At 43.2% G+C, this 70089-nt stretch overlaps 7 protein-coding genes across 15 annotated transcripts in view; 1 reads left to right on the top strand and 6 right to left on the bottom strand.

Annotated features, from left to right (window-relative positions):
* The window catches only part of LOC121724166 (inhibitory synaptic factor 1), a 5619-nt gene extending 5393 nt beyond the window's left edge, over positions 1–226 (bottom strand). Inside the window, exon 1 of the mRNA XM_042110557.1 lies at positions 1–226. This exon is cut by the window's left edge and continues 383 nt beyond it. The gene's annotated coding sequence lies outside the window, so the exon portion shown is untranslated.
* A 9480-nt stretch (positions 227–9706) lies between these two features.
* Positions 9707–19198, bottom strand: scamp5a (secretory carrier membrane protein 5a). Of its 2 annotated transcripts, none has more exons than XM_042109986.1 (7): positions 19080–19198; positions 13818–13873; positions 13613–13732; positions 12618–12774; positions 12424–12525; positions 10709–10826; positions 9707–9916 (listed from the first exon to the last, which is right to left on the bottom strand). In XM_042109986.1, the coding sequence occupies exons 2-7, from the start codon at positions 13822–13824 to the stop codon at positions 9722–9724; spliced, it is 699 nt and encodes a 232-aa protein (XP_041965920.1). In that variant the 5' UTR covers positions 13825–13873; positions 19080–19198; the 3' UTR covers positions 9707–9721. The 2 variants fall into 2 exon arrangements, with proteins under 2 accessions (XP_041965920.1, XP_041965921.1); XM_042109987.1 differs by lacking the exon at positions 19080–19198 and adding an exon at positions 14767–15006.
* Positions 19199–19266: 68 nt separating this feature from the next.
* parp16 (poly (ADP-ribose) polymerase family, member 16) lies at positions 19267–31832 on the top strand. 6 transcript variants are annotated; one of them, XM_042109978.1, is made up of 8 exons: positions 21235–21781; positions 22818–22913; positions 23016–23212; positions 24268–24405; positions 26086–26292; positions 26971–27142; positions 30740–30884; positions 31404–31832. In XM_042109978.1, exons 2-8 carry the CDS (start codon positions 22886–22888, stop codon positions 31537–31539), a joined length of 1023 nt encoding a protein of 340 aa, XP_041965912.1. In that variant the 5' UTR covers positions 21235–21781; positions 22818–22885; the 3' UTR covers positions 31540–31832. The 6 variants fall into 6 exon arrangements, with proteins under 6 accessions (XP_041965917.1, XP_041965914.1, XP_041965912.1 ...); XM_042109983.1 differs by lacking the exons at positions 21235–21781; positions 22818–22913 and adding an exon at positions 19267–19451; XM_042109980.1 differs by lacking the exons at positions 21235–21781; positions 22818–22913 and adding an exon at positions 19753–19813.
* A 2306-nt stretch (positions 31833–34138) lies between these two features.
* si:ch73-330k17.3 (IGFBP domain-containing protein) lies at positions 34139–39361 on the bottom strand. The gene is made up of 4 exons (XM_042109988.1): positions 36761–39361; positions 36091–36169; positions 34641–34839; positions 34139–34482 (listed from the first exon to the last, which is right to left on the bottom strand). The coding sequence occupies exons 1-4, from the start codon at positions 37119–37121 to the stop codon at positions 34423–34425; spliced, it is 699 nt and encodes a 232-aa protein (XP_041965922.1). The 5' UTR covers positions 37122–39361; the 3' UTR covers positions 34139–34422.
* Positions 39362–41349: 1988 nt separating this feature from the next.
* eif3ja (eukaryotic translation initiation factor 3, subunit Ja) lies at positions 41350–47674 on the bottom strand. Of its 2 annotated transcripts, XM_042109984.1 has the most exons (8): positions 47330–47674; positions 47080–47168; positions 46456–46510; positions 46252–46343; positions 45979–46120; positions 45688–45852; positions 45425–45498; positions 41350–43177 (listed from the first exon to the last, which is right to left on the bottom strand). In XM_042109984.1, the coding sequence occupies exons 1-8, from the start codon at positions 47430–47432 to the stop codon at positions 43046–43048; spliced, it is 852 nt and encodes a 283-aa protein (XP_041965918.1). In that variant the 5' UTR covers positions 47433–47674; the 3' UTR covers positions 41350–43045. The 2 variants fall into 2 exon arrangements, with proteins under 2 accessions (XP_041965918.1, XP_041965919.1); XM_042109985.1 differs by lacking the exons at positions 46252–46343; positions 46456–46510 and having other exon boundaries at positions 47330–47659.
* Positions 47675–56455: 8781 nt separating this feature from the next.
* Positions 56456–67591, bottom strand: ctdspl2a (CTD (carboxy-terminal domain, RNA polymerase II, polypeptide A) small phosphatase like 2a). Of its 2 annotated transcripts, none has more exons than XM_042109966.1 (13): positions 67394–67591; positions 65452–65672; positions 65084–65213; positions 64568–64714; positions 63810–64055; positions 62990–63080; positions 62801–62912; positions 61495–61581; positions 60902–60964; positions 60624–60703; positions 60401–60527; positions 60187–60282; positions 56456–58551 (listed from the first exon to the last, which is right to left on the bottom strand). In XM_042109966.1, the coding sequence occupies exons 2-13, from the start codon at positions 65647–65649 to the stop codon at positions 58486–58488; spliced, it is 1443 nt and encodes a 480-aa protein (XP_041965900.1). In that variant the 5' UTR covers positions 65650–65672; positions 67394–67591; the 3' UTR covers positions 56456–58485. The 2 variants fall into 2 exon arrangements, with proteins under 2 accessions (XP_041965900.1, XP_041965899.1); XM_042109965.1 differs by lacking the exon at positions 67394–67591 and adding an exon at positions 67177–67347.
* A 1132-nt stretch (positions 67592–68723) lies between these two features.
* LOC121723829 (sulfide:quinone oxidoreductase, mitochondrial-like) overlaps positions 68724–70089 on the bottom strand; it is a 12971-nt gene continuing 11605 nt past the window's right edge. The window contains exon 10 of the mRNA XM_042109969.1: positions 68724–69636. Coding sequence (XP_041965903.1) covers positions 69579–69636 — 58 coding nt within the window. The 3' untranslated portion in view covers positions 68724–69578. The remainder of the gene's footprint in view (positions 69637–70089) is intronic.

Genomic DNA, 70089 nt, shown 5'->3' with positions numbered 1-70089 from the left:
ACTGACCCGCCACCCCACCACAGGAGTTCATGTTCAGCCTGTAGCCTGCAGAACACAGATCACAGGACACAGAACACGGAACACGGAACAGAGCGTGTGCCTCTCCCTGTTGGAGTGGTGAAGTGTGAGCCTCTCTCTGCTCTGCGCTCCTCTCTTCTCTCTTCTCTCCTCTCTCCTCTCTGCTCTATGCTCCTGCGCTCCTCTCTTCTCTTTTCTCTTCTCTCCTCTCTTCTCTCTGCTCTCTTCTCTCCTCTCTTCTCTCCTCTCTTCTCTCTTCTCTCTGCTCTCTTCTTTCCTCTCTCCTCTCTTCTCTCCTCTCTCCTCTCTTCTCTCTACTCTCTTCTCTCCTCTCTTCTTTCCTCTCTTCTCTCCTCTCTTCTCTCCTCTCTACTCTCTTCTTTCCTCTCTTCTCTCCTCTCTTCTTTCCTCTCTTCTCTCCTCTCTTCTCTCCTCTCTTCTCTCCTCTCTTCTCTCTGCTCTCTCCTCTCTTCTCTTTTCTCTTCTCTCTTCTCTCCTCTCTTCTCTCTTCTCTTCTCTCTGCTCTCTTCTTTCCTCTCTCCTCTCTTCTCTCTTCTCTCCTCTCTTCTCTCTGCTCTCTGCTCTCTTCTCTCTGCTTTCTGCTCTCTGATCTGCAGCACCACTGTACACTTCTTCCTGGAAGCTGCCTGACTTCTTAAAGGCTTCTGCCAGTTGCTCCTGTCAGAGAGGCTGTCTGCTGTATTGTTCCATTGGAGCTGATGTGGAGCCGGCCTGTCAGAGTGCCCTCATCTCTCGGCCGACGCTGGGCAGCTCTCCGTCTCTCGCTCCAGCTCAGGCTAGATCCCTGAGCCCAGCACTGGACAGCTGAGAGCAGAGATCAAAAGTGAATGTCCAATCAGAACAGCGGTGTCAGAGTTGAGAGCACAGATCAAAAGTGAACGTCCAATCAGAACAGCGGTATCAGAGTTGAGAGCACAGATCAAAAGTGAACTTCCAATCAGAACAGTGGTGTCAGAGTTGAGAGCACAGATCAAAAGTGAACGTCCAATCAGAACAGTGGTGTCAGAGTTGAGAGCAGAGAGCAAAAGTGAACGTCCAATCAGAACAGCTCCATCAGAGTTGAGAGCACAGATCAAAAGAGAACGTCCATTTAGAACAGTGGTGTCAAAGAAGGCTGATGGGCCTTTCTTTTCCTCTTGGACACCTACGAACACCGTCTCACTTCAATTAGTCTGTTCTGTCTGTGTGTGTATGTCTGTCTGTGTGTGTGTGTATGTCTGTCTTTCTGTGTGTGTGTATGTGTGTCTGTCTGTCTGTCTGTGTGTGTGTGTGTGTGTGTGTGTATGTCGGTCTGTCTCTGTGTGTGTCTGTGTGTCTCATTCCTACTCCTCTCTCAGTGTGCGTGTGTGTGTGTGTGTGTGAGTGTGTGTGTGTGTGTGTGTGTGTGTGTGTGTGTGTGTGTGTGTGTGTGTGTGCATGTGGTGTGCCTGTGTGTGTGTATGTATGTGTGTGTGTGTGTGTGTATGTGTGTGTGTGTGTGTGTGTGTGTGTGTGTGTGAGTCTACCTTCTTCAGAGCTCAAAGGGCCTCAGTAGGAATCCACTCCTGAGTCCAGTCCCCTCCTTGGTGCTCCTGTGAGTCTGCTTTGCCTCCCCTTCTCCTCCTCTCCTCTTCTGTTCTCTCTTGCTCTCTCCTCTTCTGTTCTCTCTTGCTCTCTTCTCTTCTCTCCTCTCTTCTCCTTCTCTGTTCTCTCCTCTTCTCTCTTCTTTCCTCCTCCTCTCTCCTCCTTTCCTCTCCTCTCCTTTTCTGTTCTCTCCTCTTCTCTCCTACTCCTCTCTCCTCTTCTCTCCTCTCTCCTGTTCTCCACTGAGCAGCTCCTGTCCGTTGCCTCCTCCTCCCCTTCTCAGCAGTGTCCAGCCATTCTGAGTCTGTTGCAGTTTCTGTAATTCCCTCCCTCTCTCTCCCTCCCTCCCTCCCTCTCCCTTTCTCTCTTCATCCCTCTCTCCATATGTCTCGCTCCCCTCCCCTCTCAGGTGCTTCTCTTCTCAGTGAGCGTATGCACACATTTTCCATCTCTCTCTCTACCCCCCTCCATCTCTCTCTTCCCCCATCTCTCTCTTCCCTCATCTCTCTCTTCCTCCATCTCTCTCTTCCCTCATCTCTCTCTTCCCTCATCTCTCTCTTCCCCCATCTCTCTCTTCCTCCATCTCTTTTTTCTCCTTCCCTCTCTATTCCTTCTCTCTTCTCTGTCCCTCTCTCTCCCTTGCATCCTGTTCGATTTCCACAGTCACACAGCACCTTCCTCTCTCTCTAGACTCTGCAGGGCAATCACACACACACACACACACACACACACACACACACACACACACACACACGCACACACAGCAGACAGGTGCGTTCATCACCACCACAGATAACACACACTGATGGGTACAAAACAGGTACTCCTGGAAGTGCAGCAAGTGTGTGTGTCTATGTGTGTGTGTGTGTGAGAGAGAGAAAGAGAGAGAGAGAGAGAAAGAGAGAGAGTGTGTGTGTGTGTGTGTGCGTGTGTGTGTGTGTGTTACTATGCACTGTGCTTGCTCCTGAGTCCAGGGAGCCTGAGCCAGGAGATGAGACACTGTAAATCTCACAGCTCACCTGGTCAGCACTGCAGCTCCTCCACATCACGAGAGGGACAAACACACACACACACACACACACACACACACACACGTACACACTCACACACATACAGACACACACACACACACACACACAGATGCACACAAACACACACACACAGGCGTCCAGTCTCTCTCCCTCTCTCTCTTAAACCACATGAGTGAATATGTGTGGTGGATGTGCGTGTGTATGTGTGAGTGGATGTGGGTTCTTCTGTGAATGTGTGTGTATGTATGTGTGTATGTATGTGTGTGTGTGTGTGTGTGTGTGTGTGTGTGTGTACGTGTGTGTGTGTTTGTGTGAGTGAGTGTGTACGTGTGTGTGTGTGTGTGTGTGTGGGTGGGTGGGTGTGTGTGCGTGTGTGTGTGTTTGTGTGAGAGAGTGAGTGTGTGCATGCGAGTGTGTTCATGTGAGTGTGTGGGTGTGTTTGTGTGTGTGTGTGTGGTATTGATCATGTGTGCCACACAGTATATTTTGACTCTTTATCACAGCCTACCGTAGAGGTAGAGCCACCAGACAGCAGCCCATCCTCAACCTGCATTAGTACAACAATAAAGACAAATACAACAGCAGTCCATATCCTCATCCTGCATTAGTACAATAACAACAAATACAACACTGACCATTGAATTGCAGTTCACTAAATAAATCCTCTAAATATTAAAGGTTATATCAGCAATTGCATGCCCAAACATAAATGATCACATTCATCTAATCTTTCCTCGCGATCCGCTAGCTGCCCGCTCCATAAGCATGGCCGTCAAAAAAACGCGTCCCTGTAGGCAGCCTAGGCTCTGAGATCTGCACACAAAAACAATAGACCGCAACAGTGCTACCAACCACTCAAAACCAAAATAAATAGTGAGAAAACAGAAAAGTGAGGCACTCCTGATAACTAAAAGCCTTTAATCAAAATTGGCTACATGCCAACGCGTTTCAACTATACAGTTTTCATCAGGGCATGCCAGACACACACAGGTGAACACATTTACCAGGTAGAGAGGTGTGGGAATGGTTGGAATGGTAGCCAATTTTGATTAAAGGCTTTTTATAGTTATCAGGAGTGCCTCACTTTTCTGTTTTCTCAAAGTTAACTTACGCCCTTTTTGAAGAGCACCCTGAATTTTTTGACTATAATTAACATTTGTCGACCCAGAGAAGCATTCCTTCTTTTCTTTCCAAAATAAATAGTGTTCCAACCAATCACCGTCAAGATGCGCGTTTAGGAGAGTTTCAATTGCACGGGAGGGAGGGGAGGGAGTAGCGAGCTCGCTCTCTGTTTTGTTTAAACGTTTACAGAAGTGACATTACCCCGCCATTGCTGATTTTAACAGAGGAAAATAGCAAATGCAAAAAAAATAGCAAAAATGACAAATGCACTGCACACATGTTTAGGTTACTCATTGTTTATTATTATTTATGCATATTTATTTCCTGCACACACATTCTGTCTGGTGTTAGTAAGGTTACCTGAGATACAGTAGTGATTGCTGCTGCCATTCCATGTAGTGGCTGAAGGGGTTTAGCCTACATATTGGACAGTTCAAATTATGATTCTCACGCTATGAATGCTAGGATATTTCTATGGTGGGTAGGTACAGTCATCAGATGAAGAAATTAGATATAATGTACGACCGAAAAAATATGACCGCTGCCCAGTCCTGCACATTCTCCCCGCAAAAATAAACCACGCTTGTCAATTTGTCTCCATCCCCTACTTTTGTGTATGTAAATGACGTGTGCCAGCATGTGTGTGTGTTTTTATGTGTGTGTGCGTGTGGGTGTGTTTATGTGTGTGCATGCGTGTGAGTGTGTGCGTACGTGCCTGTGTGTGTGTGCATGACATGTGCGTGAGTGTGTGTGTGTCTGTGTTTATGCATGTGTGTGCCTGCGTGCATGCATGCATGTGCTTGCGTGTGTGTGTGTGTGTGTGTGTGTGCGTGTAGCTGATATGGCACTCCATGAGGGTGTCATAATGATCCTATACTTCAAATTCTGTGCAGTTTTGAACCCATCAGCCAGAGATACCTGTGATTACAACGCCTCATTTTTGCTTTTTCATTTTTAACTTTAAAAAAAAAAAAATATTCTAATTTCGGGTCTGTCAGTCACAGTAAAAACCGGGGACTTTTCCGGGGACAGGTCACAGAAACCGGGGACGTCTGGTCACACTAGCCTATGTAACATGCTGTTTGCTAACACGTAGGCCTACACACTGTAGAAACCGGATGCTAAATAGTCACAAATCTGTTTTTATTGAGTGATTTATTTGACATGTAGGCCTAGGCTATCTTAGCAGCAGGCAGCTATGATGTCTGCTGCCTGATGCTTGACCAGGAAGCCTATGTGGGGTAAACTGTGTTTGTGTGATATTTTTTGGATTTGTGTGTGTTTGATGGCGAAGTTACCACGGTGACCACCAACTGAAAACTGATCAAGGTCATTACGCGGCACTGGAACACGTCACTCAGCGGGCAGAGCAAGTCATCAGCATGGATGCGGCGTTCGCTTTCCGCTCCGATTCTCTTTACATTCACATTTGTCTCCACCTGGTGGTAAATTGGGGTCACGTCAAATTATCAGCTTGATTGTTTTTACCAGGTTACGTGACCTGCGTAGTAATAAGAATAAATGCTCCTGGCGGAGAGATGACTGTACACTAGTGTTCGTCTGTTGTCATCCATCTTTTGTGTTTGTCATTTAGTTGTTGTAATAGTTTGATATGTATATTTAATTTCCTTTTTAATTCTAGGCAATTGTTATTCATTTTTCATTAATTGTATTTTTATTCATTAACTGCATAAGTCAATGCTGAAGACCTCAGAGAGGGCTGTAATACCTCCCTGAGCTGTGAGGCGCTATTACAATTATATCTCTTTGTAGTCCCTTCTTGACCCACAATCCATGCAGCAATGTTGTGCTCTTTAAAAGGAGGCCCAATCCCAATCTCTCCCCTTACGCACTCACATACATTGTGCCAATCATGTGGTATGTTTAGCCTTAGAGTACCTTTTTCACAATCCCTCTCTCTCTACCCCCCCCCCCTCCCCCTCCCCCATGAGGTCCCCCAAATCTTCAATCATTCTTTATCTGGGACATTAGTTAGAGTAATTCACATGTTATTACCATGAATGCAGTTCCTCTCTGGGAGGAAAAGAAAGTGGATGACCAGGCAAAGCAGCAAGGAGACTGCAACAATATCAGTTTACTATCGACCAGGGAGAAGAAAAATAATACAAAAGTAACAAAAACCAAAAGCAATTGTTCTGAAAGTCCAGCGCCAGGCCTCAGGGTGTCATGCTTAGAGATTAACTGTTTCTTTACAACAGATCAGAGAAGATCACGCTTGTGTCCCCAATTCCCATAAACATTTTCCTCACACAATAACATACTACTAGTATAGGATATTATAATACATTATACAGAGTAGAATCATGTGCAGTACAAGGGAGCTTGACCAACTGATCCATGAGTGACGTGATGGCTGTTTAAAAGCTGTGAGCCCCTACAAATACTGAGCATACTGATCTTGCAAATGAACTGTAGCTCGTCTCCAAGACTACAATACATTCCATAAAGGGCAGGGTCACAGAAATTACATCAACACATCAACATACACACACATATATACACACACACACACACACACACACACACACACACACACACACACACACACAGGCACATGCATACCTACACACACACTGTGTCCGACATATACATGGCTCACAGTTTGGTTCAACTTACAGTTTATAAATTCACCACACTTGACACACTATACATAGAAGACTAGCTTTTTTTAGTTCTATTGTCATCTGTGTACTTTACATAAAGAATGTCTCCATCTATTTGACAGTGTGGATATTGACGCGTTAAGATCATAGTATTGGCATGGGTAAATGGGGCCTGGCTGGGAGGAGTGGGCTGTTCATTGGCTGGTGCAGATGTTAGAGAACAGACTCCAGTATTGAACACTGAACTGTAGTAGTAGGACCCTATGGCCATTTAGTTTCCACTAGGGGGCGCTGCATCTACATAGAGAGGTGAGGTCAAGTCCTGGCACAGCAGTTACACACATCTCTCTCATCTAGGCTGTGGAGACACACACGCTCAGCCAGACCTACACAAAAGGATGTCACACCCCCATCCAACCAAAGCTCATTAAAACCCACCGCTAAGGAACAAACACTTGCACACACACACATACACACAAATATACACAAAAATAGAAACCAAAAAACATCATATTAAAAAATAAACAGAGAAGAGAAAGAAACACCCTCCATTGACTTCACATTACGAGATGACTGGCACTATGTTACATGCCCGGCGCTAATTAGTGATTTCATCCTATGTACACAGTTACAATAATGTCCAATAACACACTGAGCTTGTCAGCCCAGCACAAAGCTCTAACTGTACACCATAATATGACACCGCCTACAAAACCCTGATGTTTCCAGCTATCTCACAGCCTCCAGAGGCATATGTGTCTAGTTTAAATTTCTTCATTTTCTGGATAATTTTGCATTGACTATTTAACATATTCTCTAGCCCCCACCATGTCAAATATTGCCTATAAGCTCTGTGCACTAGCTTACTTAAAGTCAACAACCAGTTTCCTATTTGTCGAGCTGTCAACAAGCACTTGAAGAGGAGTGCTTTAGTTGTACCAAAACATAAGATACAATGTACGTGAGTCTTAATGTCCGTGGGCGGCACTGGAGCACTGTGTGCTACTCTGCTCAGCTTCAAGTCGTTATAAAAGTGTTTTTAGCTTCCATCTTTTTCCTAAAAACGCCGGCCTACGTGCAGAGGCTGCACAAAATCAGGAGGGAAGGATTTTCGGTGAGCACACGTTTTGGTACAACTGAAGCACTCCTCTTCAAGTTCTTGTTGACAGTGATGTCGACGAACAGGAAACTGGTTGCTGACTTCAAGAAAGCTAGTGCACAGAGCCCATAAGGAACCACTGAGGATAAGAGTGTGATGTCACAGGAAGTGGGCTTTGACACATCACAGGCATTACACTTGCCTGTTTGGCCAAACAGACTGATGTGGCAACTACGTAAACATACGTCCGTTTACCAACATGTCCACAGGCCAATGAAACCCAGTACAGTTACGCTCTCTTTGGGTCACTCAGCGGTCTGTAATGGTAACTCACCAACGTTGATAAAACGCTTGTAAAGCTCCCAGTGGCTGAATATGGGGCATGTGCTTTCGCTGCAGGGAATAAACCTCTGCTTTAGAAGGTCCCTGTAAACCAACCACACTTTTGGAAAATGACTCCATACGAAGCAACAATGGTCCAAATCATGAGGTCAAACGAGCTTTTCCTGAAGAATTGTGCAACTTATAACAAAATGCAGAAAGAGAGACCAAGGCTTGAGCTCAGCCTCAGAGCTGGCCTCTAGTGAACGCTTGGCAGTGGTGGAACAGCAGGAAGCTAACAGTGGCTATCGCAACAGACTGGACGCTAACAGAGGCTATCGCATCAGACTGGACGCTAACAGAGGCTATCGCATCAGACTGTGCTCTACCGCATCTCAGGGTACGTTCGTAAATTGCCGTTCGGAGCGTCCAGAGTGTGTCGGACGTAGCGTAGATTGACGGACCCTCAGTCTGCCACTGACCACTGAGTACACGTGCAGGGGCGGAGCTTCTCAGAACACTGATTACACCTGCAGGGGCGGAGCATTTCGGAACACTGAGGTAAGAACCACTTAACACTATAGACAGGTTTGGATTGGCCTGCACAAGTCACATGACCCGCAGACCTCCAATTAGACCTGATTCACATCAACAACATAAACATAAACATCTAACATGTAAATAATAATATAAATAAAAAAATAACAACATGTCACAACAAATAATATGTGAGAAAAAAATATCAAAACTCCTTTAAGACCTGTGATAAGGCCACTGGATACTGGACTGAAAGGTGGAGGGAAGTGGAGTCCTGACTGCCCACACCGCTGCAGTGGTACAGAATGGTGGAGCCAGGCTGCCCACACCGCTGCAGTGGTACAGAATGGTGGAGCCAGGCTGCCCACACCGCTGCAGTGGTACAGAATGGTGGAGGCAGGCTGCCCACACCACTGCAGTGGTACAGAATGGTGGTGCCAGGCTGCGCCCACCGTTGCAGTGGTATAGAATGGTCGTGCCAGGCTGCGCCCGCCCATCGATGCAGTGGTATAGAATGGTCGTGCCAGGCTGCCCCCACCACTGCAGTGGTACAGAATGGTCGTGCCAGGCTGTGCCCATCGATGCAGTGGTACAGAATGGTCGTGCCAGGCTGCCCCCACCACTGCAGTGGTACAGAATGGTCGTGCCAGGTTGTGCCCATCGATGCAGTGGTACAGAATGGTCGTGCCAGGCTGCGCTCACCGTTGCAGTGGTACAGAATGGTCGTGCCAGGCTGCGGCCACCGCTGCAGTGGTACAAAATGGTGGTGCCAGGCTGCGCCCATCGATGCAGTGGTATAGAATGGTCGTGCCATGCTGCCAACACATTAAGATCACATGAGACAGTCAGAGACCCTTCCTGACTCTAACAAATAAATAAGAACTCAGAAACGCTCGGTTTCCTCTCAGAGAAGCGCTTGAGAGGTGGAGTAGGTGGCTTGTGGTGTGTGGGACAGGTGTAGCTGATTCGCCACGTTGCCTACTGACGCAAAGACGCGAGCACAAGCACTCTGCAACCCTAGTGTGTGTGTGTGATGGTCTGTACGCAAGACTACAGAGGCCAGTGGAATGTTTCAACCCAGGAGCTTGTCCAGTCCTGTTGAAAAGCTATCAGATGTCATATACACTAATGTTCTCAGAATATCACAGGTTACACACACACACCTTCTGCTAAATGTTTACTTTTATGAACTGAAAGAAACACGTGATACGACCACTCATTGAGACACACAGCCATGTGCGTGTGCATGATCTAATGTGTTCTTACAATAGAGGAAACCCAACTCTTAGTTGACATCTAATTCTGCCCATTCCCACCCCGTACCCCCCCCATTCTCAGTACCCTCCCCCAAACCCCCCCCCCCCCCCCCCTTCCCTAGTGGCAGACTACATGGGCTCGTCGTAGTTGTAGGTGGGAGCTGCGGAGTACTGCTGCTGCTGGCCCTGCATGGCTCCCTGGGCGGCGCCCATAGCTGCCTGCTGCGCTGCCTGCTGGACGTGAGGGTTCTTCCAGGCCCCCGTGGTCCACTCCTCCTGCGCCTTGCTCATGCTGCCACCGCTGCCACGGTAGAAGTTATGGACCTGACACACACATACATACAGGGTTATGAACCTGACTCACACATACATACAGGGTTATGGATCTGACACACACATACATACAGGGTTATGGATCTGACACACACATACATACAGGGTTATGGACCTGACACACACATACATACAGTGTTATAAACCTGACACACACCTACATACAGGGTTATAAACCTGACACACACATACAAACAGGATTAAAAACCTGACACACACATACATACAGGGTTATGAACCTGACATAGCCATACTTACATGGTTATGAACCTGACATACACATATGTACAGGGTTATAAACCTGACACACACATACATACAAGGTTATGAACCTGACACACACATACATACAGGGTTATGGACCTGTCACACACATACATACAGGGTTATGAACCTGACATAGCCATACTTACATGGTTATGAACCTGACATACACATATGTACAGGGTTATAAACCTGACACACACATACATACAAGGTTATGAACCTGACACACACATATATACAGGGTTATGAACCTGTCACACACATAGGGTTATGAACCTGACACACACATACATACAGGGTTATGAACCTGACACACACATATATACAGGGTTATGAACCTGTCACACACATAGGGTTATGAACCTGACACACACATACATACAGGGTTATGAACCTGTCACACACATACATACAGGGTTATGAACCTGTCACACACATACATACAGGGTTATGAACCTGTCACACACATACGTAAGGATTTGTCCCCTAGTGAATGAGAGAAGAAGAGCATCCTACCTTAGTGAGGGCGATGAAGGAGAGCACAGCCATCGCCGTGAACATAATCGTTGGGATCAGCATGACCACAGCAGAGCCCACATTGGTGCTAAAAAAGGTGATGGTGGCCAGCCAGCCACTGCAAGCAATCACAGACATCACAGGCCAAATTAGGGTTACTGTTACGGTTAGCACAGCAGACCAAAAAAGACAGCACGCAGGCCTCATCACAATACAGAAACAAAGGAAACACTAATGACCTTTCATTTAGGAACATATCATCGTGGAAGATGATCAATTCAGTAATGCCTGGTCATATATTATGTATCTTACATGAAAACTACATTAACCTACAGTTTTCTCTGAAATTGTAACATGGATCAGAGGCTAAATTAATTTCCCCCCATTACAGATGGGCTGCAGCGGGTGCCCAATTCAAACGATTCGTTCGCAAAGTGCAAAAATAGTTTTAGAAGACTAAGTCTTCTAAAGTTTTTCCGATGTACACGCCTACTATGTCTGGTGTTGCCAGTTCCATTGATGATAGTGGAAACTAATTGTTGCAGGAGCATTCCGGGAGCGGAACGCTACAGTTACGCATCTGGTGAAGCCTCCCTCTTTGGCGGTGATCACACTGACCAGCGGAAAGCGGCAGGTTTCCGATCATTCTCTATGGTTCGGCAGCGGAACGGTGGCAACGCTGGCATAATGCTAGCGTTGAACAAGCTGAACATTAAACTTGATTCAACTTTAAAAGTGCAACACGAGAGTATGCAATTGTCAGTTTAGGAAAACCATTTATGTTGCTTAGGAACTAGATAGAACTTGACATTGCAGCTTGCCGCTGGCCAATGTGATCCCCGCCTTAAGAGTAAAACATTCAAATTATTCTGTCTGTTTTAACCAGCGCTAAATGTTCATCTGTAGAATGCAAAACAGTAAAAGATTCTTTTGCATTTGTCATTTTCCCCACTGTTAGTTATTTCCCCCATTGTTAGTTATTTACCCCACTACTAGTAATTTACCCCACTGTTAGTCATTCATCTCACTATTAACCTAGTTATTTACCCCACTATTAGTAATTTACCCTACTGTTAGTCATTTACCCCTCTGTTAGTTATTTACCCCACTATTAGTAATTCACCCCACTATTAGTTATTTACCCCACTGTTAATCACTTACCTCACTGTTAGTCATTCACCCCACTATTAGTTATTTACCCCACTTTTAATAATTTACCCCACTGTTAATCATTTACTTCATTGTTATTTATTTACCCCACCGTTAGTCATTTACACCATTGTTAAGCTGCGTCACTCTCCACACTAGCCAACCCCCTCACAGCACCAGAGCAGCACCTGAATGTTTCCGTTTCTGTCCCACTAACCTACTAGCGGTCTATTTTCCCACCCTGGCCTCTGAGATAATGAGATCTGATTGGCTGAGAGACACCTGAGGTAGCCATGTGTCCTCCACTCTCTTCTGCTGCCACGGCCTACTGAGACACTCCGCCACTGGACGCTGAACACACCATTACTGGTCACCGCTAGATGCTGAACAGACCATCATTAACTATTCTACTGGTCACCGCTAGATGCTGAACAGACCATCATTAACTCTTCTACTGGTCACCGCTGCTGGACACTGAACAGACCATTACTGGTCACCAGTGCTGGACCCTGAACTGACCATCATTAATTATTTTACTGGTCACCCCCCCCCCCCCCCCTTCTTACCACACTCCCCAGCCAGGGATGCCCACACACTGGATGATGCTGATCACCACCTGGGCCATGAACACAAAGAAGAACGCCATGAAGTTGAAGGAGCTGTCTGACCTACAGGGAGCAGAGAGGGACACACAGAGTAAGGCCTGAGAGCAGGTCAGAGGGCCCCTTAACCCAGCCCAGTAGACATGCGTGGCGCTCACTTGAAGGCCTTGTAGATGGGTCGGAACCAGCAGACATAGGAGCAGGGGGTGAAGAGGATCAGCCACAGGATAGCCATGCCAAAGTTAGTAGCCCCGCCCCCGCCGCACATCCACGCCAGGCAGCCAATCAGATTCACCGCCAGAGTAGCGCTGTTCACTGAGAGGAAAGACAAGTGCCATGGAATCCTCTGAGTCAGCTGGTTTTGGATCTCACGCTGAAGGCTGTGATGACAGCGTTATTTCACATCCTATCAATCTACACATCAAGCTAGCTATCTATCTATCACACACAAGGTTGGTGGAAATTTACATCTAACTCTAATCAATACAACTACAAGCTAATACTCTAGAACAAGTATCCACTACATGGCCACTAAAACCCTATGTGGTAAAAATGTCTATCAAAAATGTCATAAAATACCTGAAGCGGAGAGGCCCTGTTACATCCCAGCCACAGCAGTAGCAAAAGGAAGTAAACGTTACCCATGCTTTCAAAAGGAAGTAAATGTTACCCATGCTTTCAAAAGGAAGTAAATGTTACCCATGCTTTCTAATTGATAGTGTGTTAGATAGAAACACCAACATTCAATGTCTTCTGTGAAACAGCTCATAGGTTTCTTGGATGAACATGTACTGTATAACAGCATACAAGTTCCACAGCCAAAGGCGCCTGGCCTGGAGATCTTGCTAAACCAGATTGCTTTGTGAGTCCTTGTTTTGAGTGTCAACACAAGTGACATTACAACTCTGGAGACTGGCACGCGATGGGTTAAATTCAGTGTGATCAGCTGCTATGATTACATGCAGCTCACTGTTTCTTCCAGCAAACTGAAGACACAACATGTTTGGAGTTCATAAGTCAGTATGGAGAGCGCTGCTCAGGAGGCATGTGTGTGTGTGTGTGTGTGTGTGTGTGTGTGTGTGTGCGTGTGTGTGTGTGTGTGTGTGATGGGGCTGGTGTGGAACTGCCCCTGTCCTGTGTCTGACAGACTTACGTATCCACAGGTAGTACAGGCGCTTGCACATGGTGCGTCTCTGATCTGGGATCTCTTCGAAGTCCTGATAAAAACATGGCCTCAGAGGAATAAACTTGGGTAAAGGTGGGAAGTTGTTTTCTGTAAAGAAATCAAATCATTTACATGAACATCAGCTGCAGTGCCAGTATATCAAAATGTACTAACGCTGTTAAATATTACATACCTGCCATGGGGACACTTGAATCTTTATCCTCTATATGTCAGTTGATGTTCAGTTGCCTAGGGAATAAAAAATATTCTTTCAGATCACTGGAACACATTAACACCATCAGAGGGCTAAGATAAAGAGAGCATGATGCATTGACAAGACCTGTTGTGTTGTTCACTTGATAATGAAAACCACTGTGGAAGAGAATGCTGTTCAGATGCAAGTACTCTATTCAGAAGGCCTAGCATTTCTTCCTCTTGGAATCATGATTGTTATTATGTGTGAGCAAAAACACTGTGGCCTAATGATCTCGGTCTACATATGCAAAAGCCTGCCCTGACAGTGGTATTGGTGAATATACATTTAGAGGACCAACGACCCTGAGAACATCGCCAATTTCAGTTATATTCAGCGCTTCACCTGCCCGTCGACCGTAACGTTATGCAAACCAACACAGTGCTATATAGAGCCTGGACTGGAGGATTTCTGAAACAGAATAGCCTACTACTGTTTATTCTAGGCCTGTATAGTCTGCCTTGCGATGGTTTAAAAGTAGGCTACAGCTATGAAGGGCATTCAGTGTAGGCAAACGTAACAAATAATGAAATAATAACAATATACAGACGGCAGGACGCAGGGGAGATTTGTCGCATCCTCATCAAAAACATACTGATCTCCACAATTAACACAGTTAGGCAAAAGCATTGCACTACGTCGCTACAGATACTATTCCGATGTGCTTGGAGACGTCTAAAATCAAGATTGAGGTCGACGGCAATAGCGCCCTTCAGAGAATGATGCCGGACATCACATTTCTACATCCGAGACCAGATTCCTTAGGTCGTAGGCTATGTGATTTAGCCTACACCGACGGAGAAGACAACACACATTGCTCGTGATAAATCCTCTCACAATACTATTAAATTAACATTTTAATCGAATGGACGAAATTGCACAAACAGACCTCGGTGGGGAACGGTGTCCGCTTCTTTTCTGTTAGGTTGCAAGCATGCAATTTGTATAGCTTCCTACAAATCTGTTTTCATTACAAACTGCACCTGATAGTTTTAGTTAATCGTGAAATCGTTCGTGCTTTCGTTTTCCGGATGGCTTTTATCATTTCCTTGATTGCTGAAGGTTAGTGTGTGAAGCGCCCGCGTCACGATTCTGAGGTTTCGCACAGTGTGATCAGAATAGTGGCCGATGTGATGCTCTGCGAAACCAGCCAACAAGCATCCCCTCAAACACTCGCGATATTTCACCCATCCGCTCCCACCTCCTTTCACCCTCCCCACATCGGCTCCACCCTGAGCGAGCGGGTGCGAGCGGGCCGCTGGCAGCGGAGGGTACTCTCCGCGGTACTGAACCCACGACGACGTCATGTTGACGTAAAGCAGTCTATTTATTTAATTTGGACTGAATACGGGCCTGTGATAATAAAGACAGAGCCAGCCTTCAGGCCGCATGACCTCTTGTGGGTGGAAGGATGCAGGAAGGATGCAGGAAATGCACTATCATAGGAGGCTCTCTGTCTGAGTGGCTGTTGGTATAGGCCACACTACAGCATGTGTTAAATACCACTGCCCCTTATGTCCATCTGCGTCTGTCTTCTTTAATCCTATGTTAAACTAAACTCTCCACCGAAGTAGTCAGCTGTTCTCTCCTATTGGTCCACAGTCTGCTGTGTATAATAGGAGAAGAATGGCTTTTGCATAATTGAAAAGTATTGCGTCATGTTTGTATCCAGTTTCAAATCGTTCCATCCCAGGTGAATGGCCACTGATACATTCCCACATAGCAAAATTCAGTTGATAGTCAGGGGGCCTATGTGGTTTCTGTGGGATTGAAATGTTAATTTTTGGAGAGTGGTTGGACTGTCTTTAGAGGTCATTGAACATGGAGAAAAATTATGTCTCCATTTTTTTACCTGTTTTAACCCTATTTTTGTGAAATTGTATATTTCACTATAATTAACACCATAAATATTGCCTAAATCACTGGCTATGTTGAATAAAGTTCACAAAACAGTTATTTTATTATTTTCAACAGTATGATTGTATGTCAGTATTATGATTGTATGTCAAACAATTAGAGATAAGATCAATAACCAATCAGTTTCACCAAATACACATAGGGGCCTACTCCATTGCTGAAAGATCCGGGAGATTTTATGTAGGCCTAATTGCGGGCGTCAGGAAGCCGCTATCGGGGAGACTCGCAGAACTTCGGGAGACTTGGGATGTCTAGCTAGACAGCACTTTGTCACGAGCACAGAGTGTACAACATACCTTAATCATGTTTAGCGGACACAAACTCAAAATAATGACTATAACTAAAATGCGCATCTCTCTCCTCCCTCTATTGTTGTTTATGTTTGTGTTGCTGCGTGGTATTACACGGTGAGTCATCATGCTGAAAACGTCAGCGTTAATCCCCGAGACAAGAAAAAAGCAAAGAATACATATTTTACTAAGGTAAATGACAAAAATTGTAGGCCTAACGCACAGTGACTTGGATAAGTAACTTTAATCTGATTGCTAGAAATAGTAGCGCGTTAGACTCGCTACCGAAAAAAAGTGGTCAAAATAGAGTAACGCGGCATCACTGGATCTAGCCATGTCTCGTTGAAAGTAGGCCTACACTTTCCCATTTTCCACACGTAGCCGAACTAACACATTCTGAAGAGACGCAGACGTAGGCTATTTTGCGGCCAGGTATTGCATTTATCACGGGATTTGTAGATTTATCACTGCGTAGGCTACGTACCAACACCAATATCCCCCAGAAAGAACTACAACACACTGAACCAATGTTCTGAGCATTCTACTGGTTTTCTTACAAAGGTAGCAAAGACGCTAGAGCTCTGCTTTGCAAGCTAGTTCTACGACTCAATACTTTTTTGCTACTTTGTAATAACTTTCTGCGGCCAGCGTTTCTGGAAATGAACGATGGTAAAATATTTTTTAGACCTGACTAAATTAATTCTAAGACCTCGGAATGAAAATGGCCGTTTTTTAGACGTTTTAAGGCCTTAAATGTAAAGTTCTGAATTTTAGGCGTTTTAAGACCCCGCGGGAACCCTGCAACATAAACTAGCATGGCCATCTTTTTTCGATGAGTGGTAATGTGTAATGCTCCCCACACACAAAAACAACTTTGAAGAAGTTTGGAGGCATCTGTTTGAAATTAAACAGGCGATGACTGGACTAGACATTAGCAGCTAGCTGCTAGCTGTACTTCTAACGTTAGACCCCCCTCACCTAGCAGCGAATTCAAAGCAAATTACAAAAATTATGTAGATATAATAATAATAATAATAATAATAATAATAATAATCTTTATTTATATAGCAACAAAGTTACAAAGTGCTGTACAATATCAACATAAATGAAAATGCAAATAAGACATAATAATATAACAATCAAATAATATAATTCAATTAGAACTTAACATAAATTTGAAAAAGGAAAATAAACTTACACTGAAATAAAACTTACTGAAATAAAACTTGATACTGAAATAAAACTTAATAAACTTAACACAAAATGAAGCATATTACTTAAACAAAACTAAAGAAGGCTTGCTTGTAAAGATGAGTTTTAAGGAGGGATTTAAAAGAGCATACTGACTTGGCTGACCTGATTTCATCAGGCAGGTCATTCCAGAGCCTAGGTGCCCTGACACTAAAGGCTCTCTCCCCTTTAGTTTTGAGATTGACCTTAGGAATAGTTAGGAAACCACTACCAGATGATCTTAAAGTACGCACAGGTGTATAAGGTACTAGGAGATCAGATATGTAGTTGGGAGACAGGCCATGTAGAGCTTTAAAAGTAATCAGAAGAATCTTAAAATCAATTCTAAAGCTTACTGGGAGCCAGTGCAGTGAGGCTAAAACAGGAGTAATGTGATTACAGTACTTTGTCTTAGTAAGAAGCCGGGCAGCTGAATTCTGAACAGTTTGAAGTCTCTTTATAGATTTTTGGTTCAGACAAGAAAAAAGACTATTGCAGTAATCCAGGCGTGAAGAAATAAATGCATGTATAATGGTCTCAGTGTCTTTAAAAGTTAAGATGGAACTAATCTTGGAAATATTTCTGAGGTGATAGAAACAAGACTGTATGAGCTTTGTGATGTGACGTTCAAAGCTTAAATTACTGTCAAACCAGACACCAAGATTCTTTGCAACAGGTTTTACACAGTCTAAAAAGTGAACGGGACCTAAGGATGGTATCATTTGTTTCACTATGTGCTGGGATCCAATGATGAGGACTTCTGTTTTGTCAGAATTCAACTGGAGGAAATTGTTCGACAGCCAGTTTTTTATGTCACAAAGACATTCATTTAAGGAATTCAGCATACTAGGATCAGAGGAACTAATGGGCAGGTACAGCTGTGTATCATCAGCATAGAAGTGGAAGGAGACACAGTGTTTCTGGATAATGTGCCCAAGAGGAAGCATGTATAAACAAAATAAGATTGGTCCTAAAACTGACCCTTGAGGTACCCCATACCTGACAGGAGAAAATGAAGATGTGTAACTGTTTGCAGAAACACAAAACTTCCTATTTGACAAGTAAGATGAAAACCATTGTAAAGCTGTACCAGAAATTCCCACCCAATGTTCCAGTCTATGCAGCAGTATGCTGTGATCAATAGTGTCAAAGGCTGCGCTAAGATCAAGAAGTACAAGGACAGAACACATGCCATCATCAGCTGTTCTTAAAAGGTAATTTGTAACTTTCAGCAGTGTTGTCTCAGTGCTATGATACTTTCGGAAACCAGATTGTAGCTTTTCAAAAAGATTATTATTTTCCAGTGCAGAGACAAGCTGCTTGGACACTAATCTTTCAAGAATCTTTGATACAAATGGTAACTTGGAAATAGGTCTGTAGTTTTGAGGTAGAGATGGATCAAGCCCTGATTCAAGATGTTATAGTGTTTAAGTGATTCCTTCATAATGTCATAATGAACTTGAAGACCAGACTTCTTCCATTTACGCTCAGCTTTCCTACAATCCCTTTTACAACTACGAATGCCACTATTAATCCAGGGCTGCTTTCTTTCTGATGACTTAGTTCTAACCTTCATGGGTGCAATACCATTTAGAGAAGACAAGCAGATGGAATAAACTGGTCAACCAGATCATTGTATGTAATCATTGTAATATGGTCCTACTATATGTCACACAGATAGGCCTACCATTTTACAGCAACCGTTTAGCAACCAAGTGTACAATCAACAGCAGGTATATATTTTTATAATTCAGTTAAAACTTACCACAAGCGAAGAGGAAAGCTGGGCAGGTTGGAAGTGAAGCAGTCAAAATGGCGCGCCGGCTGAGTCTGACTAAAAGTTCTGTAACGGCTATTTGGACTGTGGGCCGTTCTTTTTTGCTGCTCGATAGTGACGTCACGTCTGGAAAACAGGTAACAGCTGTTTTTTGCGTTCTGTTTGTACACAACACGACGAGTCGGAGATAAAGATGGACGCCCCCTGGAAAGTCGCTCTTGCGTTAGCTCTGAAAGAGTACAGAGAGCTACAATCCAAGTGTGTGGTTCATCAGCGAAATATGGAAGAAGATGATTTACATTTAGTCATTTGGCTCATGCTTTTATCCAAAGCGACTTACAAAAAGGGATACAAACCAAGGTGTGTCAAAGATGTGTTAGCGAGATGTGTTAGCGAAGTGACTGATCTAGATAGGTGGTCTAACTCTTTACTCAGCTATCAGTAGTTTGGGCCTACCTGCATTCTTTCTGATGCTAGCTGTTGAAACTGCTGTCACAGAAAAGGCCATGGGCAAGGGTACTGGGCCTCGGTGGTAGGTGAAGCCTAGTCTCAGTGGATAAGATGCTTAAAGGGAAACTTGGCAGGATTTCCCCCTCTGCTGGAGAAATTGTGCATTATGCTATTTCAAACTGTGGAAAAAGGTAACGATAAAGCACATGGATTTGTTTACAAGCTAGCAAAGCGGTTAGCATAAGTTCGGCAGACAATGTGGATGTTACAAGGTAAGAAACACGATTTAAAACGAGTTTCTTGTTTCTCACTTCTCTTTCCTGGACGGTAGTCTCAATGTTGCAAGGTTGGTTTTCCGCCTGGGGACGCTAGGGGCAGCGGGAAAAGTCACCATTTTCACCGGAACAGGTCATTTAACCATCCAAATGATTTCTAAACGGGTTTATTACGTTGAAATAGTTGCCAAGTTCTCCTTTAAGCTCCTCTCTTTGCTCCTATGGTTGTGTGTACACCAAGTCAGTTACACAGGCTGGGGCTAGAGGTTGCACATTGAAATATAAAGAAATTAAATCTGAGTTACTGAATGTCAATCTTTGTGACTATACCTACACAAATACCTAGTGCAAATGTTAATGGCCCAAATCTTTTCTGCCAAAACAGTCAGCTTTCGCCCTTGAAGTAACCTAAACCTAGCCTAGTGCTTTATAACAAGGGTTTTCAACTGATTTAGTGTGCTTTATAACAGGGTTTTTCAAGTGGGCCGCAGACCGCTGGTTCAATAGACCTCTGAAGTTAGCCTACAAAAAAGAACCAAAACGGCCATCTTTGCCCATATAAGGAGATCCGGTTGTTAATTGAAGCTAACTACCTATGGCAAGTTGCATTGCAAGTTAGCTCTGGGGTAGCAAAACTCCAGACATCCCAAGTCTCCCGGGAGTTCCGGGAGTCTCCCGCATATTGATAACGGCTCCCTGATGCCCGCAAATTAGATAAAATCTCCCGGAATCTAGAGCGAGCGAGCAAGAGCGCGCACACGAGACCGAAACTTCAAATCGTGTGTGCATCTGAGTGTAGCGCGCACACTACGGGGATGGAGAGAGAGAGGTAGTGCGTGTGTGCCTGTTCAAGACAGAGAGCATCCTGATTGGCCTGTTTCCGTTCAGTTAGGAACAGAAGCGTCATGGCAAAGGCAGAGTGCCCCCCAAAAAGGAACATTTAAGACCCATTTCACATCAGATTACACAAAAGTGTACCCTTGTCTCATAAGAGTTCAAAATAACGATAGTCTTGCATGCTGCACTGTTTGTAACAGTGACTTTAGCATTAAATGGTTGCAAAAGACATGTTGAGGTGAGTTTAACAAGTGTCATTTCATGTTCTTATTCAGGACTAGCCTACTAGATGGCTATTTGCCAAGGCTACATAAAGACCAAACTACTAAAATCTACATATTTTATTATCACAATTTCTAACTACAGGCCTTCCTTATTTGGTGTGCTGAGTAGAGACAATTAATTTACAAACATAGGCTATTCATCACTATTTCAGTATTTAAGAAGGCTAAAGTAATTTAATATATAATTATATATATATATAATTGTTTTATTTTTTTTTGGGGGGGGGGGGGGTACCTCCCTGAAATGTCTTTTTGCAGGTTGGGATGTCTGAAAATCTAAGTGCGCAGCCTTCACTTACAGGAGATCACAGTATCCATTCGAAATCAGGGGACAAAAGTGTGCTTAGGAAAACGTCTGCATTTCAGACTTTTTCATCCCCACGAGAGTTTAACAGGTGCGTTAATTCAAAATCCCTATGTTATTTCCCCATAGGAAAAATCGCCAGATACCGGATGTCAAAGATGGCAATGTTTCATCCAATACAACAGGTGGCGACATACGGCTGCATAACACAGCACACTCGTGCTACGTTGGAGGAAGTAAAATGCGCACGCGCAGTTAGAAAACCGGTGTACAAGCTTAGCAAGCTGGCGAAATGCCATCAGATGCCAGTAGCCAGAATTCGGCGACGACTTCAGAAATATTACATTAAACAAAACACTGAGCAGACACTCTATGTAGTTCTTAACTAAACATTTAAATCAGTCTGGCTAGAACTACATCAGGCGCTCCCTGGCGGCAGAAGGTTAACGTTACTGATGCTGATGGAGAGTTGAGAAGCCCCTGTCGGAGTGAACTTCAGATACAACACGCAAACTATTTATGTCTGAGGTCGAGAGGCAGGTGCGTTTCGGCTTTAAGTTATACACCCTATATCGTCTGGAAATGCTGTGTGGATGGTGGTTACTTTATACAGCAGCCATCTGCTAATCTCGAGATGTGAGGCATGAATTCTGTAACTGATCAGCTAGCTAGCTCGTCAATAATGTCATCACCTGGCTTGTAAGATAGCTCGATAGCTGGTTAGCATATCTGAAAAATTGTGAACTAGCATCACAACTCCTCAAACTTGTCTGCTAAATTATATGCAGTCGGTGTAACAAGTTACATCAAGGACTTAGGGACATGCGTTAGTGAGGATGTATAGCCTATTCACCAAATTAAATGCTTATGGACAAGTTTCATATAGTCAGGTAGTTTTGCTATGTAGGTATGCAGAGGCTGGCATCCTGCGTTCAGAAAGTAAAAGTTCTGCCATGTGTTCCTTCTGCGTATGCAGTTAACACAGGTGATCACATTAATTAGTTAGCCAACCTGGATGCCAGTTAGGATCAGCTGGTTTGCGTTCTGAGTCCGGGATGCTATAAGTGTGCGACACCTGAGCAGATCGCAGTGAGCCATAACATGAATTTTGTAAAGGTAGTGAAAATGTAATAATAATAATAAAAATCACGGACCACCTAACTAAAAAAACAAACAAACAGTAGACCTACTTCAACAGTAGGCCTATATTACACAATAGACCTAGGCTACTCACTGAACCACCTTGCACCTATTGTCTTTGCACCTTGCTTATTGTGTCAGAGGATTTATATGATTTAAACTGGTGTAGCTTACATAGGCAGTGTTGCAGAACTCTTTGGATTTACATACAAGGTCCAATATTGCAAACTAATCATGCTCTTCCTGTCACTAACGTTATCCCTTTGCTGCATGAATGTTTACTTCTCCGGTGTAGCCCTGCCATAATCACAAATGTTACAATAATACAATTACATGGGTAATACTTCAAACCTGAGTCAATAAGTGACACTTTAAGGTTATGTGAATAATAAGGGTCTGCTGTGCTGTCGATATATGCTGAATAATGCCCATTTAGATGGCACCATTGCTGGAGGTCCATGGGGATTCAGAAGAGAAGTAATGCAAATTCCATAAGGATATAGAATGCTGAACAGGGAAGAGATCTGTATAAGTATGTGGAACAGACTCTGCGCAGGAGAACAAATGTCAGTGAAGATGTAAATGTGATCCGACATCTCCCTCAGTCCTTGCAGCCCTTGTTGTGGATTTTCAGGGTTGGCCATGCACCCGCCTCTGCCCCCCTCCACAGTCCGTGAGCTGGTGCGCTCGTGCCTGCAGCGCGACCCTGTGGCCGCGGACCTACGGCTCAGTCTCTTCCTGGCCGCTGTGCAGAGCTACAAACGTGACTCCATGCTCCGACCATTCCCACCTCTCTATTTGACGGGGGACAGCAAAGACTTTGAATCGCTGGTGGGTAGTCCAACAAGATGTAATTACATTAGAACATTTTCATGGACTATGTGGGATGTGGGGTAAGTAGTAGGAAACCTATGTGGGAATAGCTCAATGTGTGCTCATTTACAAAGTGGCAGTTGTGTCCAGTCATAGATAAATACACATAGTTAATTACACTGTCATGACTAGCGACGACTGGCACTTTGAACACTAAATGCCCATACAATGAGCTACTTCCACATAGATTTTCATCTTGCTACTACCTATTCAGCATACAATTTCAGTCCTTTTAAAATGACTGAAAAACACAACCTTCCCTTGTTTTATCCCTAATATATTCCCATAAAGGTTATGGGTATGGTTATGGGATTTGGCTGACGCTTTTGTCCAAAGCAGCTTATAAATAAAAAGTATAAGTTAAAATGAACAGTGAACAGTTTTAAAAAAAATGGTAAGACTACATTAAGGAGTTTAGCAATAATAAACAGTAATGTCAGTGGGATATCAATGATCAATAGCCTAATGAAAATAAACAAACGATAACTCATAAGAACCGCTTAATTGACTAGGTAAATAACAGGCCAATTATTTGTGGAGACAAATTATACATAATAAATACATTATATTGTATTTAGAAAAAGTAATGATTGATATCAAATGGGTACAAAACCGGTTTTACAAGACCCTCAGCCTCACTCTTTCAAATCTAGAAAATCAATCAGCATGCCATACAAACATTAGTTCAGTCATACTGAGAAGATGTTTTGTCTTCCAACCAAGTTGGGCTGGCTATGCATAGTATTTGATATTAATGTCAAATCATTGGCTTCCCAGATAATGTGTTTCTCAGGCTGTAAAACTGAAATAATACTGTGGGCTAAAATATGAAGGAATAGGATTTTAATAGAAGTATTTGACTGTGTGTGTGTGTGTGTGAGATTATGTGTAGTGTAGCTGATCCGTGTGTGATGGATGATGTTGAACGTCATGTGAATGAAGTGTGCTGTGGCTGATGATAATGGATGTGCTGTGTGTGTGTGTGTGTGTTTCTCCCTCCTTCCCCCTCCTAGCTGAAGGATGCCAGCTCGCTGCCCGGTGTGCGGGAGCTGGTGCGGGTGAACGCGGGTGAGGAGGAGGCCCACCTGGCGCTGGTCCACTGGGTTCTGTCCTCCAAGAGCTTCGCCATCAAGACAATGCAGAAGGAGGAGGTAGGCTGCAGTCCGACAAATATTCATCACCACCTAATATATATCATATATATTATATATATATATATATACATATACATACATATATATATACATACATACATACATACATACCCCCCCCAGAGAATTCCAGTATCTTCCTTCTGGACGGAGGCTAATAGTCCCTAGATGTAGGACTACAAGATTTAAAAACAGTTTTGTCCCAGCGGCAATCACTCTGTTGAACAAACTGTAGAATTACTTGCACATAACGCACAAGCACCTTGGTCATGCACTAGCTGAAGCATCTATTGCAGGGGTGTCAAACTCATACAGGCAGTGGGCCGGATTTGTTGGAATGAGACCTCACGGGGCCGTCATTGTCGTGGTCATTTTCATTTCTCTGCATTGGTATCAGTGTTGTTACTACACCCACTCATGAGCAAACAAGTACAAATCATTTACTGTGTTGTTTGATGATATACTCCTTTACTAAACCCACTCATGAGCAAACAAGTACAAGTTACTCGTCATATCCTGCTCTTTCTCTCTTGAAACACCCTACTTCCATGTCAGTTTTTTGGCCTCTTCCTTCCTGAGGATAATTTGTAGTGCTAGGTTTAATCAATTTATCACAGAAATTGCTTATTACAAATTGTGGATGTGATCTGATCTGGCCCCTGGGCCTTATGTTTGACACCCCTGATCTATTGTATGTTTTATATGTTTTACGTCATATGTTTTTATTCATGTTCTACTGTCCGTTTTATGTGTTTTTTTTTATCCATGCTCTACTGTCTGTTTATATGTTTTTATGTAACATGTTTTTAACCGTGTTCTACGGTCTGTTTTATGTTTAATGGTTTGTGTGTTGTATGTCATGTGGAGGTCTACAAAGTGTGAAGGATGTCCTGCCTCCTAGACTGTAAACCTAGTTTACCTATGGGTACCAATAAAGTACCTGACCTGACCACTTACAGTAGCATACATCACCACCTACAGCCACATATGTCACCACCTCTCTAACTCGGCTACGTGTTTTAGTAGCGCTGAAACAATCTCTCACTCAGCCACGTGTTTTAGTAGTGCTGAAACAATCTCTCACTCAGCCACGTGTTTTAGTAGTGCTGAAACAATCTCTCACTCAGCCACGTGTTTTAGTAGTGCTGAAACAATCTCTCACTCAGCCACATGTTTTACTGGTCCTGTGACCCTCAGTCACTGGTTACTCCTGCTGTCATGTGTTCACTCTACAGTGGGAACAGCTGGGTCCATTCCCACACTCAACTCCTCTTCTCTTCTCTTCTCTTCTCTTCTCTTCTCTTCTCTTCTCTTCTCTTCTGTTCTGTCTGTGTGTGTGTGTGTATGTTTGTTTGTGTGTGTGCTTGTACACGTGTGTGTGTGTGTGTGTGTGTATATATTGCCACGTGCGTGCGTGTGCTTGTGTTTGTGTTTGTGTATGTGTGTGTTTGTGTTTGTGTGTGTGCTTGTACACGTGTGTGTGTATATATTGCCGCGTGCGTGTGTGTGCTTGTGTTTGTGTATGTGTGTGTGCTTGTACACATGTATATGTATGTGTGTGTGTGTGTGTATGGCCGCATTCATGTGTGTGTGTGTGTGTGGGTGTGTGTGTGTGTGTGGGTGGGTGCATACGTACGTGTACGGGTGCATGTGTCTGTCTCTGTGTGTGTTTGTCTTTAGTATGCCAGGCTTTGTAACCTGACGGAGAGCTCCGGGGTCTCTGCTCCAGTGCCGGACTTCCTGTTTGAAGTGGACTACTGTGAGCAGATGAACTCTAAGTTTGAGAAGGCGCGCGATGGCCGCGACCTCATCTACGCCTTCCATGGCAGCCGGCTGGAGAACTTCCACTCCATCCTGCACCACGGCCTACACTGCCACCTCAACAAGGTACACACACACACACATACAAATACACACGCACACACATTTCCTTCACTGCCACCTGAACCAGGTACACACACACACGCACTGCCTGCACTTCCACCTCAACAAGGTACATACACAGACACTCACACACACACCAACACACATACACAAATACACACACACACACACACGCACTTCCTGCACTTCCACCTCAACAAGGTACACACACTGCCTGCACTGCCACCTCAACAAGGTACACACACGAACGCACACGCACTGTCTACACTGCCACTTCAACAAGGTGCACACACGAACGCGCACACACACACATACAGACACTCACAAACACACATACATACACACACACATACACAAATACACACACACACACACACACGCACACACACTTCCTTCACTGCCACCTCAACAAGGTACACACACACACACACACACACACACACTGCCTGCACTGCCACCTCAACAAGGTACACACACACACACACAGCCTGCACTTCCACTTCAACAAGGTACAGTACCCTCCAGAATAATTGGCACCTTTGCTAAAGTTGACTAATATCCGGTATGAAAAAATAATCTGTTGGTGATTTGTTGGTATGTGTGTGTGTTTGTAGAGTTAGTAGGGCTGTATAGGGGTGTGGAAGCTGAAATGACTGGTGTGTGTATGTGTGTGTTTGGCAGACATCTCTCTTTGGAGAGGGCACCTACCTGACCAGCGACCTGAGCATGGCCCTGCTTTATGGTCCCCACGGCAACGGCTGGCGGGATAGCCTGCTGGGGCCGGTGCTCAGCTGCATCGCCCTTTGTGAGGTCATCGACCACCCCGACGTCAAATGCCAGGTGAAGAAGAAAGGTAAGGCCTCACCTGGGCGCGTGCTTCACTTGAGTGTGTTTGTTCAAGTTTCATGGATGCCTTTTATGTTTTATTTATTTAAATTTAATGATTTTCTAAGGATTAGTGTTAATTTCGTCAGATGAGACGAGAGGAAATATGTTCGTCAACGACCTTTTTTTTCATGACTAAGACGAGACGATGACGAGACGTCAGTAATGTCCTGAAACACTGACTAAGACTATCTTAAGATGCATTATTGTTGACGAAAAAAGACGAGACTAAAATGTTTTGCATGAAATAAAAACTAAGATAAAATCTCCCTTCATGTTCGTCTATAAAATGAGAAGACAGAATATCTAGCTGTTACGTTTTCAAAATATTCGGAATGAGTTCATACGCAACAGCTTTCCTGTAGGCTAGTCTACGTGCTGCTACTGCAACCCTGTGGCTGCAACACGAAACTACATGGAACAAGAACACTGGAGATTTCTGCCAGAGTTCGCAAGCTAACTACCTAAGCTTTATGCCACAATGCTACATACCCAGAAGTTGACGCTTCTCTCATACAAATTAACATCCCCCAGAATGTCCATACGAAAATGTTCAGCATGTAATGTCAACTATTCATCTAGTTAGACTGATGATGCAAAGTTTGCTAGCAAGTAAGCTAATATAGAAATTTCGCTAGCAAGTTAGCTATGGCTAAGATGGAGAGTCTGTTTGGGGAATGTGTTGTGTTTGGGTGCATATCGCCATCTAGCGAGGCGGAGTAAAACATTAATAGTTTGGCCTACGACAGTGTTTCTCAAACTATTTCAGTTTCAGGACCACTTAACTAACCCTAGCTAAAAAAAAAAAAAAAAAGATTAGACCTACTTCAACAGTAGCCTATTATTAGTCTATAGGCCTACTCACTGAACCACCTTGCTTATTGTCTTTGCACTTTGCTTATTGTGTCAGAGGATTCATTCTGTATGATTTAAACTGGCATATCTTACATAGACAGTGTTGCAGAACTGTTTGGATATAACTACAAGTTATTTGGCAAACAACTCATCTATATTATATTTTACCACGTCTGCTCGCGGACCACTTGGGATAGCTTGCGGACCACCAGTGATCCCCGGACCACACTTTGATAAACACTGGTCTACGAATATGACAGTGGTCCAGTCAAATCTTTTACTGTCTATGGTCAAATCCCAGCCGAGCTATAACTGTAGCTCGACTTACCTGTGCATGTAAACATACTGACTGACAAAAAATCAGAATGAGTAATTATAACAGACGAGTAGCCCTGTGGACACACAATATTGTTGGAAAATTGAGATGTGTGAAACACTATTTGACTCGAATGGTAATCAGAAATAATTTGTTATAAAAAAAAAGACTAAAATGTGTTGACTAAAACTGACTAAGACTAAGATACCTTTAGTTTTCTTTTGACTAAAACTAGACTAAAATTACGAGACTTTTAGTCGACTAAAACTTGACTAACAAAAATGATATTTGAATGACTAAATATGACAAAGACTAAAAAGGACATTTCGTCACAAGACTAAGACTATGACTAAATTAAAAATAGGTGACAAAATGAACACTACTAAGGATGGATTTAAATTCAGATATCTTATACATTTGATATTTTGTATAGTGTAAGAAAATGTCAGTTAATTTGTTGCCTGCTGCTTACTGACCACAGTTTCACTGGTTAACTTCTTGTACTGCATTCTGTATCATACTGCGGTCCTAATTATGCCTTCCTTGAGTTCCTTGAGTTATGAGTTCCTTATTGTACTGCGTTCCTCATTATGCTGCGTTCCTCATTATGCTGCGTTTCTCGTTATGCTGCGTTCCTCGTTATGCTGCGTTCCTCATTATGCTGCGTTCCTCGTTATGCTGCGTTCCTCATTGTACTGCGTTCCTCATTATGCTGTGTTCCTTATTGTACTGCATTCCTAACAGTGCTTACACACAGTTGCATGCGTTGCAGTGCTGGAGATGCATCTCGTTCACTTTATGTGGGCTTACGTCATCCGTTGCCGAACTGAACTGTGGGTCCGTTGCGCCGCGTTGCTCCTGTTGCCCCCACCGAAAAGTTCAACTTTTGCTGCACCGACGGAGAGCAATGGAAGGCACCAGCCAGTCAAATTACGGTTATAGTAGTAGTACTTCAATGCATTTGCATAGTAGGCTACACACCCTCAACCGTCAGGAACACACACTGGCACACGGTGACAGAACGCACCTGTATGTAAGCGCCGTTATTGTTCTGCGTTCTTTATCATACTGTGTTCCTTATTGTACTGCATTCCTCATTGTGCTGCATTCCTTATTGTGCTGTTTTCCTAAATATGCCGTGTTCCTAATGATGGCGTGTTCCTAATGATGGCGTGTTCCTTATTGCGCCGTGTTCCTTATTGCGCCATGTTCCTTATTGCGCCGTGTTCCTTATTGCGCTGTGTTCTTAGTGTGCTGTGTTCCTTATTGTGTCGTGTTCCTTATTGTGTCGTGTTCCTTATTGTGTCGTGTTCCTTATTGTGTCGTGTTCCTTATTGTGCCGTGTTCCTTATTGTGCCGTGTTCCTTATTGCGCCGTGTTCCTTATTGTGCCGTGATCCTTATTATGCCGTGTTCCTTAGTGTACTGTGGGCCAGATGTACTAACGCTTTTGCGCCCATTTCAGGCGTATTTGTTTCGCAATGTGCGTGTAAAATCATTGTGAGGTATGTACAAAGTGGCCGCAATGATGTAAAAGCGCAAACTGCCTGTCGCGGGAGCTGAAAGTGGCAGATTGCGATTGTCATGTCATGCATATGCATTCATGGGAGGATCCAGGGGAAAGTGGGAGTTTAGCGTAAAAAGATGGGAGGGGAAGAGTAAAGAGCGCCTAGTTATGTATTCCGCGGTATGTACAAAGACTGCTCCTGAAAGCGCACGTCTATTCTGCGCCTAAATACTTCCGCCTTGTAAAAGCAGGTGTTAATCCAAATTGCAGTTCAATGCGTCAATAAGAGAACCTTTCAAAGACAACAGAATCGCTATTTAGAGCACCAGTTTTTGTGGTGAAAGTATTTGTACTACCAAAAGCAACCTTAACTTTCGTTGGCCTTTCGAATGTCTTACTTTCACGTCATTCACTTAAACTTTCCTACTTGCTAGATTTGACCAATCTTCCATAGCCTACGTGCACAAGTAGTTTGAGTAGAACTACTGATTTTCATTATCTCCCTGCTTGTTTATATCTTATAATGTATGGTATTATTTCATGATCGCTAAACGTTTGATTCTTTTTAATGTTGTCATCGGTTAACTTCATTCAACTGCGCTTGTATGTAGGCGCTGCCATTCAGTTGTGGACGTTCGTAAATTGCGTTTATGGGCGGAGAAAGGCAGAGAAAGGCGCAGTTTACACTAAGGATTGAACGATTGATAAATACGACGGAAACTTGGGTCTGACAGCGTTCGCAATCTGCGGTTTGTCCATGACGCTGATAACGCTACGTTCGCAAATGTACGTACATCTGGCCCTGTGTTCCTTATTGTACTGTGTTCCTTATTGTGCTGTGTTCCTTCCATGTGGCGCCCCGTGTCTGTGGCGTGCTCATGCCATTAGACTCGGAGGGGGTCGACCGGCAGCGGCTGCGGGCCAGGAACAGCGAGGGGGGCGACGTACCGGAGAAGTACTTTGTTGTGACCAACAACCAGCTAGTGAGGGTCAAATACCTGCTGGTCTACTCCCAGCAGCGCCACAGAACCAGGTGAGCCATGCTTCACACACACCAGACATCAGCTGCACAAACACCAACCAGCAGCTACACACACACACACACACACACCAGACATCAGCTGCGCACACACACACACACACACACACACTAGCAGTCAGCTTCACACAGACCAACCATTAGCCACACACACACCAGCCATCAGCTACACACACACACACACGGAAGGCACCAGCTGCACAGACAGTTGCATACACACGCTGGCTTCACACACACACGCACACACATTAGCCATCGGTTGCATACACACACACACCTGCCATCAGCCGCACGTACACCCCAGCAGCAGTCAGCTTCAGTTCTCACAGTTCAGCTTGGGGATCATATGACCAGCTGTGTTCCTGCCTGCTGAAAGCCATTGCACTGTTTCTTAATATGCAATTCATGGAAGTCATTATTTCATTTTGGAAGAAGGCTAACAGTTCATTATAGAAATGTCTGAAATGTCAAGTACCTGATTTTAGGTGTGTGTGTGTGTGTGTGTGTTACCAGACACTCTGCGGTGCCTTCATGGTTGGTGCGCCATCACTTCTTCATCATGATGAGTCTCTACCTGCTGCTCCTCATCCTTATCGGTGCCTTCAACTCCTCCACATTCCAGTCCTTCTGGCATCGCGCCTTCCGATGACACTGACCAGTACAGACACACACACACACACACGCACACATATATATAAATATATACACACACACACATACATACATACATACATACATACATACATACATACATACATACATTATACACACACACACTGCTCGCACAAAGCATTTCACACACAATACATACACAGTACACACACGCAGCCTACAGATGTCTCCCACACACACCTCTCATCCAAAGTGCCTTCCGCCCCTTCCACACACAGATTCACAGACACACAGACACACAGACACACAGACACACAGACACACAGACACACAGACACACAGACAGACAGACAGACAGACAGACACACACAGACAGACAGACACACAGACAGACAGACACACAGACAGACAGACACACAGACAGACAGACACACAGACAGACAGACACACAGACAGACAGACACACAGACAGACAGACACACAGACACCCGCCTTTTTCTCAGCCTCTGTGGCAGCTGCTCTGGATTGTACACCATCTCTCAGAACATCTGTGTTTTATTTTTTCTTTGTTTGTTTGTTTGTTTAACTTTGCAAATGCATTTCAGTTGTGTGTTTTTTATTGGTCCTTGGTTGACCCACGCGGGGGGGTGGGGTGTTCCTGTAGCCCAGCCCTGTTCAGCAGCAGAGTAGTTCTGCACTGCTCAACGATATCAATGAAAAATTTTGTTTTGTCATTTTAAAACCATTCTGTTGCTGTAACTTTAGGTGACAAGAGATCATAACTGCAACCCCAAATAGTCATTTCTACTACACAATACCAGTTTCAAAAACTTACAGTTATGGTACAGATTACAAATAGAGGTTATATTTCTAGAATATGTAGAAATACAGTTGAATGATGAAACTGAATTGTTTTGGAGTTTATGAGTATCATGCATATGGTTTATATTTTAAATAGCTATTTTAATTTTGGTATGATTTATTCAGCTAACAGTAGCTTACAGTAAGGACCAGGGGAGCGTTTACTATGGGTTCATTATATTGTGCATAAGGCAATTGGGGTGTGGGGGGTGGTGGTGAATAATCCCAGTAAAACCTGTATATTTTTACTGTCTGAATAATCCCAGTAAAACCTGTATATTTTTACTGTGTTCATTTCCATTTCCACACAGGTGTAGTCCTCCTTTCAAAGAGAACATCTGTCTGCTTTTGGACTCAATGACTTGAATAAACTCTAGTAAACTCTTTACTCGACTCTTCTGACTGTCCTGTTCGAAGTTTTGGGTAAGAGGCGTGCCCCTGACCTCGTTATCCCTTTCTGTTAGAATCCCTGCACTTTTCAGTATCTTCCTCACACACAACCACTGCATGGCTGCTGAAGAGCCGTCATGTCAAATGTCATTTTCTAAGACATTAATCTTAGACACCGATTATCTCCCGCGCCCAGGCCAGTAAAATCAGTGACTCACTGTTCTGGTATTGCGGTTCTCCATTGTGGCGCGGAATTTGTAGCGTTACGTATTCGAAGCTCACTGTGGTCTTTGCGACACATGACCTGGCTGTGTCCTGATATCGGCACTCCTATCAGTCAAAAACAACAGCGGCGATAGAAGCCACCGATAGACGCTGATAACTGCCGCGGCATCCTTTGAAGGCGAGACTACGTCTGTGAGCGGCAGAGTCACTTGCTGCTGGTTATAGGCCATGTGCCATTGTTTATGTCGCTTGAAAATGAGTGACCAATTAGGACATGATCGAAAGGAAGCACTACAACCTATACTAATATGTTTATATATTTTAACAGCAGTGTAGCATCGATTGGTTTTCATAGGCAGGTGTGCATTGAGCCCTTTGCTGTCTGTGTCTAAAAGGGCCATTTATTTTGGCTAAATGATATCGAAATGGTTACCGCTGCTGTGGGTCAACCAGGAGTCAGGACCGAGACAAATAACAAAGCTCCTTCTGTCCCGTTTCCAAACAGGTGAAACAACCTAATTCGTCTTAAACACATAAATCAATAAAGTAGTGTGTGATGAGAAGAGCTTTATGAGAATTAACCATCTCCTCTCAGGGGTTTACATCAAAAGGCCGGACAACACACCGGTCCATTGTGAGTTATGACAGGCCCATAAAGGCGCAGTTATTCAGTAACCAGGCCTGGTTTTGATACATATTAGCCTACTACATCATCACTGATGGGAAGATAGACATGGTGACATTACAACATTTCTGTACGCAGATCATTTAAAGGTGCAGTCAGGGATTTGACGCGATTCCAAGCCCATACAATTTTTTTGTCACATTCAGCAATCATCTCTTCACGACCGCTAGCTGCCCATTTCTACAGTCTACACTGTAAAAAACCTGGTCTCTGTGCAGCCCAGGTTCCAAAAACTGGAAACAAACAATGTGGGGACTGCCTGAATCTCAAACAAAAACGAAACCCTGCGTGGGGTTTCTCTGGGAATACTGAAGGTAGGGGTGAGTTACTTCAATGGCCTAAGGTTTTTTGCACAAAAGTGTCTGGTAATAAATTTGAATTAACATAAACACAAACAAACGCAACTTCTCCCTCATTGTCCATTATAACCAGTTTTCAGTGCCTTCAAACACACGCAAAGTATTTTAGTGTTCTTTATTTAGAAAAGTGCAATGGATAATAATAATAAAAAAAACATGAAATTACTTTACACTTTAGTTTTAATATTTTAAAACTTTCCATCAAATTAGCCTGTAGCCTACATGTGTTTGCAATCACAATGTAGGACTTCTAAGACAGATTTTTTAAGATACACAGAAACAAACAAACAACTATAATCACACTTGTAAAGTTCAAACAAATTTTACAAAGCTGCCATCTTGGTCCATGCTACATTCTTCTGAAACGTTGTCTGCTGGGGTCCCTTGAAGAGGAAGTTGATCATTTGACCGTGTTCAGGCAGGGAGGCACCATACACAAGAAGTAGCCCTCAAAGTTGCTCTGTTGGTTCAACAACAAAAAGGTAAATATCATGAACCTCCATGTGTTGGGACATTCAAATTGCAACTGTAATAACACAGTTGTATGTTTGCAGTTATGTATAACATAAGACCTATAGGTTACTACGGAGAACGTCTCCACAAGGATGTGGTGCTTACCTGTAGGGTTTGGTGGCAGGTGGGGGGGTGGTGTGTGTGGGCCAGGTGGCGCCTGACGCAGCGGCCGTAGTTCTGCAGGCAGGCCGGGTCGGTGGTGCCGCAGGACTGGGGGCAGCGGGGCGGCTGCAGGACCAGGCAGCTGGAGCAGGATGTGTGCTGACAGGAGCCCTGACAGTCCTGCTTCCCCAGGGACACATGCCTGCAGCCGGGGCAGAGGGCACGCAGGGAGATGGGTGAGATGGACGACAGGGTTGGAAGGGTAAGATGGAGAAAAGGTCACAACAGCTGATTAAAACATGTTCCCGCTATTAGAAAGTAAAGGCAGATGGTAGCAGTGTGATGGAGAGAGAGAGAGAGAGAGACCGCAGATACAGAAGGTTTGGGAGAAGACCTCTGGTGCACATCAGGGATCATTTAATGATCATGAAACATCACAGAATAAAGGCACTGCTTCTTCACATCTGAGACTGTGTGTCTAAGGTCACATCTGAGTGTGTGTTTGTACGTTCACATTTGAGTGTGTTTCTAGTTCAGAGTGTATGTTTCTAAATGCACTTCAGAGAGTGTCACCTCTGAGCAGTGCTCGAATTACGTGGGAGCCAGAGGGAGCCGAGCTCCCTTAGAGTGAGGACTGGCTCCCATAAAAACAACAAAGTCAAAAATCTGAGGTGGTCTCTTATATCTGAAGGTGTCTGGCATTGTAATTGAATCTTAAACAACGCTCATTATCCATCCCTGAACGATCTCTTACCAGTAGGCTAGGCTACGTTCCAACTATCCTCTGCCATTCAGAGCTCCGGAAAGTTCCCAGATATTTTGAAACAACTGTTAGCAATCTCTGATTACGGAAAATTCAATGGCTACCCGACAACATCTCATCACGCAGTGCAAATTCCAAAATTGTTCGTCTATTTATTTCCACGGTTCAACACACGAGACGACTGAACACCCCGGTGTTGATATCACTATGTGTACATTAGCCTATAATACTATAACATAGTTTGGCTGCAATGGCTTTATTAATTTCTGCCAGTTAGTGCATTTTCCCTGTGTATAAGTTAAAGACTACATGCATTATTGTGTTTTAGCCTATCTGAGACGGTGGTATGGTTCAAATGAGTTACGTTGTTAAATTGAGAATGACACTCAGACTAAACTAAGTTTAGTCTATTTTTTTGTATTGTGAAATTGAAATGAAATATGGACTACTGCAATCAATAATATTTTGAAATTAATTAAAAGGAATCAATTTCTATCAAATCTGTCAAGTTATAGCCAAGGCCTACCGTGCGCATACTGCGCAAAAGCGCCACTCGCGCCTAGGCTATTTAATTGTATCGCCTTTAGGCTATGTACTGGATGTGCCAACTTTTTTATGAGAGAGAGACCCCCTTAAAGACAAAAAGATAATTCGAGCCCTGCCTCTGAGTGTGTGTTGTAGTTTGCTCACCTGCCGGAGCAGATCTCATGCGGGTTGGCTTGACAGAACTCCCAGGTGCAGTCCGGTCGGCAGGTGTCCACATCCAGCACTGCGGATAACGGGGATTAAAAACGTTCAGCTGAGATCCACACACTTTAAGGACAAATACGTTTGGCAAGTGTTGCAAATAGTGTTTAAGGGCAAATACGTTTTTTCTTAAAGTGTTACAAAAAAATGTTGCAAAAAGAAATGCAAAATCTCAGAAATGTGAAAGAGAAGACGTCAAAAAGGCTGAAATCCTTAACTATATTGCTGTGATTTCTGTTGATAAGGCTTGTCGATTTCACCATGGGGAAGATAAGAGGTGTCATTATTACGTTGCTCAAACAAGAACGCGCGTGTACATCAAAGGAGTCCTTGACAGCTGTATTGCTTTTCACAGTTCATAAATCAGATTAACTCTTCTGATGTCAATTTTCAATTACCAGCAGAATAAAAATCGATTACCTCTTCTCAAATCAAAGCACAATTCAAATATAAAACATTGCATGTGACCAGGGTAACTATCCTGCATATGGAGATGTACATGTACATATGCAGATACATATATTGCATATATATATTACAAGGAGTTAAAATGGCCTTGTCCTCCCCGAGTCAGACTCAGGTGTGTCTCAGGTGTCTGTGTGATGTCTCTTACCTGACTTGCAGATGCCACCTTTGCGTGCAGTGTCGTGTTCGGCCCCCTCGATCACACAAACCAGGCCCTGGTCACACTTGCCCAGGTAGTCCCAGCTGCCCCCGCAGCTCTCGTCCGCCTGCCTGGCACAGGTGGGGCAGCAGCCGCACACCCCCGTGGTGACGCCGCCCTTGCACGTGAGCTGGAGGGTGCGCAGCGGAGAACAGTGGATCCGCTCACAGGGCGGGCAGTGCAGAGCCTGCAGGAGGGTTGCCGATGACGACGGCTGAGTCTCCTCAGCATCTGAGTCCGCCAGAGCCCATGCCGGGGACGCGCCCAGCAACCAGAAGAGTGACAGCACACAGCCCAGAGAGACATCCATCACAGCAGAGCAGCACAGTCATAACCCTAACCCCAACACAGAACTGCCCTGACCTGCAGCCACCTTTTATAGGGAAGGTCTCTCTCTCACACACACACACACACACACACACACACACACACACACACACACACGGCACTGTTCATCCGTTATGGACACACACACACACACACACACACACACACACACCTCCACCCCCCTGACAGCCAATCGATGCGGGAGTATTACAGTAAGTTCTCCTCGTCCGAATCTGTTGTTAATTATCCCCAGGCCTTATCTTTACAATCTCCCTGTTGTTTTCTTTTTGTCCTAAAACCATTTCATCCTTTTGAGTCGTTTTAGATAAGTTCAATCAATGCAAAAAGACTGGACCCTTTGTGATGCAGGTCATGTGACCAATTTAGGGGGCAATTTAGATGATCAAGATAATGACCCCGCCACCAGCAAGGACAAGGCTGCAACACTGACAGGTTATCTGTGCAGCCTAACGCACGCCTCTCTCCGCCACCAGGCTCATAATAAAACGCCACGCGTCTGGCTTCAGGCAATGCAACTCCACACTGACATAGATGTCTCCAAGGTCAAAGTGGCGACCTTAAGCAAGGGTCTTTACACCAGCGCCTCATGACCTTGAAAATCCCAGTTTCATTCACCTGCAGGCACACCTGCACTTCAGAGTCAGCTTCGACATGAGATCTGTGCTGTCTGACGTGTTGTGTATCTAAACACTCAGAAACTGTAAAGTGTGAGGCTATCGTTGAAAAAACAGACAAATTGAGGCAGTCCTGATAAATATAAAAAGCATTGGTTACATGCCAACGCGTTTCTACCATACAGTTTTCATCAGCATGCTAGACAAACACAGGTGAGCACATTTACCAGGTAGAGAGGTGTAGGAATGGTCACATGACCTAAGTCCTACACCCAAACCTTAACAACAATGACTAGGTAATTGGAGATACTAATTATCTCATCACAACCAAATATACTGAGCTGTCCCAGGGACCGCAAGGAAAACACAGTTAATTGTATGCAGATAGTGTTTGCACAAAGCTACTTCCTGCACTTAAATATTATTATTAAATTATATTATACACAAAGACATACTAACTATGATATGCCTAAGAACAAAACCAATAGAGCATTAGAACAGACATACCATCATTACTAAAAAGCCCTATAGAAAAGGTGAAAAATCCACATCATCGTTTAGACCTGGGAAGGTGGTGGCCTTGAGTTTTACGATCCACCAGGTCTCCCTTTGAAGACGTTGAAGCCTGTCTCCACCCCTTACATTCCTAGAAATTACTTTAATGACCATTACTTTCAAGTTTTTCAGATCAGTGTGTCCAGCCTCTTTGAAATGTAGAGTTCTTTTGACGTATTTATGCTCTGCAGAACGCTATTGGAGTCTTTGCTTACTGCGCCCCACATAGAAACACCCACTCTCACATTCAAGTCTGTAAACAACATGTGTGGTGTTACAATTAGCAAAGTCCTTACAATAAAATGTTTGGGTAAACACATCAATATATTAACTTTGACGGGCAACATTGTCACAATGATTACATGAGCCACATCAGTATGTGCCCTTGGGTCTCTGAAGCCATGAAGAAGGTCTAGAAGGAGGGACGTGACTCCTCATTAGTTTGTCCTTAAGAGTGGGTGCCCTCCTGAAGGAGAACATTGGAGGCTCTAAAAACACTGGGCATAAATTAGGGTCACTATGTAGTATGTTCCAATTTTTTCTGATTACCCGTCTAATGTCAAAACCCATAGAGCCATACTGTGTAGAGAAAAAGATCTTATTATTGGATGTACCTTTTTCGGTGAGATTTTTTGAACAAATCCTTCCTGTTTAATGATTTTGCTTTGTCCAGGGCTGAATTTAGGTCTTTTTTTCTTATGCCCTCTATACTGAAAACGTTTGCACATATCCTCGGCCTGTAGCCTACATCGAAGTCCACATCAGAGTCACAGATTCTGCGTAGTCTTTGAAACTGACCATAGGGGATATTTGAAATAAGAGTGCTAGGATGAAAACTATCGGCCTGTGACAGTGTTCCTGTCCGTGGACTTCCTAAAGATTCCTTTACAGATTTCCACTAGGATGGACAGGACATGTGTGGTGTCACGAATGTAGGCTGGCAATGCCATAGTGAGAGGCTTAAAGGAGAATTCCGGTGTGATATTGACCTAAAGTGTGTTGAAACATGACCAAAATTATGACTTCGATACGATACCTGCCATAAATATCACGATGCTCAATACTAAAACGATACTACGGCGAAATCCTAAGATATCTGGAAAAGAAAGGACTCATACCTCCTCCAAGTGTATTGAATCATTTGTGTTGAATTCGGTGCACTTTTGTAGTGTGCAGGTCAACTCTGGGTTCTAAACTTCCTACATAATTATCATTTTTTATAGCCAGTAAAATAGTAGGCCTACTTTGTGTGATTAAGTCCTTTATTGTTTGTTATAGTTCATTTACATTGTGTTGTTTTGGCAATAAAGTAGCTTCAAATAGCCAAACTAGGCTAGATCAAGGTCAGTGTTGAAATTACTGCATGCAAATCACTGAATGCTATGCAGAGGGGCCTAATCTTTAGGCCATCGGATGTACAGTATAGGCTACCCTTGGTCTTCCCGTGTTCATGGGATTTCTTTGACAGTTGCAAAGGTAAAAATGTGAGGATAGTCTTCTTTGCGCCCAGTGTACAAGTACGACATTCCAACCACTCAGGTCTTCGTCAGATAGGCCTACACCATTAGCCTACCTGTTGCAATATATCTGTGTGCATTCCTACATTACGTCTATTTCTTTGATAACATGATTTGCTACCACGTAACAATAAGCCGCTATTATTATTAGGACTCAACACGCTTTGGTGGTATTATATGCCGTGGGCTTTAATTAGCGCATTTCGGGTGTCCTATCTTACATCTGGCCAATAATTATTAAACAAATTGCAGTCTACATGCCATGACAAATATTACCAGTAGTACTGATCGAACATGAAATAGATTGTTTACAAGTTATGGTAATGTTATTCTGGCGTGAACATTGCGCTTTCATCACGTTAGCACCCTATGATTACAGCTCGTTATGTCTCGTCAAAATGCATCGATGAAAGAAGGTTCGCTTTATCCCAGAGAACCATATACTCGTTTCACTTAGGCTAGACTAAAACAGAAGAGAAGAACTTGGCACTTGGAACTTGGTGTTTTCTATAGCATATTCGTTAACCTGTCGTTTTTTGAACTCAAAAATACAACTAAAAATGTTGTATTTTACAAACGGGCCTCTGTGTACCTGATGGCTTGCCTTCACTATTCGCGATGTATCCGAAATAGTTGCAGATTTTACTTCACCTTTTGTTTTATCCACAAGGCTGAGGACTGTCGGCAAAGAACTATGTTGACGTTGGCTGCGCACTCACTCACTCAGAGCTGCCTGCTTGACACGCCCACTTGCCTAGATGCGTGCAAGGAGCAGTGAGAACAGCAGTTCACACAAACACAGAACGTTATTATTTTAAGAAAGTATCGATTCTAAAAACGTCGAAAATCGTATCGTTTTTTGCATGAAGGCATCGTGATACTTTTTTAGTATCGATACGCCGTGCAACACTATACCGAGTGTGAACGTTTGTCTCATAGCCCATCTCGCTTGTCCCCTGCACTCCAAAATCTGGCGCTAGTTAGCAGATGCTACTAACAGCTTTTTCAATGGTGGTGCTTCGGCATCGGGCTAGCCATGCAAATAAATCACTGTTTTACACCATTTACGAGGCTCAATGTATCTCCACACTTCATTGGTAGACTTCCGAGGGCCCTGACATTTAAAACGAGACATTGAGAACTTTGAAAAAGCACTGGTAATTTACTTACAAGACGATTTATACAGACAGTATCTTCATGAAGTTTAGCGTTTGCAGCCATCTTGAATTTAGTCACGATAAGTCGAGCTACGAGTAAGAATGAACAGGTATGATAAGGGATCAGATTCCAAAAATAATTCCGTGGAAATGCATGGATTCCAGTTGCTGCTACTGGAAGAAACTGGAATCCATGCATTTCCACTGAATTATTTTTGGAATTCAGCTTTTAATTATTTTACTCAACCATAAAATAATTTGTTTCTGCGATACAAATGCTGTAGTGAGACTGAATTTGTGTTTGAGTTCAACATGGTGGTCAGACAATTTGTCAGAAAACAGTTACAGGCATTTAAAGAATAAGTTTATTACATATTCTTAAGAAAACACTGTAGTCCTATTTGAGTTTCAGAATCCTGAATGTCTTGTTTTTTTCCTCTATTATTTTCCTTTGCCCAAATACCTTCTTTGTTAGCAAAGCTTTCATGGGGAGTCTGGGTCCTTTGATTGCATGAAATTCTTGGGCCAGGTGAATACACTATGCTTGAGAGCTGCTGCCAGTGTCAGTGTGGTTACACGCAAACAATCAGATCAGTCTGAATACTCCTTGTACTCTGATTAAAAATTGAGATGTAAATTGTGTAATCAGATTGAAATCCAATTTAATGCAGAACCAGGAGTTTTCCCATTTCAATCTGATTAGATATGTCATGTTTGTTGGAGTTTGTCATTATGATTCCAGAATGAAGATGTGTCATCATGAATATTCTGTAGGGATGCACCGATACTACACCGATATTTATAGAGATGTATAAAATAACCAATTAGCCAGTATCCGATGCAGATACCGATATTTTGTTCTTTGTTTGTTTACTTTGTTTATTATACCGTATTCATTAAAAAAAGAATTGAACAATCAATCAGACCTTCATAGCACATTTACCTAGTGCAGAATTGATGCAACATAGCAGGTAAACATCAGCTTCTGCTATTGGTAAAAGTCATAAACAACCGATAGCTGATATTAGTAAACAAGGCCAATATTGGCCATTGCCTATGTTGACCGATATATTGGTGCATCCCTAATATTCTGTATTCTTACTATAATCAGACTGGTGGGTTCATTTGTTTTGCGCATGTAACTGCACTGACAAGATTGCTCCTCCAAAACAACAATGACAAACAAGTCAGACAATTCCATTCTACATAAAATGGGGGTGTTTCACCTCAAACTTATTCATAGTTTCATAACCTTAATTAGACGTTCACAAAAATGTAACAATTTCAGCATTTCACTATGTGCAGTGAAATCCGTTATTATATGTAACAGCCAATACTGATGGACAGACACCTTATGAGTGCACATAAACCACTTGTTTTTTTTCTTTTAATCAACTGTATAGGACTAGATAAGTACTAATATGAAAACCACAATCTTAATGTTATCTAAAAAGCCAACAATGATTGGCTTGTTTTCCCTACCTGGGTATGACAAGTAGCTCTGAGTTTTCAGAGAATACTAAACTAAAATCCATGAGGTAAGTTTAACACAATGCAACACAAGAGTAGATTTATGCAGAATCAATTTGCATAGTCTGTCAATTTGACCTCCAGATGGTAGCAGATGCCTGTCTGTAATACAGATAACCAGGACGTCATGGCCATCTTCTGTGCCCAGGTTGATGGTGGCTGTGGTTGGAGTCGTGATGCGGTGGCCTGTTTCAGTACTAGTCAGCGTGTAAAGCCTCCCTCTGTTTACTTCCGTCTCATCAGTTCTCCAGGTGAGGTGGAAGCAGCCGGGGAACCCCCGACCAGGCCTGTGGGGCGCACCAAGCCAGCTCCGCGCGGGTGGAGATATTTACCCGCGCCCCACGGGTGGAGAGATGTTAACCAGCGCCGCACGGGTGGAGAGATGTTTGCCAGCGCCACATGGTTGGACAGATGTTTGCTTGCTCAGGCTGAGATTCGTGGGCTGGGGCGCAGGTCATGTAGAGGTCACAGGGTCAAAGGGCAGCGGAGGGCGAGGGGGTCATGGAGCCAGCGTCACATGAAATCCTCGTAGTCTTGTGTGTAGCCACCGTCAAACCCGCCGTAATCGTCCAGGTCGTCCTTCATGATGGCCTTTAGGCCTCCTCCTGGGACCACTCCCCTTTTCTTCTTCTTGCCTTTATTCTGCTGTGGAGACAAACATTAAAACATTACAATCATTAAAACAGCCTTTATTCTGCTGTGGAAACAAACATTACTATCATTAAAACATTACAACAGCCTTTACTCTGCTGTGAAGACAAACATTACAATCATTAAAACAGCCTTTATTCTGCTGTGGAGACAAACATTAAAACATTGAAACATTACAACAGCCTTTACTCTGCTGTGAAGACAAACATTACAATCATTAAAACAGCCTTTATTCTGCTGTGAAGACAAACATTACAATCATTAAAACAGCCTTTATTCTGCTGTGAAGACAAACATTACAATCATTAAAACAGCCTTTATTCTGCTGTGAAGACAAATATTACAATCATTAAAACAGCCTTTATTCTGCTGTGAAGACATTTTATGTAGAAAAGTGGACAAATTGGTATTAATACTAAACCCTACTATGTGAGGTTTCTCTGTCACAGAACACAGGGATCAGATCATTAGCTAACCTTCTCGGAACACAGAGATCAGAACTATTTTTACAGTCTATGACCAGAACACAGAGATTCACAAAGAATTTTAAGGCTAAAAGTAGCTCCTAAGTGGCGAATTTAGGAGCAACTCCTAAAAATAATGGGCGTGTCACTCCTAACTTTAGGACTCCTAATTTTTTCCACTAAAAGTAATTCACGAAGCATTTTAGACCTAAAAGTAGCACCTAAGTCTGGGACAGCTTAAAAGAAGTTGAGAGGACTCCTAACTCACTAAGACCTTTTCACAAACAGCTTTTTGTGGCATTTCACGTTGCAATGTTTTGAAATGGGTATGCGGCAACAGGAGCTTCCAATCGCGAGGGAACAATTTTGCATTGTAGGCATAAAAGGGATGCTATAACGCCACCAACAACAACCAAAACTACTCATTGTCAACATGTAAATTAAATGTAACGTTTCATTGTGAATCAAATTAAAATGTTCTCCTCTTTGCAAACGTAGGCATATGACATATTAATTTACTAATGTTGCAAAGATCCGATCAATCCGTAGGCCTATGTTTCATTAGGCTACTAGGCTATTTGTTTTGCCTTACTCTTTACTCATTTAGGCTAGGCCTTTTTATTCAGTTATTTATCATCTTCCGTCCTTCGCACTATACTTGTGTAGCGCACGCATTCTCAGACCTGTCACTCATCATCGTGAGAGAGGTGTTTGGAATCATTCCCGCGTTACAATCATCAGCCAATCAAGGTGGCTGATGATGGTCACTTCAGTCAAGCTCGTGCATGAGTAATGATGTCATCCATAGCAACGAAGACTCACTCTTAGTTTAGGAGTTGTCATTTTTCCTTACTAAGACTAGGTCTGAAAGGCTTTGTGAATAACTTTTAAGAGAAAACTCCTAGCTAAAATCTTTTAGTGCGATTTAGGAGTACTCCTAGTGGTAAGATAAAAGGCTTTGTGAATATGGTCCCAGAACACCAGCTAACCTTCTCAGAACACCAGGGGGTTATTCCAGAAAGGAGGTTTAACAAACACTGAGATAAAACTTAACCTCTGTGTTCTCTCAACCTCTGTGTTCTCTCAACCTGTGGTGACTAAATCCGAACTGTTGGTTCCAAAACACCGGTTACCAGTTAGTTCAATCAATCTCGTATTTGTTAACCTAGAGTTGTGCATGTTCACGGCGAACTTATAAAGATATCACCTTCACAGAACCTTCTCAGAACACAGAGATCAGAAAACAGATCAGAACACCAGCTAACCTTCTCAGAACACAGAGATCAGAACACAGATCAGAACACCAGCTAACCTTCTCAGAACACAGAGATCAGAACACAGATCAGAACACCAGCTAACCTTCTCAGATCACAGAGATCAGAACAAAGATGATAACACCAGCTAACCTTCTCAGAACACAGAGATCAGAACACAGATCAGAACACCAGCTAACCTTCTCAGAACACAGAGATCAGAACACAGATCAGAACACCAGCTAACCTTCTCAGAACACAGAGATCAGAACACAGATCAGAACACCAGCTACATGTAACCTTCTCAGAACACAGAGATCAGAACACAGATGAGAACACTAACCATCTCAGAACACAGAGATCAGAACACAGATCAGAACACCAGCTAACCTTCTCAGAACAGAGATCAGAACACAGAACACCAGCTAACCTTCTCAGAACACAGAGATCAGAACACAGATCAGAACTCCAGTTAACCTTCTCAGAACACAGAGATCAGAACACAGATCAGAACACCAGCTAACCTTCTCTTGCTTCTGTTTCTCACTGAGCAGCGCAGTCATTGAGTTGTTGATCTTCTTCAGGTCCTCCACTTCCACTGCACAAACACATCAACAAAGACAACAAGAGGAAACAGTTGGTTTCCTCAAAGGTCAAATTGACAGCAAGATATCAGTTCAACTGAACAACATTGGCATGAATATACTTCTTCATGACATTCTGACTAAAGTAAAATACAACAGAAATCCAGATGTCCTGCCTAAGAAGTAACCACGCCAGTACTCACTTGAGATGCACAGGTTCTTGAACAGGGACTCTACGAAGTTGCTATAATGTACGGACTTCTCGTAGGGTGAGATCTTGTCTTTCAGCAGCTTCTCAAACTCTGTGAAGTCTTCTCTGGAGGCGGGACTGATAGCGTCAATGCCCGTCACATGGTTACTAACGACGCCTGAGACAAGAGACAGAAGAGCACGACGGTCTCATAGTCGCAGAAGAAGTGCCATTTATCTGATCCATAATCAGTAAGAGGGTGGAGGGAGGACAGTCTCCTTCACCCTGAAATGGATGATCTTACCGAATGCATCGCTAGCCAGCTCCAGATCAGTGTCCTCCTGAAGCTTCTTCACGTGTAGAGTTTCTGCGAGTTCATCCTCTGGCGTGAGCTCCATGACCTGCGTGAGCTCCGCAAGCTGCGCCTGCTCCTCCGGCTCCTCTATCTGAGATCGAAAGAGAACAGACAGCTCATAAAACCTGCCTCAAGCTTAAGCAGCAGCATAGGAAAGAACACAGTATTCCTATTCCACACACAGACACACACACACACACACGCACACACACACACACACACCCTCTTCCGAAGCTCCTCCTGCTTTTGTCTTTGCAAATTTTCCTTCTCTTTAATTTTCTCATTTAGTTTCTTCTTCTCAGAAGACTTGACCTCTGTAAGACAAAAGCACCAGGGCCAGTAGGCCTCCACTTAACACCTCTATGGAGCATGTCCAGCAAAGGTATAAATGACCAGTTCTGTCTTCAGCCATTAACATGAGCCAACCTGTTGGTTTCTCAGCAGACTTTTCTTCCTCCTCTTCTTCGTCATCCCAATTATCCTAGAGGCGCAACATCCATATGGATTCAGGTGAGTCACACACTGTGTTTAACTGGCAAGTTGCAACCAACAGAGAATTCACAGCAGTACTAAACATCAGGCTGATGTGTAGCAGCCAGACTGAAGGAAGCAGCCATCATCAACATCCCAACTTCCTAAATTACAGTATCTACAATCTGCTTCATTATAGCCTACACAAATACTTTTGACAGTGGTAACGTCAACAACATTGTTATTAAGGTGGTTAGTTATCCCCTATACAAAATGATGTGTAAGCTCTGTCATTACAATGTAATAGCTGACTAATTGACAGGCCATGTAGGCACTTTACGTAGTTAAGTTATTCCCTAGTCGCTAACTGTGTCTCCAGCAGATTAATGGAACCGAGGGATAGCTAACATACATCTAGCAATAAAGTTAGCATGGGAAACTAACCTTAGCTGAAGCTAACGTGAGCAATTTCACGAGACCTAGTGCTAGAGTTCTATAACTGGTTGCTGTCGAGGGACATTGCATGAAGGACTGCATGTTGTTGCGCTGACACTGGTGTACTTTAATTATACTGCGTACCTTAATGTCCTCCTCCTCATCCTCGCCTTCCCATTTATCATGCACTGCCGCATTTTTTAGCGGCTGATCTGGCTCAAAGCTCTCAGTATCTAGAAAAATAAAAGACGTCATCACATTTCAAAAAGACGACCAAAGTTGTTTCATGATCATAATCATCGTTTCGATTAATCTTAAACATTTATAAGCCTGTAGGCAAACATATCTAGTGACAGTCGGTCCTACCTACAATAATTCCATTGATATTTCTTACCCCAAGAATCCCCGTCCGCCATGTTCGATGTGTTGACGGCGACTTTTAAGTGTTGCCAGTAGAAACTAGCGGTGACTGGGATAATCTCATCCACTTGTCTCATTTCCGCTGTCAGCTACACTGTATCAGTTTAACACAAATAGTGTGCCAGTGCTCTTACTCTGCAGTTCACACGGTAAAGAAGTTTTGTTCAGCAAGTTTGAATTTTGTACTAAAGTTAGATTTTCACACAGAGATTTGTAGCCTAATAATGGCTGCTTTGATCTTCTAATATTGGACACCGGCCTGCCGGTTATTCCTGGTCCTGGAGGATGGCCTAGGCCTAAACGTGGCTATAAACGAAAAGCTCAATTTTACAATCATGAAACAAAAAACCTGACGGTGACTGTGGCCCTCTAGGGGTTTTCTGATGTGCGAGCCTCATCTGGATCATTTCACGAAATCGGTGCCTTTTCCATTTTAAAAATTTGAAAAATATAATTGTTTCAAACTAAATAATTGTTTATAGACTAGCCTACACTTTAAAAAAAATGGTAACAGGACTGATATTGTATGCTGCCCCCTCTCTCACAACCATGATAAAACATGAAAAATAGGAACGTCCTAATGATGTCACTTAGGCCTACTTAAAAATGATGTTACTGGTTTGTACCATCGTCCAGTCCCCATGGGCCTAGGGATTTTTGGTGATAGACTGATACGAAATTGGGGGACAATGATAAAATTATTATTTTCTAAGAAAATATATCTATTTATATCAAAGCCATTACTTAACAATGAGATTACACTTGAGACAATACAACTGTGAAAATGTTATAATTTGACCAACATTTTATAAAAGAGACCTGTTGAAAAAGAACAACTAGTTCTAGGCTATAGCGAGGGACAGGCCAAAATCCTTACCCATAGCATATGATACTGGTCTTATATTGAGCATATGATCTATAGTAACACGACGTTTTTTACATTAGGCCTACAAATGTATTTGTTGTTAAAGCAACTTCAGAACTGATTGGACGCAAAAGGCACCGATTTAACTGAATCACCATTTCCGGACGTGGGAAAAACGCACTGCAAACTGAAAAGATTAGCCAATCAAAGACCTGTATAGGCCTATGTATCAAATTCTTGCTGTTATTTTGTTTTTTTTTATCTCTACGTCACAGGTCGTGTGAATCCCGTTCGCACAGCAAACATGAGGTCGAGTATAGCTATGTGGGAATGGAATGGAATGGAATAAACTGATCCAGAAAAATAAATCGATCACCCATGTGTGAATGGATATCAAATAGCCGTTATGGTTAGGCCTAACAGTTTGCACAATCAGATGTTCAATTAGGGTGACCAGACGTCCTGAGCAATTCGGGACAGTCCCGAAATCTAAGCGTTTATCCCGAATCCCGAATCCGGCCCTAATTGTCCCGAACATTATACTCAATCAGAATACTGAGTAGTTATTTTCTGATAAACATTAAAAACTGTCCGTAGAGAGGTTGAGTCGACTGCATGCAGCCCCCGACGGCAGCTAAGTGTCTGGATGCAGCCCCGGCTACTTTGTTTCTTTTTTGACGTTCTATAATTAGGCGCGAATATGCACTGATTTTAGCTCATTACAGTGCATGAAAATGCACTGTACTGTTCTTCCTAGGCTTCTTCTTATTACAGTGCATGAAAATGCACTGTACTGTTCTTCCTAGGCTTCTTCTTCTTCTTCTTCTAACGCACTTAATGCAGCTTCAACCGTTTAACGTAGAAACTCCATTCAAACTATGTTACGTAGGTCTTACTTAGGACATGGGTGCTATGTATTTTTCAGCTTTGTAACTTTTATACTTTTTAAACTATTAATTAAAAACTAATCAAAATTTCCCCATTGACTTAACATTATGATTATGACATCACAATACGGCCGTTAAGCAATTAGAATCCTATGGCAGGTGTTCGGGCCATCTGGACCAACTGCCAGTCTCAGGCTTTAAGCATACAAACTGGCCCTATTAAGACTACACATCCTGTTCAACTGCTTCCTCTGCCAAAATCTGTTTCAAAATAAAAGTCCTCACTACAATATTTTACTGTTAAACAATTTAACCCTTTAAACTACTGAACTTTTTAACTGTTCAGCCATTGTAACCATAGACATAATATACATAGACGCCGCATCGACCGCTGCTCCCTACTAGCGCTGACGAGATTTGGAGCCGCCATCTTGGACCGGTCATCCACTCCACTCAGTGTAATCTGTTTGGCCGGTGCAATGAGCTATCAGCACACTTAATTAATCATATCTCACTGAATACCGAACAGATTTTCACGCGGTTTTTTTTGCTGCAAAGGTCATACATGTAGCTATGATACAGGCCACATTGTTCGAAAATACAAAATACAACCAATAGTACGGTAATGTTAAATCTTACTTGTGAAAAGTAAATCCCCCGAGTATGGTCCGCCGATTTGAGCAGGAACATGCTGCACAGTGCTGTCATCTTGTGTTTTCTGCTGCAACGCAATGAGGAGTATGACCGGTCCAAGATGGCGGCCGCATTTCTTGTTTCCAGCAGCCAATGCGGCGTCTATGTATATTATGTCTATGATTGTAACTGTTACTTGTCATCAACTATGACTCCTACCCACTGTAGCTAGTTAGCTAAGTTAGCTAAGTAACATGGTTAGCATAGTTAGCATGTTAGCATGCTAATTAGCATTTTTAGCAAAACTGCTAAAAACGATTAGCTAAGTCAGCTAAGTAACGTGGTTAGCATAGTTAGCATGCTAGCATGTTAGCATGCTAGTTAGCATTTTTTAGCAAAACTGCTAAAAACGATTAGCTAAGTCAGCTAAGTAACGTGGTTAGCATAGTTAGCATGCTAGCATGCTAGTTAGCATTTTTAGCAAAACTGCTAAAAACGATTAGCTAAGTCAGCTAAGTAACGTGGTTAGCATAGTTAGCATGTTAGCATGCTAGTTAGCATAGTAACTTTGTTAACATTATTATCTTTGTTAACATAGTTAGCATAACTGCTAGCAAACATTAGAGCCATTCCAACTGTCAGTTATCGTCAACTATCTACCTAAATAATTTAACCATTTAAACTATCCACCTATTTAACTGTTCAGTCATTCCAACTATATTAAACCTCATCTACTTAGCAACCAATATAGTTTGTTTTTACTCTGTATGATATTTTACATCATATTTTTGCATTTTCATGCACTGTATTTCCTTCAGGAAATGCTTTTCTAGTTTTTATTCATTCCTTGACATGGCTGATGTACCGGAACCCCAACATGCCGCTAAAAAGCAAAAGCGTCTATACAGGTACTGGGAGGAGTGGGTGGGGAGGTACCCGTGGATTGACAAAGCCTTATGTGACGAGATGAAAGCATTCTGCAAAGTGTGTAGAAGAGAGTTTGGTGTTTCTGTTTTATAGAGTAGGTCAAGATGAAGAGAGCGCAAGTTGCAGCAGCCGCGAAGCCGAGGACATTGAATGTGCAAGCAGTGCAGCAGGCAGAGCCAGCAGTGATTAATTGGTCGCGTCATGTATGCAAAAAAATACGTCGGAAGTTCGGCCTAATCGGACATTATTGTCGTTTTAACATAATCTACTTAATCTAACAATTATTTTGTATTCTTACTTAATGACCCATAATTTTGGCAAGGCTTGATATTAGCGCTAGGCTATTATCCTTATTCTGAAAGGTCTGTTTTGCACTGTTACGCAGTCATTGTTTTTTTTCCCCACAATGACATTTTGAGTTCATGATTTCTCTGTTGTATTTTGAGGCAGACACTGTTGTCCAATTTGACTTATTAGTCAGGGGGCCTATGTGGTTTCTGTGGGTTTGAAATGTTAATTTTTGGAGAGTGGTTGGACTGTCTTTAGAGGTCAATGAACATGGAGAAAAATTATGTCTCCATTTTTCTTTACCTGTTTCAACCCTATTTTTTTTTTAATTGTATATTTCACTATAATTAACACCATACATTTCGCCTAAATCACTGGCTATGATGAATAAAGTTCACAAAACAGTTATTTTCAACAGTATGATTGTATGTCAGTATTATGATTGTATGTCAAACAATTAGAGATAAGATCAGTTTCACCAAATACACATACTCTATTGCTGAAAGATAGCAAAAACATAAAAGAAACACAGATGAGACCTCGAACAACATTTAATTAATTTACATATACACAACATATTAGATCTCACCTCCACAATTTCCTCATCAAAATCTGCAACTAGTCTACTAAACCCTATTCCTACTCACCTTCTTAAGACTGCTCTCCCCTTGGATAATGTTTTGAATAATTCAATGCTATCGGGGCATGTACCGCAGTCGTTTAAGACATCTGTTATTAAAGCCCTCCCTCAAAAAAACCTAGCCTTGTGTCAGTGGTCCTCCTGGACCTCAGCGCTGCCTTTGACACCATAGACCATGACATACTACTTAGGCTTGAAAATTTGATTTTTTGACTCAGCACTCGCTTGGTTTAGATCATACCTTCCTAACCGTCAACAATTTGTACAGGTCCGTAATAAACCATACCTAGATTATAGTAAAATATGGAGTGCTTCAAGGCTCAGTACTGGGGTCCCTGTTGTCTAACAGAGGATACTTAACTATACCTCTCCATAAAACCTGATGAATTAATCCCGTTAGCCAAACTTGACACATGTATAAGAGATATAAAGACATGGATGACGAATAATTTCCTGCTTTTGAACTCAGATAAAACAGAAGTCATGGTTTTAGGTTCTACAAAGATGAGGGATATCCTCCACATCTCAGGCTACATATAGTGATCTTCCACTGACCTCATCCACAATTGTTAAAAACCTAGGAGTTATAATTGACCAGGACCTAGCACTAAATAATCACATAAAACAGATCACCAAAACTTAATTTTACCATTTAAGGAAGTCCTTATCCTTACCAGATGCCGAGAAATTAATCCATGCTTTTGTCACCTCAAGCATAGACTATTGCAATGCTATTACGCTGGCTGTAATAATACCTGTCTAAAGAGCTTACAGCTTATTTTACAGATGCTCTTTTGTCTGCTTCTGACAGAAGAAGCACTTATCTATGCTGGCAGCAGCTGCTGCTGAACAAGTGTACAAAGTCCCTCTAGATGGACTTGATGCAGTTGCAGGTGTTGCTGCAGGTTCAGAAGATGGTCTACCACATCTTTTCTGAAGACGCTGAGTCCTGCCTGCTTCACATGATTTCTAGTAGCGAATCTTAGCATGCTGCAGATGCTCACTGTTACAGGTGGATTTGTAGCAGTTCCTGTGCCAAACTGCTTTGTTCTGTTGTAAAATAACTGCACTGTAACAATGTAATCGTTGGCTGATCTGTGATCACCATCACTACTCTCTCATGGACAAAAACCAGAAATTTGGCATATGTCTCTAGTGATGGGTCATTCACCAGTCCACACATATCTGCCACTGGATACATAGCCCAAAATCTGTTTCTTTTAGAATATGTGTGCCATCACCTGACTAACAGAAAGACACACCTCAGAATATAACCTAACTAGACTGTGCCACTATGAACTATGAAAATGTGCTTGCTCAGATGTAGAAGGCTAGTCACTAATATCACCAACCATGAAGAACAGAGCACTATGTGCTTCAGGTTATTCGATATTCTAAATTCTATAACTGCCAGCTACAGCCAACTGTCTCTCTTTCTCTCTCTTACACACACACACACACTCACCTGTCTGTTTGTCTATCTGATCCTTTTACCCTTTCTTCAGACTTCAGCTGGTACTAGCTATGTAAACGTCTATTAAACTTGATTTAACAGAGATCTCTGCACTTTTATTTGTGCTCTGAATGGGTGTAGACAAGAACTGGCAGAGCAGGCTAGGCCTACACTCAAGCACACTAATAGGCATGAATTGATAGTATTGATATTGAAGTATTATTTTTTAAGCGGGCAATTTCAAGAATTTTAGGCACAATTTCTTGTTAAAGAGATTAATCATCAGCCTAAAAATGTTTTTTAATGCTGTATTGTTTATGTGGTCCACTTTTGCACACTACCTTGTAGAATATCTTTGATGCAAAGATGCCATGGCTGCAAGTGAAACCTGTTTCACCAAGGCTTTATTTCTGGCATGAACTCAGTTATATTCCTCAAAAGAATTTCCCAATCACATTGTCTCTCCTCAAGACTCCCTTGGAGTTATTTTTCCCAAATGGCAGTTATTTTTCCCAAATGCCAGCCATAAAGCTGGTATTACCTCTGACTGGTCAGATTGTCAATCAAACTCTGGACATGAGACAGGATTGAGTTAACACAGATTTAGAGAAAGATAAAAGAACATTTCTGAAAGTGGATGGTAGACTATCATTCTCAAACAGAGCACCAACAGTCTTCCAAGGTCAGGAATGAAGGGCCTTGGTCAGGCAGGACCAAGAACCCAATGGTCACTATGAACTCAACCTGAAGACCCTGTGATCAGCAAGAACCTAATGGTCACTAATGAAGGGACAAAACTCTGTGCAGCACTCCATCCTTGAGGTGAACATTTCACCATGACAACCCAAAAGGCCCAAACACGGCTGTGCAGCGATGCTCTCTGACCAAAATGCTTGAATAAATCTGCCAAATGGAATGGTTGAGACTTCTAAAAGTAAGGTGTGCCAAGCTTGTAGGATCACTCCCAAGATGATTAGGCTGGAGGATGTAATTGTTGCTGACCAACAAGACTCTGAATCTTATCTTCTGTAAATGGGCAATTGGTCTTATTTGATAAATTAACAAAACAATCCAGAGCCTGGTTTCCCCCCCTCGTCTTTTGGAGTATTGTATGTTGATTTATGAGAAAACAAATGTGGAAAACTTAAAAGGGTATGAAATGCACTGTTAGTAGAGATTGTTAACTGCAGCGACACTTCCATTTGCATCTCAATTTTTACAACACACTGTTTTACCATTGCGTTGCTGTTCTTTTTATTCATTCCGAACATTCTTGCAGACCCAGACACCTTAGTTACCTATTTCTTAAAATGTGGACCTTCAACAATTGTAATCCTCTTGTTAAACAAAGGTAAATGGTAGCCATTGAACACAACTGAGAATCGCCTGTAGACATTTTCCTTCACCCACTTCATCTACTCATTTGTATCATTTCCACCACCTTGGTTTGTTTCAGATGCAACTACATAGTTGTACGACCCCTGATGAGATGGTCAACAAATGAGCGCAATGCTGAGGGACACTTTCTATCTTTTGCTAAAGTATGCATTACCTGGGAGATGGTGTTATTGTAGTTTTTAAAATATATAAATATATTTAGAAAATGTTCCACTTGCTTCTTTTCCCCAACACATTAATTTCAAGTTGGGCTTTAAGGAGCCTATGCGATGTCTGGGAGAGCATGTGATTATGTAATATCATATGGTAAGGCTAAGAGTATCCTCCTGCCAGACAGGTCAGATAGTCTATCGGTTCCCCCTTCCTGCTCCTTGACAGGAGAGCTTCCCCCTTTCCCCTTAGTTTTGCACGTTCTTGTGAGGAAGGGATATCCCAATAGACCTTTGTTTGCCTACAAAAAAGCTGCCATCTTTGCCCATATAAGGAGATCCGGTATCTTCCGACTTTTCCTTTGGGAAAACTTGGCCATTCTGAATTACTGCACCTGTTAAAACGCTTGCCTTCGAGTGGGTATACTGTGATCTTCAGTACGTTAAGACGGCAAACTTAGATTTTTGCTGCCACAGAGCTAACTTGCAATGCAATTTGCCATAGGCAGTTAGCTTCAATTAACACAGAGATCTTCTTAGATGGCAACTGAAAGATGTAGGCGACTATTCTTTTGGATTGAGGGGAAGGGCTAGCCTAGAAATCTAGACGCGCCCCTAGCGGCAGCTGCCAGGGCTAGTCTAGCAACTCTCCGTTGGCTTGTGAGCTCCAGATATCGAAACTTAATCAGGCCAATGAAATCGTGTATAGAGTCGTTAGGTGGGCTTAACATAATGATTGATGGCAGAGTTGCAACGGTTTGGCTTGAATTCCCTGCTACTTGTAAACAAATAAGATGGATGTTGCTGTTGGCGAACAGTGTGACACAAGTTAAGCTTTTATTAAGTTGGCAAACGTTTGAACTAGCCAACTAGCTCCGCTGGTGGTAAACGTATGGGACTCATAGTGCTGCCACTGTCCTATTGCGTGCAGAGGGAATTTGAAAGACAACTGATTATCCCGCCCCTCGGACTGAGCACTGCGAACGGTGAGTTCCCAGACCCTACATTTTAATGTGGGTCTGGCTCGTCAGGCTAGGGAAGGGCTATGTACCACTTAAAACCTAGACTTTCCACGAGCTTACTTGAAATTGAAGGGTAAAAGAAATGTCCCAGCATGCAACAGGCACACCAGAACAACACAAGCACAGCGTCAATGTAAAATGTCATTAATAAGGATTTTAAAATTAAAACAATCATTTTTTATGTCACATTCAGTCTAGTCCAAAGGGTCCTGTTCTTCATAGGAAAGTTTTCAAAAACTGCTAAATATGCAAACATTCCCTTACAAAAAACTATGAAACATAATATAATCTGAAAACTGCTGCCCTGATTAAAAACACAATACAGCTGATATCAGCTGGTATTCTGTCTATAAAGGAGTGGTATGGAAATTTCTAAATTGACCGCAAACTTTTGCCCAGTAGTGTATGCAGGTTGCTAGTGACAAAATACTAGTTTTTAGTGTGGTACGATCTCTTTGTAAATTATGTTTAATTAAAATGTGTTCCAACCATCTCGGCTTTCCCTTTTGGTTTCGAAGGGGAATTTTTACCCCTATGGCTTGTCATTCTGTGTCAAGGGACAAGGGCTAGGGGTAAGAGAGAAATGGAATTGGGCCCTAATCTGTCGGATCCTCCTAGACAGGAGAGCTAGCCTATCGATTCCCCATTCCTGCTCCTAGACAGAAGAGCTAGTCTTTTGGTTCCCCATCCTGTTCCCAGACAGGAGAGCTAGTCTCTCGGTTCTCCATCCTGTTCAGGAGAGCTCACCACCCCCCCCCCTCGAGAACCACCCCTCTCCTCTCCCAGTGCTGATCCTCGGCTGATCCATCTGGGAAATAACTTGAGACTCTCACAGCTGTGGAAGAGAAGGGGGTGTTCATGTTGGAATCATGAAAAATCAAATCACCACGGATACAGGCCACCCACGGGCTACATTCAAGTTGAATGACATTTAGAGGAATTAAAAAAAAAAAAAAAACACAAAAAAAAAAAAAACACAGAGTAAGAACAGTCAAGGCCATGTGAGTATGAAGAATAAAAACAGCACACGATCACCCCTTCCTAGGACGAGTATAAAAAAATAAAGATCATAAAAACTGACCATAACACTGAATAAAAATGGTACGGCCGTTCAGGTCTACCTCACGCATACACCAAAGCACTTTTTTTCTGTTTTTTTAAAGTCTGACTGCATCCCCTCACTTGCGGCTCTGAATCTGGGAGCTACGGCCCATCTCTGCCAGGTTGTGTGTGTGTGTGTGTGTGAAACAGAGGAAGTGAGAGCAAGAACAGAAGCATCCTCCTTAGACGCACAACCCAGCTGCCTTTATCTCACCACCTCTTAAGATGCTAGAGGGACTCGCCATCCTCAACTGCTCTGTCAGCTCAAATGGAACCCAACCAGCAACAGCGATGCTTGGGAGGGGATGCTTAGCCCGCCTTCCCTCACCCCCCTGCACCCACACTGCCAATCATGAGGCTGAGGAGAGTTTGACAACAAAGAGCTAAGAGAGGAACTAAGAGGCAGACGCAAGAGAAGACAGCAGGGATTGGTTGACTATATCTACGAGTGTGTCACTAATACTTGCACTGGTGTGAGTGGAGAAGACAAAGAGCTGAAAGCCGGTTGCTCCGCAGAGGATGGCTATCTAAAAAGCTCTCTCCCTGTGTGTGTGTGTGTGTGTGTGTGTGTGTGTGTCTGAGATGTTGTGCGCAGGTAGAGAAGTTGCACTCACTGAACGCCTGGCAAAGGGTACGCGTGGACGACGTGCATGGATGTAAGTGGGCACTAACGTAGCGCCTGGCAGAGGGTGTAAGTGGGCTCTAACTGAACGCCTGGCAGAGGGTGTGTGTGCCCTGATGTTGTGCTGGCGCCACGGCTGGTGCCCAATTTGCTAAGATGCCGAGCACACACAGCTTTCCTATTTACAGGTCAAAGCGTCACTCCACCACCCCCTCTCAGAAAGGATAGTAAAACAGCTTTAACATAATGACATATGTAATTAAAGATCAGCAAAGCTCAACATCTCTGAAGCAATGAAAAAGTCTGTATTCTTGTTGAAGGGGCAGATATTAAGCAAATCACCATGGCCTAGTCACTGAAGCACAATAAAATCATGATTTTTCTTACGTTTCTGACAATCAGTTTTACTTGTAGGTTGTGTAGGCCTATGTTTTTTTTTTGTTTTTTTTTAAAAGACAGACTAAACATTTTTAAAACTTGAAAGCAAATGAACAGTTCTGAATTACATCTATAAACAACCAACAGTAAAAACCTATGGAGTCAACGTGAAGTATGAACTTATCAGCATTTTTTTTTTGTTTCACCTTGGAGGAATGCATGATGGCGCAGTGGGCAGAGGAGGTTTGCAAAACTGGACAGGAGAAAATATATACATGTCATATATACATGTCACTGAATCTGGAGAACTGGGTGTTTCCTATATTTATATTTGACTGGCCGTGCCTGCAGAAGAGAATCTGTGGCTGTGGAGAACCTAGAACTTAGAGTCCAAGCACCAAAACGGAGTGAAAAAACGCCCTGAACATTCCATTCCTGTCCAATCAGGCAAGGACTTCCTTTCCCAGAAGCCCAAGTGTTCCAGGCGCTATTCCGAGTCAACCAATGGGCTCTCGCTCCTCTTGTCCCACTCGTATAAAAGGTGTGTACATGTATAGACAATGCTGTAAAACAGGAGTCTCTTCCTCACTGAAAAAGTTTGACCGTATGGCATAGCTGCTGCGCTCACAGACCCCTCAGGGTTTGATCGTTGGACTCTTCCGCCTCGCGCTCCTCCTGAGGCCTCGCCTCCAGCTTGTGGGGGGGGGGGGGGGAGGGGTTGTTGGGGTGGGGTGGGTCCAGAGAGGTCCGCGGAGGTGCGGCCCGGCTCAGTCACGAGGCAGCAGGTCGTGCAGACGGAACCGCTCCCGGATGTGAGGTCGGACGTCCTCATTCTGCCACACAGACACATGGAGTATGGGTTACACCAAAGCAGACAGATGAGGAGTATGGTTACCCCAAAACAGATGAGGAGTATGGTTACCCCAAAACAGATGTAGGGTATGGGTTACCCCAAAACAGATGAGGAGTATGGTTACCCCAAAACAGATGAGGAGTATGGTTACCCCAAAACAGATGAGGAGTATGGTTACCCCAAAACAAACGTGGCAATGTCACCTTTAACCTTGCTGTAGTGTGCACCACTATTTGCCGCCTGAGGTACAAGAATATGCTAGTACCATGCCCTGTATGCCATGCTATATATCAGACCTGTCAAAGTCAAGGCCCCCGCGAATTAATCATCTACGGCCCCAGGGATGATATTTGATTAGTATTAGAACCGGCCCGCAGGCCACAGCCGCCGGCTGCTGTTTTGCACGCACCAATACTCCATTCCCCACAAACTCACATTTTTGCAATTAGTAGGAAATACTTGTTTGGTGTCTTCAAACATAGAGGCATAGAATTAAGTCGTGGTATGAGCGTTTATTCAATGCATGCGTGTGCACGTTGGTAGCAAAGCTAAGCTTCAACCTATTGGAAGGCTATTTAATTATGAAACGACATTTAATAGAACAACGTGGATTTATGCAACTTCCATAAAAAACAGAGCACAGACTATATAAAACACTGTTTGGCATTAAGTATTAAAAAAGCTATTAATTAGTCTTAGTTAAAGATCTCCAGATCAGTGATTTACGCATGATCTGATCCGCCATTTACCATTCACAAAAGCTGGTACGTGTTTCCTGAATCCTTACATTCAGGCATTCAAATGTAATTAAATAGCATATAAATATTCTATCAGTGTATGATGCTTGCATGAGGGAAACATCCCAAAACAATGGCACCCATATAACTGCTGTTGTTTTAAGAACTCTCTCTCATGCAAGCATCATGCAACAATGCAAAAACAATGTCAAAAACAAAAACAAAATCAGTACTCTGATGTGCATGTTTTCACAAACTTTTGTGAACAATCTTAGCACTTTAAACATTGATTGTTTTGAAGTGCATGTATAGCAATATAGTATAAAAATAATAATAATTATTGTGTTATCATTATGACAATTTGGTGGGGGGTGGGAGGAGGGGGTGGGTTCATGTAGGTGGGCCCTATGACCCCAAAGTATGCCTTGACTGGGCCTCAGGTCAAAGAAGTTTGAGAAAGGCTGATGTAGACGACAAAGCAGCAAGGAGGCGTCGTATGATCATTTAAACAAGTTTTATGACCAGGTCGGTGAGGATGGGAAAAATCATACATTTCTGTGCAAACTTTGCCCACACTTCAGTCACAGTCATTATTCATTTAATCATTAAATAAAATACAGTACACGTCTTGGTTCAATAAGTCACGTGCAGTCATTTTAATATGTTTTAATAAACATTGAACCAGTCCGGCCCTCGGCTTGTAGCAAATTTGTTTTTTTGGCCCTCTAATGTATTTGACTTTGACATCCCTGCTATATATGAATATGCTAGTATCAGTGCAAATATTCTGTGCTTGGTGAACAGAAACCATACTAACCTACTCTAGCAGCATCTAACAGACACACACACACACACAGACAGACACATACACGTCCTACCATTTCAACAAGCTTCTCCAGAAATGGGACCAGCTTCAGAAGCTCGTTATCGTTCCGATCCATGAACCAGCTCTCGATGGGAATACCGTTGGACAGCTGTATACACACACACACACTTCCAGTCAGATTGGCAAGGTTCAGATACATATTTCCAGTCAGGTTAGCACGCCTGATAGGTGAGGATGCGGAACTCGAATCTTTTAGCACGACTCACCTGGTAGGCGAAGGCTTGTGGCGAGTTGTCTATGATGATCGTCTTGGACAGGTCCCTCCCCAGAATATTGAGGTCCTTGATGTAGTTTCCCTGGACACACACACAGTGCTCCCGGAATAACCTGTGCCTGCAGCAGTCACAAACGAAAGGGAACGTCTGTCATTAACCACCTCTAACAGCCAAACACAGACACTCACACACCAGCATCAGCGCTTCCACACACCTGACCAGCTGTTTCTTAGGGTCCAGGATATTTAGCAACTTGTCAGCATACACCTTCTTAGAAGCAGTGAAGAGGATGATCTGAGGAAATCATAACACAATGTTACTGCCGAGTAGAACAGTGTCGCAGTAATGAATCACGCAATGCTAGCGTTAACATAAGCCATTTACTGCTGAGTAGAATAGTGCCCCAGTAATGAATCACGCAATGCTAGTGTTAGCATTAGGCATTTACAGCCAAGTAGAATAGTGCCCCAGTGGTAGCCAAATAACTCTTACCTCATAAATCTGAGACATGCGCTCCAGAAATTCTCTGAAGAAAGGCCTTAACCTTACATACACCTGGAAAGGACATGGCATTTCAGATGAGTCATGACAACATCCATAGATAGAGTCTCCCATATCTACACCCCTCAAATCAATCAGACCCAGAGATAGGTGGGAAACACCACACATCATTTTATAGTAATATTCCACAGCCTGTAGTGAGGACCGTCAGTGTGTTTAACCTGAGTGAAGAGCAGTCGGTGTGTTTTAACAGTTGTCAGTGTGTTCTAACCTGAGCAGCGAAGAGGCCGGTATTTAACCGGAGCAGTGTGAGTCGTGAGTGTGTTTAACCGGAGCAATGAGCATCGTGAGAATGTTAACCTGAGCAGTGCGAGTTGTGAGTGTGTTAACCTGAGCAGTGCGAGTTGTGAGTGTGTTAACCTGAGCAGTGCGAGTTGTGAGTGTGTTAACCTGAGCAGTGCGAGTTGTGAGTGTGTTAACCTGAGCAGTGCGAGTTGAGAGTGTGTTAACCTGAGCAGTGCGAGTTGAGAGTGTGTTAAAACTGAGCAGTGAGTCGTGACAGAGTGTTAACCTGAGTAGCTCACCTGGTAGATGACGTCCTGGAAGAGCACAGGGAAGGTGAGGGCGGCGTCCTCCAGCTCATTTAGACTGCAGTGGACCAGGGTCTCGTCCTGCAGGAACACAAACGCCAGCCAGGTCACACACATGGACACTCTTCACAACGCAACACAGACCAGCATCTACAGACACAACGCAAGACACACCAGCATCTACAGACACAACGCAGCACACACCAGCATCTACAGAGACAACGCAGCACACACCAGCATCTACAGAGACAACGCAGCACACACCAGCATCTACAGAGACAACGCAGCACACACCAGCATCTACAGACACAACGCAGCACACACCAGCATCTACAGACACAACGCAGCACACACCAGCATCTACAGACACAACGCAACACACACCAGCATCTAGAGACAATGCAGGCTCCATACATGTATGTGCACATACATGTGCGTGCACATACATGTGCGTGAAGTAATTACTAAATGTGTGTGTGAAGTGATTAGTAAGTGCACGTGTGTGTGTGTGTGTGTGTGTGTGTGTGTGTGTGTGAAGTGATTACTAAATGTGTGTGTGTGGTGATGACAGCAGACGCGTAGCGTTCAAGAATATTTTACTTTTTTAGAGCGGGAGATGAGTAAATGGGCATTGAATAAACAAAGTTGGGCTACGCAAACAAGCAGTAAAGCGAATAACCAGATATACACCAGTTCTGCGTGGAATTATTTGTATTCATGTATTTTGACAAGTACATTTTAATTTCCTTGATATTCCATGACTTTGCCCCAAAAATAATTTTAAAAAAAATTGACTTTCCATGTCTGGAATAGAGTTCCAAAATTCCATTATATTCCAGAAATTCCATGACCTGTGAGAACCCTGAATTACTAAATGTGTGTGTGTGTGTGTAGTAATTACTAAATGTGCGTGTGTGTGTGTATATAGTAATTACTAAATGTGCGTGTGTGTGTGTATAAAGTGATTACTAAATGTGTGTGTGTAAAGTAATTACTAAATGTGTGTGTGTAAAGTAATTACTAAATGTGTGTGTGTGTGTGTGTGTAAAGTGATTACTAAATGTGTGCGTGTGTGTAAAGTGATTACTAAATGTGTGTGTGTGTGTGTGTGTGTGTGTGTGTGTGTGTGTGTGTGTGTGATATTAAATGTGTGTGTATTGTGTATGTCAATAAGTCGAAGATTAGGGAGAACTCAGACGTCCTGTTGTGAGAGTGTGTGAGCAGTAGTGACTACAAATGTGATTGGTTTTCAGTGTTGTGTGATGTTGCTGTGAGAACTTTGTGGCACACATCTCCTCACCAGGTCGAGGACGAGGGAGAACTCTGGCGTGCTGCGGGTCTTGAGAGGAAGAGCCGGCTTACGGGTCAGCTGTTCCTCAGTCAGCGGAGGCACGTGCTTGATGAAGAAATACCTGGACACAGTAAATGAGTGTGAAAGTGTGTATGGTGTGGTGTGTGTGTGTACGCCTGCAAGTTAGTGTGTACTCACGGGTCGAACACCTCCCAGTCTTCTTCATATGACCCCTCAGGAGGGGGAGAGGGAGGGGCTGTAGGGTAGCTGCTGTCTGTCGACCCCACTGCTGCACGCGCGCACACACACACACACAAATATTTAGAAGAATTCTCACAGCAACATGACACATCAAGCAACTTCTACAACTTCTACATCACATAACACTGAAAACCAACCACATGTGCTGTCAATTCTGGTTCCATTGCAGCACTTAAGAACTGTGCTTAGAACTTGCTTCCCATGATTTTACGCAAGTAACAATGTTAGGGGTTGAAAGCTTTGGGGTTTCGCAGCATGTTAACCACCCAAAACAATCTACAAGGACACTTTTTATATGTATAAGTTAAGGCATTTATTATTCTGCAGTCATTTTTAGATCATTAAACATTTAATATATTAAAGCAGAAATCCGGCAAGTTTTCACATAGATCTCCGTTTCTTGAGGTCACCGAATTCTGTAGGGACAAAGAGAAAAAAAAAAAACTCTGGGGACATGTACATGGGAGCTCACAGACATGCTCCCAGAGTGTAGCACTGTAGCTGCCTGTCTGCGTTAGCTGCTGGCTGTAGCAACTCGAGTTAGGTTAAACCGATTGTTTCCTTTTTTTCGTACCGACAGTACTCGGTTACCTTGAAAAATGGAGATCTACGTGAAAAATCCCTGGATTTCTCCTTTAAACATTACTTGCTTTGCATCAAAATTGCACTATTTCGCTACATGACCTGCATTAAAGCGATTGGTACCACACTGGTAATTGCACTACATGGACAGGCGCTGTGTTGCACGTGAGCCTACCTGTGAGAGGGGGCATGTCCGCCTCGGTGACGATCTCACCCTCCTCCACGATGGAGTCGGGGGCAGGCAGGCCGGGAGAGGGCACCTGGGCGGTGGGGTAGAGGGTCACGCCTCGGTTCTCGCTGGCCGCTGTGGAGGTGGAGGTGGGTGTGCTGCTGGGGGTCTCCTCTGGGGGCTCCATCTCCAGGTGCTTCACAATCTCCTCCGCTTCCATCGCCTGCCCGGGGGAGTCCGACCCAGCAGAGGCTGCAGGACACACACACACAGTATAAGTATATATAAGTATATATACTTTTTTGATCCCGTGAGGGAAATTTGGTCTCTGCATTTAACCCAATCGTGAATTAGTGAAACACAAACAGCACACAGTGAACACACAGTGAGGTGAAGCACACACTAATCCCGGCGCAGTGAGCTGCCTGCTACAATGGCGGCGCTCAGGGAGCAGTGAGGGGTTAGGTGCCTTGCTCAAACCGGCAACCCTCCGGTTACAAGTCCAGAGTGCTAACCAGTGGGCCACGACTGCCCTAAACTTACCCAGAACTGAGCGAAGAGAAGAGCAGAACATTTGTTCAACTCAATGGATTGGCGCAAATAGAAAGCAACACATCATATTAATCTTCTATGGTGCAAACACACACATACTAATACACCGACACATGCAAACACAAACACCTACACATACAGATACAGACAGACAGACACACACATTATTTCTTGTGTTTGCGCTGCAGAGACGACCGAGCCTCCAGTCTCACCATTCTTGTTGGCCGGAGAGAAAAAGTTGAAGACGGGTGAGAAGATGGTTCCGAGGAGCGTGGTGCGTGGCGGGCTGGTGGGGACATCCGCCTGGACCGTCAGCTTTCCGTTCGGCTTCACCGGCTTCCCATCGCGGCTCACCGTTTCTGCAAGAGGAGACAGGCGCACAGCAGTACAGCATCGTCAGTTAGCCCAGCGCCACGGATCAAGGAAAACGGATCACGCTGGCATGCTGATCACAAACACAATCACTGGCCTGAGGCCTGGGGATTCCTGCACTAACTGAACTGATCCCCATATGATGGTTTTGCATCAACATGTGCCCAGTTGGCAAGGACTAGATGAGTTCATTTGGAAAAGCCATTTGTTCCATGTTTTGCTTGTCTGGTCATTTTTCCTCAAATTTTGGACAATAATGTCTAAATGGAATATGTGTGTTGCCTTGAGAAGAGACGTGTTTGTTGCCTTGAGAAACCAGCTGACGTGGATTGTGGGGGGCAGCTCCGACGACTCACCTCCATTGGCCGGGTTTTTCCGGCGTGTTCGTGGGTCGGCTTTGGTGCCTGTGGTTGGAGTTGAGGTGATCAGGTTGCCGTCCACATCACTATCCATACGGCTCCTTTTGGCAGGGGTACACTGATCCACCTGAGAGAGGGAAGTGCAAAATTAAAATGGAAATCAAAAGCAAAAAAAGCTCACTTGCGCCAATGATATTAGCTTAGTGCTTGTAGCACAATGACCATTATTGTTGAACCTAAACTAAACAAGTAAGCCGTTTTAAGAGACCAGACAGACCCCTGACTGATGTCACGTCCAACCAGACATGGCCCCACACAGAGGCCGTCCAGTCAGAACAGAATCACGGCGTGGTCCTGTGGCGTACCTTGACGGCATTTCCTCTGATGAATCTTTTGATGGTGGAGAAAAGGCCGGTCTCATTCTTCTGCATCCTGGCTACTGCGGTGGCAGGGGCGACGGAGTGGTCGACCTCGGAGTGTTTTCTCTTGGCCTGGGCGCTGCGCTTGGATGGGGGTGGGGGTGGGCCGGGCTGCTGAGACGCCTTGCGCACTCTCAGCCTCATCGTCCCAGTCGTCACATGAAAGACTGGCAGTGGAGCACATGTGCACAAACAAAACCCCACGCACACACCTTACTGTTAATATGTTGCCAATCAGAGTATAAATATACAGCAAGTTGTTGCACTGTTGGACTTACTCATTTGCACCATCACCATGACCACTATCACCATTGCACTACCACCATGACACTCATTTACACAGAGCACCTTACCATACCTTACTATGCACAAAGAATCACAGACTCAGTCCCTGCCTCAGTCATTGCAAGCGCCTCTGATTGATTAATCACCACTATGTGGATACTGTTTTTAGAATTGATTTAGATTAATGTTAGTTAGTATAATTTGTATTTTAGTATATTCTTTATCTTCTGTCCTTATTGCTTAGTTGTGTTTTTATATTATATACTTTAATTACTCTTTCTGCTGTTAAAGAATGTGTTTGTGTTGTCTGTATGCTGCTGAGACCTTGAATTTCCCCTGGGGATCAATAAAGTATCTATCTATCTATCTATCTATCTATGTCAATTGTTTTTAACAAGCAATTACCTTAACACAATTAGATTGCATTATATATAATATCATGTGTGTTCAGAAAAATGTTATATTGCTACAGATGGTATTACCATAACAGTTTCCATTTACCATTTTAACTCATGATCAAAACGGAGATAAACTCCAATGAACTGGTGAAAATGTTTACTCGTTTCCCGCTTATTTTCTCCTACCCGTTTCGGTTCTTATAAGACTGCACTCTAAATGACTTATTGCATTCTTGGTCAACTCAGAACAACCCATGTAATCATAATTAAACGAGTACTCATAGATTAACGTTATGGATGGAGTATAGAAAACAACACGGTGAGAGAGTTCGGTAACATAGTACTCTGTTAGTAGACAACCTTAAAAGTGGGCGGGGTGAGGCATGGAACTTGGAAGCGGTGACCGTCTAAACTCTAGCCCCAGGCAGGAGAAAGTAAATCCGGCCTGTTGATATACAGACGTTCTTACACGATGTGTGGACAAATGTAGAACATGTTCAGTAAATCGGCAAAAGCCGGCATTGTCACTTACTAAGCCATATGAAGATTTGACAGTCAGGCTAACGTACACGAACTGGTTACTTACTAGTCGAGCTAGCTTTAACGTAATCCAGTAATGTCAGTTAGCTACCTTTGCTACACTGCTAACGTTACCACTAAAAATCCAATTTAAATTAATTCGCAAATCATGTTAGCTAGCCTTAACGACTGTGGCAGTGAAGTCACTCGGCTGAATTTTCCACTTACTCCTATAACGTAGAAATGTGGTTGCTTCTTGGACACGTCTGATTTAGGATTAATTAGCTATGTAGCTTAAACTAGCCACAATATTGACATGCTAATATTGGTTAGCATTAGCGCATTGGAATCGCGCATAGGCGGAGCTGAGAAATGGTCGCCACGAACGATTTTCTCAACTTACGACACAACCAACATCTTACTATGAGAGAACATCTTGACCAGTTTCTCAATCATTTAGGCAACTTACAAGTTTTCCACGCATCACTCGGTAGAAAAGATGAAAACATACTAGGACACAGCTGCTAGCTACCTAGCCAACTACATGTTCTCGTAGGACATACCTATGCTAGTGTACGCGAGATTGTACACAGCGACCGTGGCGTAGGGTTACGGCCATATGGTTACGGCTATTTATTTTGCAACATGATAGCATTGTAGCTTGCTACATTTTGAAACATACTTACGTCCCAGCGCTTACATGCCCGGAATGGGGTTAACTAGCTGAAGTCGTTGTGCTTGAAGCCACAACGTAGCGACCCTCCTCTGCTCGTTCGTCAGCCTGCTTTTCTCCGTTGTGAATTTCGAGTCAAACCGACAGCTACACGACAGCTACTTGGGACGCCATTTCCCGCCTCCTCTCCAAGATTCCTGAAAAGAACCCGGATGGTTGAACCATCTGCGCAAGCGCATTTTTGTGTGAAATAACAATGTTTACTTTAGTGTTCATTTACGTTCAGTAGACCCACGCAAGGAGCATGACTGGCCCACAAACCTATGCCACAAACACGATTCCTAGTCCTGCATACCATCAAATGTACTTTATCCAATGTATGCGGTATTTCTAGTACAATTTAAATCTTATTATTACGACTGATATGAACAGTTAACCAATGGAACAGAGACCAACTGGTGTTGGGTAAAAGAATGCATAACACACTGAAGTCACCACTGAATCTTCATTTACATAGGCTACATATTATGTTATAAAAAGTACAATTAAAATGACACGTGAATAACGGCCGTCACTGAAAGCGAAGGCAAGACAGAACATCATACGCTTGATCCAACAGGTAGTGTTTTTATTATTTAAAAGTTAATATAGAAAATGCCCCTCTTGCAAGACCAAATTAATGTGTTGGAATAATCAGATGCTTACATGAAGGCATTACCAGTAGTTTCACTTTTACACGAAAAGAGAACCCCTTTGCTAAGCAGACAGGGTGACACATTACAGGCTCTTTATCATATTAATGGAATAGGCTATTTTTGAACACCCAACACATGGACAACTTCCTATGTATTTGAATATATTGTTACATAAATCCCAACCTATTTTATACAGTCTGTGATCCCAATGCACAGGAGGCAGTAGCCTTGGTTGACTGCCATGACAGCTTGGACTGCTTCAGGACAGAGAGGACAATCTTAGTGACTCTATAGTAGGCCACTTACTGCTGAACTAACATGTCCTTGTTACACTGTACCTTGATTGTTTCCCTTTTTGTAAGTCGCTTTGGATACAAGCGTCAGCTAAATGACTAAATGTAAATTACTCTTTCATTGGTAACATAATGACCCTTCAGCTCAGAGCAGAGTTTCCCAGCTTTATTAGTGTTGTACAGGATACTGGGTGGACTTGCCAGTCCTATTGTTTGACAGAGGGGAAGTACTAAGAAGGATGGGGTTTCGAACAGGAGAGAGATATGATGCTCATGAAGGGTCTGTAGAGGGCTGTTGGCCTGACCTTCCATCCAATGTCTGAATGTTGGAAAGTATTGGAGACCAGACCTTAACCTATAGAATAGATTTTTATTCTTCAAACAGCAAATTCCAAAACCATTCATTCAGAGTCGAACACTTCAAATCTCCCAGTGGGATTACAGGGCAAGGCCTCTGGAGGCTAATTTGAGGGTCAATTGAAGCAGTTTTCTTTCTTCTTTTTTATTTATAAAAAATCAGTGTAAGTGTTTTTGTAAGTGATTTTCTTTTTCAAAAAACAATCTGTGTTAATGTTGGGAGTTGATTTCTCTCAAACTTGAACAGCATTTTTTCTGACCTCTGAAATATGACTGATCAAAGACAAGCAGCTAAAAGCAGCTTCAAAAACTGGCCATCAGTCTAATGTTAAATAAGCATTGCATTGCATATTACATGATCAGTGGTTCTTCCCAGTGCCACAGGATGCAGTTAACATTAAACATGTTCATTTAGAGTTGATGCGAATGGGGGTGTGGGGGGGGAATTGGTCCTGAAAACCTCCAAATCAAAAGAAGGTGAGGAAAGGTGGGTGGCGAGGCGGATTTCAGTGATTGTCCTTTAGTGTGATTTCGCATGAGTGGGCTCTGGGAAGGGGAGTGGGCTTTTTTCTTCTTATCTTGCACATCTGGCATGTCATAACATTATTAACAGTATTGCAACAAGCACTAAAACATGATATAATGCAGGGGTATAAATTCTCTTTGAACTGGTAACAAAATAATATGTATCCAGCTATGTACTCAATGGCTAAAGTGAATGCACTTGAATTGGAGACCTTTGGGTCCAGTGCCAGAGGGTGAAGACTTCAAGATATGAAGACATTCAGAGGGTAAAGACATCCAGGGAGTGAAGACATCCAGAGGGTGAAGACATCCTTGTGGTCTCTGGACTCTATTTCATCCCCAAGTGCATGATGGTGCGATATGGGCCCGGTCCTCCCCACAGACCCCTGAGAAGCAAACAACAGATTCTACATCAGCTGATGGAGCCTTCATGACGGGGGTTTCGGGAGCCTTCATTTTACGGGGGCAGCCGTGGCCTACTGGTTAGCGCTTCGGACTTGTAACCGGAGGGTTGCCGGTTCCAAGAGGCAGAAAGCACCATAGAACAGCATAGAGCAATGCAAAAGAGCAAAAGAATAAAATGAGTTTTTGTGCTGAAAACTGCACCAATTCGAAATCACGATGGTTAGAGAATGTTAAATATGTTCAATATCCCTAAAGGAATGCATGTCTTCGCCAAAAATGACAAAATACGATGTTATATTAATAATCCAAATGAACGTCAAACTTTGAAATATAGTCTGAAATGAGATGTTATTATCATTGAGACAACAGGGGTATACAAAAAAATCCGATTGTAGCTTACAGCAGCCGACTATTTAGTACGCCTGTTTGAGTCG

Source organism: Alosa sapidissima, chromosome 11, assembly GCF_018492685.1.
Source record: "Alosa sapidissima isolate fAloSap1 chromosome 11, fAloSap1.pri, whole genome shotgun sequence".
Lineage (NCBI taxonomy): Eukaryota > Metazoa > Chordata > Actinopteri > Clupeiformes > Clupeidae > Alosa > Alosa sapidissima.
This window is presented reverse-complemented; position numbering and strand designations above follow the sequence as displayed.

Coding starts and splice junctions, on each gene's coding strand:
- scamp5a (XM_042109986.1), bottom strand. Junction 10,827..12,423: donor ATCCCTGGCTGGGGAGTGTG/GTAAGAAGGGGG, acceptor GATTGCTTGCAG/TGGCTGGCTGGCCACCATCA. Junction 9,917..10,708: donor CCTTCATCGCCCTCACTAAG/GTAGGATGCTCT, acceptor TGTGTGTGTCAG/GTCCATAACTTCTACCGTGG.
- parp16 (XM_042109978.1), top strand. CDS start 22,886: ATGCTGAACAGGGAAGAGATCTGTATAA. Junction 27,143..30,739: donor ATGCCAGGTGAAGAAGAAAG/GTAAGGCCTCAC, acceptor TCATGCCATTAG/ACTCGGAGGGGGTCGACCGG. Junction 30,885..31,403: donor CAGCAGCGCCACAGAACCAG/GTGAGCCATGCT, acceptor GTGTGTTACCAG/ACACTCTGCGGTGCCTTCAT.
- si:ch73-330k17.3 (XM_042109988.1), bottom strand. CDS start 37,121: ATGGATGTCTCTCTGGGCTGTGTGCTGTCACTCTTCTGGTTGCTGGGC. Junction 36,170..36,760: donor AGGTGGCATCTGCAAGTCAG/GTAAGAGACATC, acceptor CGTTATCCGCAG/TGCTGGATGTGGACACCTGC. Junction 34,483..34,640: donor CCTGCCACCAAACCCTACAG/GTAAGCACCACA, acceptor TTGAACCAACAG/AGCAACTTTGAGGGCTACTT.
- eif3ja (XM_042109984.1), bottom strand. CDS start 47,432: ATGAGACAAGTGGATGAGATTATCCCAGTCACCGCTAGTTTCTACTGG. Junction 47,169..47,329: donor GGCGGACGGGGATTCTTGGG/GTAAGAAATATC, acceptor TTATTTTTCTAG/ATACTGAGAGCTTTGAGCCA. Junction 45,499..45,687: donor CAAGAACCTGTGCATCTCAA/GTGAGTACTGGC, acceptor GTGTTTGTGCAG/TGGAAGTGGAGGACCTGAAG.
- ctdspl2a (XM_042109965.1), bottom strand. CDS start 67,216: ATGTTTTCATCTTTTCTACCGAGTGATGCGTGGAAAACTT. Junction 65,214..65,451: donor TCAGAGGAAATGCCGTCAAG/GTACGCCACAGG, acceptor TCCCTCTCTCAG/GTGGATCAGTGTACCCCTGC. Junction 58,552..60,186: donor TGGAGAAGCTTGTTGAAATG/GTAGGACGTGTA, acceptor TCTGTGTGGCAG/AATGAGGACGTCCGACCTCA.